Below are 72089 nucleotides of genomic sequence, written 5' to 3' on the forward strand. Positions count from 1 at the left end.
CTGCGGTGGGGCGGACTGAACGCAAGTGTGCGCACAAGATTAGGCTTGATCGGGCGAACACTGCGTTTTTTGTAGAGCCTATAGAACATGTCCTATTCTTGTCCACTATTGCGGACAAGAAAAGGCATTTTTTATATAGTTCTGGCAATGTGCGGAAAGTACATTGCCGGTGTCCGTGTTTTGCGGATCCGCGGTGTTCATGTTTTGCAGATCCGCAAAACACATACGGACGTCTGAATGCAGCCTTACAGGGGGGTGATCAATGACAGGGGGGTGATCAGGGAGTCTATATGGAGTGATCAGGGGTTAATAAGGGGTTAATAAGTGACAGGGGGGGTGTAGTGTAGTGTGGTGATTGGCTGCAACTTACAGAGCTGCCTGTGTCCTCTGGTGGTCGATCCAAGCAAAAGGGACTACCAGAGGACCAGGTAGCAGGTATATCAGACGCTGTTAACAAAACAGCGTCTAATATACCTTTTAGTGGTTAAGAAAATCGCATCTACAGCCTGCCAGCGAATGATCGCCGCTGGAAGGCTGTAGATCAACTCGTTTACCTTGAGATCCTGTTAGCGCGTTCACAGGAAATCTCGCGTCTCGCGAGATGACGCGCCGATGTGTCTATGAGGAATAAACCGACCACCCGCAGGACGCATCCCTGCGTTAGGCGGTTGGGAGGCGGTTAAAGGCTATATTTGTTTCTCTTTCCAACCTGCTTCTTGTTTTTTTCAGTTAAAAGGTTTACCTGGGAATTTGATATGGATGGTCTATCCTCAGGATAGGTCATCAGTATCAGATCAGTGGGGATCCGACTCCTGACACCCCTGCTGATCAGCTGTTTGAAGAGGCCACGGCTCTCACTAGAGCTCCGGTGAGCACTGCGGTCTCTTCATAGTTTACCAAGCACAGCGCCAGACATTAGACAGCAGCGATGCTTGGTATTGCAGCTCATCTCCTTTCACTTGAATGGGACTGAACTGCAACTACTAGGCCATGTGACTGATAGACAGTGACATCACTGGCCTCCCAACAGTTGATCGGCAGGTGTCCCGGGAGAAGGACGTCAGCTGATCTGATAGTGATCACCTATCCTAAAGATAATCTTATACAGGGCTTTTTTTCTCAGAGAAAAGGTGGTAGAACTCACCCCCCCTCCCCTGGCCACGCCCCTACCCACCCCAAGGACCGCCCCCTAAAACCGCCCCTTTAGAGAACAGGTATGCAAGTAAAATTTGAGGGGGCGGCCGCCACCGCCCTAGTCCACGCATGGGCAGCGCAGCCTGGCCTGGCCCCTTCCTTCCCTGTTCCTGTTCCCCTAATTGGCCAATTCAACCTTTCTTTTTTTAAATAAAAAATAAAAAATTACCTTTTTTTTCCTTTTGTACCCTTTTCCTGCCTGGTGCCGCTCTGCCTCCTGACTCCAGCTCGTGCCTCCAGCAGCCGCCCTGCCTGCTGGGCGGGCCTGTCAGTGGAGCCGGAGGCGGGGGGTCCCGGGTCTGGGGCCGCAAACAGCTCTCTCACTCTCTCCGCCGCTGTCAGTGGTGGGCGGGAGCTGGGCTGGAGCTGGGCGTGCCTGAGCCAGTGGAGAGCCGGAGGCTGCAAGTAAGCAGCCTAAGCAGCGGGCCAAGGGGGGCGGGGCGAGTCGGCAGAAAATAGGTTGCGGAACGCCGTTCCAGGGCGTTCCGCCCAAAAAAAAGGCCTGATCTTATACACCTTGCTGTTACTTTAATACACTGCAGTTTCTCTGCAAGAGAATCTGGGTGGAAAAAACATGTGTAATCCGCAATCAGTGCAGGCAGGCTATGTGTGAATGTTTTGTTTGCCCAATATTTCTTTTGGGGCCCCACTTACAATTTTGCCCCACACTTTGTCTAAAACCGTCCCTGCTTAAAGGGTAGATAATTTCATCATGCTTAGTGATTTTACTGATTTAAAATAATGATGGCAGTTACCGCGGGTCACATCTGATATTTCAGGTCCAGCTACTGTATCTCAGTATACAAATCACACCAAAGCAGCTTTTCTGCTGCACCATAGAACCTCTTAACTGATAGAGGGCTATGATTATTTCAGTAAACAGGTCATTTATTACATAATTGCAAGTTATACAACTATTCTTCCATCAAAAGACCAGGACCGATTTTTATCTACTGGAAGTAAACTAATGTTCCTATTACAATAACAGCAAGCAGTGATCTTGAAAACAGGAATCAGGAATTCATACAGAACATATACTGGAAACTCCACTGTAATTATGGAACCTTATTTGCTCAAACCGGAGCACTCAAATACAAATACATCTGTCGCTCCTCCTGTTTTAACATTTGTATTCCTCGTAAAATAACAATTCTGGAGCCTCTTTTCATAGACCTTTGTGTTGTGCCAGTCCTTCATTTTTCTTCTGAAATATTTATGAATAAATGGACAACTGGGTGTTACCATTCACCTTGTCAAAAGGGTGTGTCCCTACAAGCTCTGATACCAATCGTAAATTTTTGAACAAATTTCCAGGAGAAATGACACAATGCAAAGTATTTTTTTATAAAGAGTACAGGTAGATAATAAAATAGGTCAGGGGTAATGACGGGACCTCTCTTGCATTCACAGGACTGTTGTTTGATCAGAGAAAGTTTTTAAGGGTACGTCCACAGATCACTGAAAATACTGTAGAAAAGTTTGCTGCAGATTTTGCTATGGATCTACAACAAAAAACCTGCTTGAATTACATGCGTTTTTTGCTTCAGAAATATCTGTGGAATTCACCCTTTCCATTACAGAGGGTCAAATCCATGGTGGAGATCCACAGCATATACAGTGCCTTGCAAAAGTATTCACCCCCCTTGACTTTTTTCATATTTTGTTACATTACAGCCTTAAGTTTAATGTTTTGTTAATCTGAATTTTATGTGATGGATCAGAACACAATAGTCTAAGTTGGTGAAGTGAAAAGAGAAAAATATATTAATAAAACTATTGTTTAGAAATAGAAAACAGAAAATTGGCATGTGCGCATGTATTCACCTCCTTTGTTAGGAAGCCCACTGGTGCAACCAATTACCTTCAGAAGTCACATAATTAGTGAACTGATGTCCACCTGTGTGCAATCTAAGTGTCACATGATCTGTCATTACATATACATACCTTTTGTTGAAAGGCCGCAGAGGCTGACACCTAAACAAGAGGCATCACTAACCAAACACTGCCATGAAGACCAAGGAACTCTCCAAACAAGTAAGGGACAATGTTGTTGGGTACAAGTACAAGTCAGGGTTAGGTTATAAAAAAATATCCAAATCTTTGATGATCCCCAAAGATGTTGTTTGTCCTTCCTGCAAATTATAGAACATGTCATATTCCTGTCCGTTTTGGGGACTGCTGGTAGAAAAATGTGGCATGTAAGCGGCAAAATACATATGGTTGTGTGTATGTAGCCAGAGGTTTCACATAATTGTATACTTTTAGGTTTCAGTAGAAGACAATACTTGGATTCAGGTGTATGGAGTACATTTGCACATTATACACTTGGATTCTACTAAATAAAAAACACAAAGGGGCACATTTATTAAGACAGAAGTTTTAGACGCCAGTCTTAATAAAGGCCCTGTGCTGGCAGTGGATCTGCTGAAGTTATGAAAAGGCGCCGGCCTCTTCATAAATTCGGGGCATCAAGCACCCATTCTAAGGCTCCTTGCAGGCGAGCGTTCCTCCCGCAGCGAGTCTGCAACGCAGCTCCCGGCCTGACCTCCAAGCGATGTCGGGCGTCACATAGCATTATATTGATTTATGATGCTATGTAACCCTTACAGTTCTTAAATGTATTGGATAACACTGGCATAATGCTGTCAGTGTTATCCAATACATTCCAGAACTGTAAGGCCTCTTTCACACGGGCGTCACGGATTTGGGCCGGATAAGATGCGGGTGCGTCGCAGGAAAATGCGCGATTTTTCAGCGCAAGTGCAAAACATTTTAATGCGTTTTGCATGCGCGTGAGTAAAATCGGCATGTTTGGTACCATGGTGATGGATCATGTGACGGACCATGTGATGAGCGCAGTGACGTCACCACAGGTCCTTTTCCTCAAAGATGAAGACAGAAGAGAAGTCAGGCTGCACGAACAAGTGGATTAAGGTGAGTTAAATTTTTTATTTTTTTTTTTAACCCCTCCATCCCTATTTTACCAAGCTTTCTGTATTAAAAATGCTATTATTTTCCCTTATAATCATGTTATAAGGGAAAATAATAATGATCGGGTCTCCATCCTGATCATCTCCTAGCAAACATGCGTGAAAATCCCACTGCATCCGAAATTTCTTGCGGATGCTTGCGATTTTCACGCAGCCCTATTCACTTCTATGGGGCCTGCGTTGCATGAAAAACACACAAAATAGAGCATGCTGCGATTTTAATGCAACACACAAGTGATGCGTGAAAAATCACCGCTCATGTGCACAGCCCCATAGAAATTAATGGGTCCGGATTCAGTTTGGGTGCAATGCGTTCACCTCCTGCATTGCACCCGCGCGGAAATCTCCCCTGTGTGAAAGACGCCTAAGGGTTACATAGCATCATAAATCAATATAATGCTATGTGAATCCAGTCAGTGCTGGGAGGTCAGGCCGGGTGCTGCGATGCGGACTCGCTGTGGAAGGAACGCTCGTCTGCAAGGGGCCTAAGTGTAAGATTGCTTCCCAGCTTTCTTACATTTAGACCGTTTTCTATGCCTAAAACAGGTGTAGAAAATGGTGAATGAGACGGGCCTGCTGCGCCGTCCCCTTTCCTGCCCACAATTTTAGACCTGGCGTCAGAGGGCTGTTGCGCCGCCATCTGCATCTGAAATATGCCTAATTAGTTAAATTCTTTGGTAGTCATGTACTAACTCTTAAAAAAACACAAAAACAAAAAGATGTATCCTTCAGCTATATGATACAAAGATAACGTGAACGTTGGCACAATATACCAGTATAACCAGCAATTCTCTTTTTATTTGCAAAACTTAAAAATTACAGTGACATGAATCACTCACAAGCTCCATTAAATATACACTTACGCGTTTCAAACGCAACATGTGTTCTAAGTCACATCATGGTATGCCTAAGAACACATGTAACATTTCAAACGCGTAAGAGATTTATTTTATTGGGGCTCAATATGATTTTAAATGTTTCCAAATAAAGAGAATTGTTGGTTCCACCTGAGTGCTGGATCATCGCATTCTTGAAGTTATAATAAATGACCTGGCCGGGCCAGATCTGTGCATCTGGAACACACAGAAGGAGACAAGAGACTTGCCCATGCCTGACTCATGTAAATCCTTAGCCATAAAAGGAACTTTTAACAGACATTTTGGCTTCTATACAATACCATTATTTTCAGAAGATGCTCCTTCGAGGCATTTATAGGACAATAGAGTTTTTCACTTATGGTTCCTACCCCAAAGCAAATTGTGTCCTGAACCACAAGGCTGGTTTGTTAAGCACAAATATGGTCAAAGATCTGGACTTAAAGGATATTTTGTATACGTTCCAACAAAATTAAAAATTATGTTACCTCTCGTATTAATCAAATAATATAGGTGAATTCACATAGTGTTAAGTACCATTACACACAAATCCACTGCAAAATCCGAATATAAGGCTGCTCCGTGGCACAATATTAAGCCATGTGTGAATCCGCCTTCAAAGTTTTCCTGGGCTCTCATTGAGGAATATGTTGACCAAACTGAAAAAATATCATGCATAAAAACTAGTGGACCATCTGCCTATAGGAACCAGTCTGATAACTTCTTACATATTCTAGCGTCCACTAAACTACAGCTTGAGTCTCCCATGGTCCACTGAGGCACCAATATGTTTTATTCTGTCTATTAAACGAAAAAAACTATCCAGAAAGATCCTTCTTTATTACTAACACAATGGCTTCATTTTTATGTTTATTACAAAGAAAACGGAGCGGCTGTCACATGATTGCTGGCCCAGTTTCTCTCTACTGGTCCCTGGGAGTTGCATCTCTAGGACATATGCAGAGCCACTGAATAAGTAGTGCTGGCTGGACTGTTCACTAGATATTTCCCAGTTTACTCATGTTGGGCTACGGTCCTGTCCTACTTAAAGGGGTTGTCTGGGATTTTAAGAAAGTTGCCTAAGAACTGGTCCTACACCAATGACATCATCCACATCATTCACATGTCCACTTCAGCCAATCACCTGAGCACTGATGCTTGTACAGTCTGTACGGACTGAGGCCAGTGATTGGCAGCAGCTGTCACTTGACAGCTTTGTTTAACTCTGGAACACTGCAGCTTTTCACAGAAAATATAGAGGAAAAATGGTTTACATGTAAGACAGCAAGGAAGCGGTCTTACATTTAGAATCGGCGATGGATACGCCAAAGTTATGTAGAGGACATAAGTTCAACGATCCACCGCCAGCTAAACTTCTTATTAAGACCGGCGTCTAAGACGCTGGTCTTAATAAATGTGCCCTATAGTTTAAAACAGGCATCTCAAACTGCTGCCCTCCAGCTGTTGTAAAACTACAACTCCCACAATGCCCTGCTGTAGGCTGATACCTGTAGGCTGTCCGGGCATGCTGGGAGTTGTAGTTTTGCAACAGCTGGAGGGCCGCAGTTTGAGATGCCTGGTTTAAAAGCAAGGCAGAAGAAGGAGAATAGTCAACTAGACATCTCTTTTCTGGCTTCTCCCCATCCGATACGGTCTAATTCACATGTCTATTCCTACTGGTCATTAAAGTGGTTATCCCATGAATAATGTAAAAAATGGATCATATAGTACATGATAATCTCTTTCTAACAAAGCTAGAACCAGCCCTGTACCTCACATGGTCCCAGAGATCTCCACATGCATTGCACTGCTGGATTTATATCTAGCTGACAGATCTCCCTATAACAGCTCAGGAGGCAGTTGAAGGAGGCCCTTCATTTTTCCATAACCCTCCCTTCCTGGTGCCCCAGCAGTAATATCCTGTTTTTATTCCCAATTGTACTCACCAGTATCCCCCAAAAATATACTGCAAATATAATAGTGCCATACAGATAGTCCCCTCATAGTAATAGTGCTCCCCAAAGTCCCACCAATAGTAATTATTCTCTCCCAGACTGTTCTCATTAGTAATAGTGCCCCCTACAGTACCACCAATAGTAATTATGCTCCCCAAGAGTGCCACCATTAGTAGCAAAGTCCTCCATATTGTGCACAATAGATTGGGTTTATACTAACTATTAGGCAGGGTTAATATGCAGCCCCAATGTTTACTACAATGTAGTGTGCAATATAGTTCCAGAATATAGCACATGGTCATGTGGTTGAGGCCAATGACTGGCATAATAATGACAGATGAAATTATTAATCCTGTATAACACATGTCCACATTTGCTGAGATTTGCTTTATGACATTTAAAGGTGTGATTATTAACAACTTTAGAGCATGCTTAGCCTTGCTTAGAAGTATAGAGGTTTGGTTCAGCCAAGCAGGAGGTCCATGATCCACCTGGTCCAGTAAGAGTAAAGAAGCAGAACTGTAGAGGCAGGTAACAGGCAAGCAGATGTGACATCATCACGTGGCAGAGTTATCACACTGCTGGACGGGGTAATGTGGGACTCTGTATCTAGCTGCCTTCTTCTTATTGGACCTCTTCTACTGTAAATGTGATTCCTGTGCGGGACAGCTGCTGTAGAAACTGAGTGTTATTTTCTCAACTGACATTGGTGCGCTGCCTGATTATTGTGTGCTTCTCTAATTGACAGTAGTGGAACACCTGTCCTCAATCCCAACTGCAACCAACCATGTCTGGGTAAATCCTTGACCTACATTACTGTATCTGAAAGACTGAAAAAGCCCCCTATTTTCCTTTTCGTGACCATGCAATACTATGCGGCTTATGTTCTAGCCAGAACTGCAGGAACTGTGTTAAATACTTACTCATGGACGCATGGACACTAATTATATCACCTGCTCAATACTAAGGAAATCCCGAAAACATGAGCGTCAGGTGGGCCCTGAGGGCTAGAGTTGAGGAACACTGATCTAGTGCAGGGATGCCCAACCTGCGGCCCTTCAGCTGTTCTAAAACTACAACTCCCACCATGCCCTGCTGTAGGCTAAAAGCTGTAGGATGTTCAGGCATGCTGGGAGTTGTAGTTTTGCAACAGCCGGAGGGCCGCAGGTTGAGCATGCCTGCTCTAGAGCACAAACTGCTCTTATGAGACACTATGAGGCTGTATGAGTTTTATTGTAAGCAACTTAAGAGTAATCTGTGCAAAACTGTTATATGTCTCTTGTCTTTGGTGCTCTGTATCATATGCCATTCACGGACACCTCGGGCCCTGCACTAGGTATAACACAGTGTATCAGTAGGTCCTTTATGGTATACGCACACAGTGCAGATTTTCGGTGTGGTTTTTCATGGAGAAAATCCACACTTTAATATAGTACTAGCTGAGATTTTTTAAATCTCACGTACACAGTGCATACATTTTACCCTGCGGTGGGGATTTTGAAATCCATAGCATGTCCATTTTTTGTGTGGATTTTCAGTGCAGATTTCACAAGTCCGTGTGAAAATCTGCAACACATGCAAGTATCACATGCGGACTCTGCTGCGTATTTGGTGCGGAGACGCAGCAAAAAAAAAAAAAACCCACGCAGAAAACCTGTGAGTTACAGCATATTCACAGGGTACACCATAAGAGTAGCTATACATGGTGCGGATTACACGTGAATACTATCCACAGCGTAATACAGTACTAGCAAAGTAAATTAGGTTTTCCAAATGTCATGTAGACGGTGCATATTTGGCATGGACATTGACCTGCAGCGCAGCTTCTAAAGTCCACAGTATGTCAATTATTTGTGCAGCTCTGCGGCTGATGTATTGTGGTGTTACCCACAGACTCTAATGGGGTTGTTAGAGTCTCCGTCAGCATGATCAACACAATTAAGCCAGGCATACTGCCTGGTAGGGTTCATCATGCTGATTAAAATGATACCTTTCTTTTGTCTATGTATGTTAACCCCTCAGTGACCAGCCTGTTTTGGGCCTTACTGATCAAGCGTTTTTCTTCCTTTTTTCATTGTCGCGTTCCAAGAGCTATAACTTTTATTTTTCCGTCTATATAGCTTTATTAAGGGCTTGTTTTTTTGCGGGAAAAGTTGTAGTTTTTAATGGCGCTATTTTGAGGTACACATAACTTTATGATTAACTTGTTTTTAACTCTTTCTGAGAGGGAGATGGGAAAAACAGCAATACTGCCACTGCATTTTTACGTTATAAATTTTACAGCGTTCATTAACATAATATCTTTATTCTCTGGGTCAGTACGATTACAGTGATACCAAACACATATTCTTTTTAAGTTTTACTACTTTTTTGCAATAAAACCCCTTTTTTTTAAAGAAAAAAAATGTTTTTACATTGCCACTTCCCAAGATCCATAACTTTTTTTTTTTCTTTCTATGGAGTTGCGCGAGAGCTTGATTTTTGCGAAACGATTTGTATTTTTATTTGGTATCATGTTGGAGTAAATGGCGCTTTTTGATCACTTGTTATAAAGTTTTTTTCGGTGGCAACTAATAATAAATTAGTAATTCTAATAATTTATTTGATATTTATGTAGTCCTGGTCGTTACGGACGTGGCAATACCAAATATATGGGGGAGAAATTTTTTTTTGCAATTTTTTTCATTGAAAACCGTATTTTCAATGGAAAAAAAATCTTTTTCTATGGAACTTTTTTATTTAATGAATGTGTTTTTTTTTGTTTTTTTTACCACTTAATAGTCCCACAAGGGGATTATAACAGACAGTATTTTGATTGCTTTTAATTATCCCTATATTGCATTGCATTTTAATAGCAGTGCTATTTTAACATTGACCAGCAGGCTGCGCCAGAGAGGCGCAGCCTGCTGAAAATTACTACAGACGGGACTAGGGCCTACATTGGAAGCCAGGTAGCCTTCAAACGCATTGGCACCCCGTGATCGCATTTGCGGGGTGCCGATGGGAGACAGAGGGAGTCTGCAAAATTTAGAGCATGTGGTGAATATGACACAGGAAACATATTAACCATACATTATATAGGTCAGTTTAAAGAAAAATATATTTGTTAGGTTTATCAAGGTTAAGACATTTTCACAATGCAATAAGCAATGAACACATTTTAGACTACATACAAAAAAGGGCTGCACAGTTCTAATGTGCTGAGCCGCAATTCATACCTCAACACAAAAAAGTTATAGCGTCTGTCTGTATAAGGCCAGGTTCACAAAGGGAGTTTTGCCTGCTTTATTCTTTCATATTTTATAAGAAAGCAGAAAGTTGCATACCATCACCTGTGTGAACACAGCCTAAAGCAGAATATACATAATTACTGTATGCCAATAATACCACAAAAGGACTGTGCTGAACTCTAGCAAGAACTATGATGGACCAATATGGATGACAACAGACAGAATAGCGTAAAGGCGCTGAGCGAGCAGGCAATTATCAGGAAGGGACCATTCCTTCCCAATAATCGCCTGCTTGTCAGAGGAGGAGAAAGCTACAGTTACATGCAGCAATCACCTCCGCTGTATGGGGATGAGCGATGGCTACTGGGGCTCTTCCTCATACAGATTCATTGATTTAAAGGGGTTATCATTATCAACCCATATAATGACCCCCCCCCCCACCCCACAACGCCCATGCCCCTCATACAGATTATACTTACTCTGCTCCCAGGCACCTGCGTCACTCCTAAACCTGCATGGCCGCCGCTGCATCTCCATGTTGCGCTGATCAAAAGATCCAGCGATGAGGGAGAGCAGCAAATAGCAGGCTGCAAATCGGACGAGCCTCAGTAGCATCGTGGCGGCGGCTGTGCGGGGATCAGGAGCGATGCGGATGTCAGGGAGCAGGGAAAGTATAATCTATATGAGGGCCCCGGGTATTGGGGGAGAGGTCATTATAGCGGTTGGATAACCCCTTTACAGTGCTGCATAAATGATGAATTCACGGCGCCAGCACATTTCCACAAGCAGATTATCAGAAATTAGCTGATTGACAATGGTGCAGTGTAAATCCGCCATAAAAGAAACATAAGGAGTAGTGTCTCTATTCAGGACTGTGCTGAAGTAATACAACTAAATTCCTATATCACAGAAGTTTCAGATTAGAAAAGCATTTATTTAGTAATGATACATTGTATACAGTTGGACTATTACTGCACAGAGGTCCGTATTACTTTTAGCTATGCTGTGGAATTTGGCACCTTCGAACCTCCAGTGCCCTTTCAAATATTTCGGACGTTCCAGCATTTCCTTTCAAACTGGAATTCAAACTACTAAGCAGGTGCAGAATGCTATACATGTGTGCTAAATACTCTTCACATACAGCAAACAGTATTCTATTTATACTGGCACTAAAGAGGTTCAACTTAGTTAAAATGATGATTTACTTAGTAGTTACTAATTGCTGAACTAGCAGTTCCCTGATATAATGTTAAAGGACGTTGAAGGGATTATTGAGACCAGTGGAGTAGATAGAGAAGTAAGGGCCCCATAGCGAGGATCAAACCAGGCCCCCCACACAGGACAGAAGGGTTTCTGCCATAACCTTTGGGCCATTTTCCCACTGCTTTCCAGTAGAAGAGAAGATAATCCCAACTATAACTGGGCCCCCTCTTGCCCTAGGCCCCTTAGCAGTCACATGGTCTGCCGCTATGGTAGTTACGCCTCTGATTAAGACACCTCCTTTTAATATAAGCTGGTCCAGTGATTAGATGATTGCCACGGGTCCGACTTCAGAAACTCTATTACCGACGAGGAAGTCCTACTTGGCCACATATTTCCCCTGCAAGTAGTGTTACATGAGGGACATTCAAATGAATGACTGACCTCGAAATACATAGAAGGGTCTGATGGAGCAAGAGTCCTGCTTTGTAAGTGGGGTTTCACAAGGAGAGAATCCTCCCCGTACTTTTGACATCCATATTTATGGAAAGGGATCTTAAGTGATTCAACAACCCCTTTAACAATGTAATATAAAATTATAATATTCTTATAATATCATTGTATGGAACAGGCCTGAAGACCATGGACATCCTTTACTGAAGCCTGCATTCTATGAACACACTATCCAGTCAGGACATCGTACAGAATAAATGGAGACTGTGTTCTGCCGACAGAAGTGACCGATGCAAACCTCTTGCCACCCTATTATGGCATTAGTCTTGCTTGTGACGGGGAAATTTTGTTAAAGAGTTCCTGTCTTTACTCCTGACATGCGACATGTTCTGGAGCATCTTTTGTTAGGTCTCTACATTGTGTGGTCCTCTGTTATTCCTTCTAAAATAGATGAATGAATTGAAAACTGGGTGTTGTGATTCCCTCTAGTGAAAGTGATGTGTCTCTGGACAATGTGCAGGGGCACACCCTAAACGGGAAACACCCAGTAGGGTAGTAGTACAATGCAGAGTGATAAGAAAATGTGCTCCAGAATAATTATATTACTAGTAAAACAGACATGTCAGACGAGGTGACGGGTCCTTTTCAATCACATTATATTATGGAATTGCTAGTGGTGTAATTATCTAATATAATAATTACAGTGGATCTATACCAGAGCTATAATCTGAATGCAAACAACACCTTTATATCCTCAGTCTTGAATGTAAAAATATATATTTATATATCTAATGTTATAGTATATACAACAGTAGGAAGAACAGAGGCTATTTTCAAGGTCATCTTGGAAGCAGCTTCTGCCTGCCGTCTTACCTTCATGTGCTTTATGATAGACCTTCTGCAGCATATATAATGTATTTCTTTTAGAACCACATTTTCAATCGTAAATGCTAACATTATGACAAGAAAAAGAAGAGGACATCTTACAAAGCATTATTCTCCAGAACATCACATTTGTTTTCAAGCTGATGGGTACAAATATGTGGCCTCTTCACAAATCCTATTTAGTAATACCTGACAATTATTTCTGGGAATGTGCCAATCCATGAAGTGGGAGTAATAAAGAATATTATTAGTACGTGTCAAATCCAATGGGCCACACGTTCACATGACAAACCCAGCAGGGGGTCTTCTCATAGTCTGTTTAGAGCTCTTCATTTGCGGTAAAGAAAATGTCTCTTTCTCTTACTCCCGTTTTCTTAGGTGGATGTACATGATACCACTCAACATGCTGAGCGGAAAGGCCACCCAAGCCAATACATAGCAGTGGCCAAAGGATCCTCCTTCACCCTTATCTTTATGAAATTCTGTCACATGGGTTGTATAGATGACTGCTCCAGAAAACACAGCCAGACCTGCACAAATGATACAAGCAGTCCATTATTCAGTATGTTATAGTTCAGTATGTTTTCTGATGACCTCCTGGATCACAATGGAAATATTAATATCAAGCAAACTCAGAAGCTGCTGGAGAAACACACAATCCACACATAGAGGTCATCACAATCCCTTGGACCATTAGGTCTCTTTCACATGAGGGGTACAGAATGAGCCAGGGTCTGTTCAGTAAAAAACTGATGGTTTTTTATGCAAGTTTAATTAGTTCTGTTTGCGATTGTGTTCAATGTTCCAGTTTTTTCCATCTGGATTGCATCAGTTTTTCACGCACATGAGAAAATACTAAAGAATAACACTGAACATCTTCTAGAAACCATCAGCGAAAAACGCATCTGAGTGCCTTCTGTTTTTCACCCAGCCCCATTAATTTCTAAGGGACAAGGGTTGCAACGTAGAACATGCTGCGATTTATTTTTAAGGCCTCATGCACATGAACGTATTTTCTTTCCGTGTCCGTTCTGTTTTTTTTGCGGACCGTATATGGAATCATTCATTTCAATGGGTCCGCAAAAAAGCGAAAGTTACTCTGTGTGCATTCTGTTTCTGTATGTCCTTATTTATGTTCCGCAAAAAAAAATGGAACATGTCCTATTATTGTCCGTATTACGGACAAGGATAGTACTGTTCTATTAAGGGCCAGCTGTTCCGTTCTGCAAAATATGAAATGCACATGGATGGCATCCGTATTTTTTGCAGATCCGTTTTTTGCAGACCGCAAAATACATACGGTCGTGTGCATGAGGCCTAACTTGAAGATAATCAGTAAAAAGGTAAAAAGTATGCTAATGTGCATATACCCATTGAAATTAAGGCGTCAAAAATGAGTCTAGAAAGCTGCCTGCAAACTGGATCGCATCTGGACCACTTGTGTGGAATTAGCCTTATTGGTAGGTACTCCACTCCACATGCTTCAGACCTAGTCATCTTGGTCATCTCAGTTTGTCCCTTGTCAAAGTCACTGAGATCATTACACTTGCCTATTTTTCCTGCTTCCAACTCATCAGCTTTAAGCACTGACTGTTCACTTGCTGCCGAATATGAGCCACCTCATGAAATGTGCCATTTTCACCATATAGACAGTTATTCACTTCACTCTTCAGTGCCTACTATAGTATGGCTTATCGATGTATAGTCCAGTTCATGGCTCAATCCTCCAGCTGTGTATGGTCAGCTTTAGGGTGCTGCTACAGTCAGGTTTTTTTTAACGCTGTTTTTTAAGCCACAACCAGGAGTGGTTTAAAAAAAGAGAAGCTGTAGCTGTCTTATAATTTCTCTCCATTTATGATCCACTCCTGATTCTGGCTTCAAAAACTGCATAAAAACCCAAAGGTGTGGCAGCATCTTCATACTTTTTAGCAGCAGTTTCTATTGGTTGGCATTTACTATTACAAGAAATCACATGTACTAAAGCATTTTGGTAAGGAATGGGGAATAGGCCTTTTAAGTTTGAAAAATAATGTATATCAATATAGGTAACACATAAATTGAAGAGGACCTATCACTAGTTCAACAAATGTAAACTGTGTGCATTGCCCAATCCTGAGCATTATTTGTTTTTCGTAGATCCAACCCCCTATTCCCAATATATGACCCTCTTTGCATCTCTCTGACATACTACATTATCATACGAGACCACACTGTGTGATTAGATAATCCTGCACCATTTTAATGAGATCAGAGGAGACCAGGACTGGGTTGAGAAGATAATAGACCCTAGTCAGCGGGGAAGCAGAGCATTCAGGGTAGTTAAACATTCCCTTGGGCTTTGCTGGGCCAGACCACTCTGATGCCGTCTGTGATGACTGGACAGGGTCAGAGCAATGTAGAAGACTCATCCTCAGGAGACAAGATGTGGTTGCTGCCTCATGACAGACCACCATCCTTTTACATTATAGGTTTTGCTAAATAAAGGGGGCCATATTTCAAGAACAGTGGGTGAGATCCTTCGAAGAAAGGAATGCTCATGGGCCAATGGGAGATGGGCACTGTACACACTTTACATTTGTTGAACCAGTGACAGGTCTTCTTTACATTCCGTTTGGATCTACTAATACTGTGTGAAATGATCGTCGTCTTCTCATGTAATGTCTTAGACTTTTTTATTTAAAGGGGTTGTCCGATGTTAGCATGGGAGCATGTCATGCTCAGATGCGCTCTCTTTCCCTGTACTGGATCGAGCTTCAGCCCAGCAGTGTGTTCAGTGACACCACCGGCTCTGATGGGTCGGCTTTAGAGCTGCGCTAAAGCCCGCCCATCAGAGCCAGTGACATCACCGGGCTTACTGCTGGGCGGAAGCCTCCGCCTGGCAGCCCCATGGAGAGCCCAGTTTGTCACCGGAACTCCTGAAAATGCCTTTCCTCTGTGCGATTCAGCACAGGGCAAAGGAGAGCATCAGAGCATGAAATGCTCAGATGCTCTTATTAGGGGGGCTGCCTGGGAGAAATTCTGGGTATGTTTGGGTCCAGCTCTGAACCCGGACAACCCCTGCAAAAGCTCTTAAAAAATCATATAACTATGAGGATGTAATCCAAACGTTGTTCAAACAGTCCTAAGTAAAATCACCATAATGAACATTACAGCAGGTTGTGAGAAATGACAAAACATGCAAGGTGTGGTAATAAGTAAAAATCTAAGATGTCATACTTACTGGCAAGAATTTGAAAGGCACCCGTTGCATAAAAGAGCCCCCCTTTCTCCATGGTGTAGAGCTGGCACATGAACAGCATGAAGGAAAAGCTGGAAAACAGGACAGAGAGCACCACTAGAGCCTGCACCGCTTGGAACCACTCTGAAGAAGACAAGACACAAGTTACAAACTCTCAATGAGCCTCCGTTCTTCTATGCATAGTGTAATCACTCAACATTTGGTTTCCATGTGGGACTACTCTGACAGGAACTATTCAGAATGGGAATGTGCTCAGTATTTGACTTTAGGTCTTGAGTTTCCCTGAAGTTGATGGTAAATATTGCTCAATTCCATTATTGAAGTGTCATGAATTTTCAGTACGTCTTAATGCCAATTCATACATATGTATCACAAAGATTGCTTTAGCATTGACATCTATAGCACAGGTACAGTATATCTAAATGCTCGACAAGCCGGGATATAGTCTCTTATTCAATGGTAAATGGGGCCAGAACGCAGCTTGATGTGAGGAAAATCGTATTCCAGTGCGATTGCACTTTTCACCAGTCCATAGTCCTTGATGGGTCCTGTTGTTTGCTCTGTAAAGAACTTCTCAAACAGCTGATCGGAAGGGGTCCCAGGTGTCCGACCCCCACCGATCAGATAATGATCAGATGCCGATGACCTGATTCTCAACTGAACAAACATTTATAGAAAAATGAGTTCCTGATTATAGATCCCATATAAAAGACCCTAGGATCAGTTGACAAATAAGCTTGCTCTTGTTTGCTGGCGGATCGCATCTTTTTCAGTAAAAATAACTGTCAAGAGCACATTTCCCCATGTAATTAGAGCATGTGCTGAGTGCCATCATGTCACCACCAGACATCTGAGAAGCTCTGACAGATGTTCTTCAGAACCTCCTGCTTGAGGTTCCTTTTGTTTTGCTTTCGTTTTCTCATCTCGTTAGCCTCTCTCAGCTGTCATGTAGTTGCACTGATCGCATCCCTTTAAATCCCTTCCCATACTGCATCACTTTGCGGTTTATACAACTTCCTGGAGTGTGCTGATGCTAGAAGCTGTTACTACTGCATCCACAAGATAAGTCTGTTTTCTTTATTTCTGTTTGCCTGTGGGCTTGATCCTAGGTGACCCTGACTCCCTCCATATTAAGTGTAGGGAGCCGGTGGTCGTGTCCCCTCATTATTATAGGGTGTTCAGGTGCATACAGTCGAGGAACGAGGATATGCAATTTTCTACCATTGAGATTTTTGCATAAGCTGAGCAGTAAGGGAGAGAGCTAGGGCTCTTACAGGGCTTACCCTCCTGTTCCTTAGTTTTGGATCAAGTCAGTCGGATCTTCATTTGTGTCTTCTAGTTTTCTGTACACCTTCCGTGACACGTCAACAATAAGGAAAAAAATCCTTTGTGAGGCCATTTTTACATGATCTGTGCTCATTTTGGTCCTAGTGTCTGCAGTCCTTTTCTCTCCTGGAGAACATGTTCCTCATATAAATTGTATCCTCCATAATACACTACTTATATGGTGGGGGCCGTGGGGTCGTGACGCTCTTCACTGTTTACATTACACGTTATCTACTTGGCGATGCAGGGTATTACAACTTTGTTCAACGTTTTCAACTTCTTTATTCTGTGAATTATTTTGTTTGCTTTTTAATTTTATTTCTATGTTTGTAAGTGTGGGGGTATAAATTATGTGTACTACTATTGAACTATCTGAGATACTTTATTATCAAGCATATTAACAGTACATGGTTAGATACAAAATTCTAATCTTGGTCGTCTAGAAAGCTTGATCTTTTACCAGGTTCTTCAGGGGGTGAAGACCCACCAGACATTGAGGGGTTTTACAGTGAGAACGCTCACTTGAGTACACCCTTTCACAGCAGGTCTGGCGGTGGAAAATCCCTCAAAGATAAAATAATAATGTAAATTTGATTTGTGAGTTGCATGAGTGTGTGAACCTGATCTGTGATTTTGTAATACACAGAGGTTTACAGTTCTATTTCCTTATGGCTAAATGGTCTTCGAGGATGACAGGAAAGACATAAATGTGAGTGGGCAGGACCATGGTGGCTCAGTGGTTAGCACTGGTACATTGCAGCGCTGGGGTCTAAGTTCAAATCTGACCTAGGAAAACATCTAGATGGAGTTTGTATGTTCTCCTCATGTTTGCGTGGGTTTCCTCCCACGTTCCAAAGACATACCGATAGGGAATTAAGATTGTGAATATCTCTGGGGACAGCAAGTAATAATAATGACTGTAAATTGCTGCAGAATATGTTGGCGCTATATAAGCAAGAGAAATAATATAAATAAATGTTCAAGTCCTCTAAGGGGACTAAAAAGTACAGTAACAAAAAAGTGAAATATCAGTTATTGCCAATGTACTTGATGACAGCAGACAAATGTTATATCATGACATCTAATGTGACCAAAACGTACCATTTGTAGACACCGAGGAGCACATCCAGCTTTCCGAATTGTTGTTGAAAATGCAGTCATGCCACAGGTTCAGGGTCTCATCTTGTGAGAGCACCCACCAAGACTGGATATACAATAAAGATGGGAAAGTTAGATTACATGTTCATTTTTACATGTCATGCAGACAACAAGCGGTAAGTGAAGGTTCGGGCAGACAGGACATAATCCAGTGTTACTGTGCATACGCCAAGCTGCATCATCTTAACCCAGCCTGTTTTATAACATTATGCTGATGTGATTACAGGAGAATTTCTATGGTCAATGCAAGGATCAATTAGTCTGAGGCAAATATGTTCCATAGAAAACACTGAGCACTCATTGCTTTACATGTCATTTTTTTTTTAAATTGTCTAAGAGTCAACTGCTGTGAGCCGTGAAGATGCTAAATGATGCATAATTGCAGCCAAGCAGGCATAAATTCTAATTTAGGTTTACTTCTTTGTTAAAAGCGTTGTCTCATATTAGACATTGATATCATATCACTAAGATATTATTAGCTGGGCTCCGACCTCTGCGACTCCTATTTGATCGCTAGAAGAAAGTGTCAGTGGCTCTGGAAAGCCCTGCGCTACTTCATCAGGTAACCAGTGCAGGACAGCAGAGACAATGTATGGATGCCTGTGTGCCATATTCCAGATGGTCCTCACTCCCAGTGTATCAGTTCAGGAAAAACAGATGAAGCATTAGTGTCCATGAACACTGACTTACAGAGAAATGGTGACGTTTCGTCCCATAGTTACAGCTGGGTGTTTTTTAAACCTGAAAGGGTTGAAACGTTCCCATATCTCCATATGTCATCTTTTAGTATTGTACATGGATGCTGTGGCTTCATCTGTTTTCCCTGCCCTGTGCTACGCTACTTTATCTACTGTTGGCTCTACTTGGCTTTTTCCCATGGTAGCTGCGTAAATGACTATTAAGAGTGGGGTAAGTATAACCTATCTGAGGGGCCCAGGAATTAGGGGGGTCATTATGGGGGCTGGATAACCTCTTTAATGCTAAAATTAATTATGTCACTAAGGGGTTGAAAAAGCAATTGAGTCTCCTTGAGTTGTGCACTAACAAGATTTACTGCAGAAACACATTAAAAATATAAAATATAAAAAGTGAAATGTTTGGAATTTTCCCAATTTTAATGTGACTGTTAGGAGGTTAAACACAAACTGAACGGATCTTGGACTTGAAAGTGTAGGAGCACACAGGCTAGATGAAAAGAAAACTTGGAGGATGAGAGGAACACCTTCAGCCATTGGCTGGGAAAGGATTCGGGAGCTCAGACACTGGCCATTTAAGAGGGCAAAGGAGCATCATGAGGGAGCATGGAGAGGGTGCAGGATACCAGGAGACCGGGGGTATGGTGAGTGGTGCAGCATCCACACCTGAAGGTGGCAACAGGAGGGTGGAGGGCATGGGCAGCAGACCTTACAACCTCCATATTCCTTCATAGAAGCAGGACCTTATGTTAACTGATCTTTAATACTACAGTATCTTGTACGATCACTATATAATATTAGTCAACGGGAAATGTAATAATGACTGAAGAAAAATGTTGAAATGTAACTATTTAAATGTAGTTGAGGAATACTTTATCTGGCTAATTATGAATAGATGGCTACTAGTCCTGCCCATTAAATTACATGCATTTCTGACTGCCAGCTACTGTCTTTTCTCAGCGTACATTCCATTCTTTGGATGCTTTACATAAATGTTACTCACAGTGGTATGAAATGGTTGTAAATTCTGTACTAAATACAGACTATAAGTGTACCAAATACGGAATGCAAGACAGCCCCTAACGACTAAGAATCCGCTGGTCACATGGATCTCTTCATTAAGTTCTGAACAGAACCAAGACATGTGAGGTGTCAGATGACACAAAAATGGGGCATAAACATACAACTAAACAAAAAAGCTCCGGCATTCAATAGATGAAATTTGCTGTGCTTTTTATTTGCAATGGAATATTATACAAGTGATGTTTCGGTCATACATCGACCTATATCGGACTTGGATTTATGTGCAAACAGTGTGCATGCAGGACTAGGAAAGCCAGGAAACGCCACAGGAGAAAGGCCCACCCTGCTGCAATGGTAAAGGTAATGCAAAGGTAATGCCAATTTCAGGGATTTACACCTTAGATGTCACAGTCAATAAAGAGTTAAAGGAAATGTCACCCTCTCCAGCGTGATCATGGGGTGCTGATGGTTATCTGCTGCTGGAGGCCACCAGGTTTGCCTTTTGTGTACACCTTTTAGGCCCTACTGAGGAAGAACCTAATAGTATGCCTGTCAGCATTACATTGACAAGCATAATAAACTGCAATACATAAGTATTTGTGACTAATCGAGTGCGTGGTCAAGTCCCCTATGGAACTTAAAAAATATGTACAATAATAAAAACGCTAAATGAAATGGTAGAAGTATTTAAAAAATGATCAGAAAACTAACAACAAAAACGTAAAAAAACAAACAAAAAAAAAAAAACAATGCACAAAATAATTGGTATCACCGCAACCGTAATGACCGATACTATAAAACTAGTATGTCATTTATAACACACAGAAAACTCTGTAAAAAGAAAAAAAAATCATTACAGAAGGGAGGGATTGGGAAGTCTTCAGTGCACAGATCCTCAGACACTGCACCTCAAGAGGCAATTGCAATCACATCTACAGTGGCATTAAAACTTCTATGGGCCTAACCCCTCACCGAACTACCTCCACATGGCACAGATTAGACCTATCCTATGATATAAAAACATACAAGCATGTAAATGATTCGGTTGATACATGAATCCTACTATAGAGCAGACTGTACTGTAGTAAATGTTGAATGCAACTGAACCTAATGAATGTGAATATTTCCTTCATCAGAGCCTATTTACAGGACATACTGGGGTCATGCAACAAAATTGATACAATTGATGAAAAATAACACAAAAAAGAAAACTATTTGTCTTTCCATACTTAAAAAGATGAATAAATATTAAAACGGATCCCTTCATTTCATCAGGATTTTTTAGATTGACAGGAAAATGCTCCATACAACGTATCCAGCAAATTTACATAAATGATCTGATCAGTGATCCCTTCTGGTTACTGCTGTGGTGACGCTCTGTGCCTGCCATTGTCTGAGTATCTGGAGCAGGCATGGACATCACATCCCTCACCCTGTGCCTGTCGCAGTTCCAGTGCTCCAGTAGCGGGACAAGGCACTGCTGTTATGTTTGTCAATTGGGAATATTCTTCATTGACCCTTACCTCATTTTGCAGTATTGTAAGCGTTAAACCTTTCTTTGGTTCTGTATGCAGTTGCTAGGCTGTTTCTAATGTGTTAATCAGTTTCTCCTATATATGCCTGCGCAATATGTTTACAAGCTTGCTAAATCCTGCAAAGGTGCTACAATCTGCTTTTCTGCTCTTGTACTGACTTCTGCCTGATTCCTGGATTCTGATGCTCCACCTCCTGACCTCACTCATGCCTGATCACCATAGTGACCCTGTGCTGCCTGCCCTGACCTATTGGGGTGTCACATTCGCACAAACCCTACCTTCCTCAAACTTTTTCTGACTACGAGTTTTGCTTTATCCTTTGATGCTTCGCACCGGTGTCTCTGACCTCTGTGGGTCAGCTGTCAACCACATGGAGACTACTCTAAGAGGCCTGGTGACTCCTCTGCAGCTAAGTCCAGATCCCTGTATAGGTGTTAAAGGGTAAATACTAGGGGACTGCCAGGATAACGCCCTTAGGATTATCCCAAAGTCAAACCGGTTGTTGACACAGTGGTTCCATACTCATTGTCCATAACAGTTACTAGAATTGAAATCCATAGCATGGCAAATTTAGGGGATCAAAACAATGGATATCACAGATGACATTGATTTATGTAACAAATAAAATGGAATGACTGATGTTTCCATCCATTTAAGTGAATGGGACAAAAGATGGCAAAACTTCTGTGTCTAAAGATGAAGTTTATCATCAGGTGCATTCGTTTTTTTTTGTCATTTGTCATCTGTTTCAACAGCACAGGTGACAAACAGACATACCTTACATAGACTTACAGTATGTGAATATGAAGGTATATTATTAATGAGGCTGGTACTTGTAGTACTTTGTGTAGTAGATTTTTTTTCACTGATTTATTTGCTTACACTGTCAAGGGTGGCAATGAAGAGGATGATCAAGATAATGATATGCAGGGCAGTAACACCAAATAGGAGAAGACTCATCTTCTGATCTTCTGCGGGCAACCTGCAAATAAAAGCCAATGACCTATTATTATTAATATTATAAGGTAAAGATCATCACACTTTGCAGCCTTTATTTCAACTAGTCATCTAATAAAAATAAAAAAATACATGTTAACAGAATTCAAAGAGAAGATTCAATTTTAGTCCTACGAATTTCCAGCTATTCTTCTTACATGACTTTACCCTTTGCAAGATAACAGGACAGAGAGGCAACTGAGTAAATCCAATTTTGTGTGTTTGATCTCACCAGGCTAAATTACAAGCACATATAGGGTCCATTCACACATCTGTGTGTGTTTTGCGGATTCGCAAAACACGGACAGCGGCAATGTGTGTTCCGCATTTTGCGGACCGCACATTGCCGGCACTAAGAGAATATGCCTATTCTTGTCTGCTATTGTGGACAAGAATAGGACATGTTCTATTTTTTTCAGGATCGGAATTGCGGACCGGAAGTGCGGGTCCGCAATTCCGCATAGAAATGTATGGGTCCGCAATTCCGTTCCGCAAAATGTGGAATGGAATTGCAGATGTGTGAATGGAGCCATAGAGGTAAGACGCTGAGGTTTGGACTGGCCAAACACAATACCAGAGGGTCTGGTAAACCCAGAAATGATTTATATAATGGTCCATGAGAAGACAACCCCATTTGTCTCTAGGGTTTTTCAGTCTATTCTCAAATAATCTATTAAAATTTTAAAATTTTTAATAAATATGTCAATCAATGGCAACCCTTGTCTAGTTACACTATAAGGATATGCAAAGATCAAGGAGCGCTACCCGCACTGAGGACTCCCAGAACACTTTGGCAGGCCCATCTAGTTCATGGTCAACCATTGATATTAATAATCGTTGCATATAATTCCCTTGTAGAAATATATGCTTGGATATGGCTTCCCCCAGCACTAACATTAGGTTAGGTTAGAGATACCTTCACGAGACAACCCCATTAAGGTTATATTTACACAAGGCGAATATACAGCTGATCTTTTGTTCAATGCTAACAGCAAAATGGATGAGATTTAGCAAATCTAATCACATTCTGCAGGAAAATTCCATGAAGCACCTGTCCCACACAGAATCTGGCCTGTGGTGCGTATTTAAAATCTGTTGCATGTCTACAATTTGCTCTGTGGATTTCCCCCTTTGCAATGCTAGGGTGATATCTGCAGCAGATCCATGACAAATCCATATGGATCTGTGGCGGATATTTCTCTGTTCAGATTACGTCCCATGTAGACATGTGGAGTAGAGAACGTGCGCATGTTTTGTCAGGAAGGAGAATGGATCATTCAGAATCATTTCCTCTGCAGGGACCAAGGAAGCCCAGTCTAACACTGAAGACTCTATTTGTTCTACTCATATCAAGCTTTCAAATATTATAGATCCCAAGAAAACACTGAAGAGAACATTTTATCTCAGATTTAATCTCCAATCTATGCAGACTTAACACGGTCACACTCACAAGTGCCACTTTCTATTAGATGGCATAAATTTGCGGTAGGTTTTATAGAGCAGCTGGCTAAAAGCATAAGATCTAATTAATCTTGTACCATTTCTGAACAGAATATATGAACATGGACATGACTCTCCTTCCTACAAGAAATTAATTTTATTACATTCAATGTAGTGGTCACAGCTTGTACTAAGGAATTTGTAGTAAAATATTACCGCTGGCCAGAATTATGTAATATAAACTATAAACTATAAATTATTCTCTTTTCACCTTGGCCAGCAGGGCACTATACCAAGCTGGCATTACTCAATTTCGTGACTATTATCTCAAACTACAAAATGTAATAGACCTTAAAGAGCATATTTTTCAGCAGGATCAACACTACTAAACCAGACATACTGCATGGTAGAAGTGATCCTGCTGAATAAAACAATACCTGTCTCAGGAAAATCCGTTATGGCGGTCAAGAGAAAGGAGACTTTCATTCTTAATACAAGTGAGGGCTTCAGCGCACTGTGGGGTGTGGCCAGCCCTGGAAAGCTGAGAAGCGGAGTTGGGGTTAGGCCCCGCCCCTCAGTGCACTGAAGGCCTAACACACATAAAGAATAAAAGTCTTTTTTCTCAATAATTATGCAACCAATTTTCACAAGACACATATCATTTTAATCAGCAGAGTCAACTCTACATGGTAGTATGCCTGGCTTAATAGTGACCACTCCTCTCAAGCCTGGCATAGTACATCAGATCTGCTATGCCAGGCTTTAGCAGCGATGTTTGCTCCTGCCAGTACATCGCTCACAGCGGCCACTATTCCTGCAGTACAGTGAAATCTGTACACCGCACACATGTCAGAGGTGTACTGGTGTACGGATTCCAAAGCGCTACAGACACCTGAACTTTCGGGTGGCTATTTTCTAAGTAAAACTGTGAAAAAAAGTATAAAAAAAGTATATTACAAAAATGTATTATATGGCATTTAGAATTGTTTTTTTTATTAAATGTAATATAAGGTATACTGTAAAGTTAGACAGCTGCAGTGACTGATCCCACATTTTCTTCTTAAATAGGTTGTTCAACCAGGAAAAATTATTTAGAAAGCAGCTTCTAAACTAATAAAAAAGTCATACTCTTCTTACCTGATCCCCCGCCGATCCAGTTTTCATGCTTCCTGAGGTAATTGCCATTCTCTACTTCATGCTCCCTCTGGACTTATGATTGCTGCAGTCATTCACTGTAGGCTAGTGGATTACCGCTGAAGGAGTAGGAAGTAGAGACCACCAGGGAACCCATGAAGTGCTGAAACCAAAGCGTCTGGGATAGGTGAGTATTGCTTCTTTTGTTATGGTAGAAGAGTTAAAGTCTACCTAAACTTTGAAATAGATTTTATTTAAACCTATTCTAAATATCCTTAATCATTGTTTTATGTTTTCAATGCAAAATATCCACCTGAAGTTCAGCTTTGCAAGCCGTACACTCGTAGGAGGTGTACTGGTGTATGGATTCCACTGTGGCACCCATTATACAGGCTGGAGCACACATCGCATGTCCATTCTGCTAAAGCCAGGCAAAGATGTGTTACGCAAGGCTTTAGCAGAGGGCACAGGCAAAGCAGCGATGTGCTATGTGAGCTCCTGCCTGGGTGCACTAAGTTCTGCTAAAAGCCTCCCATACCACATCTATACCATCTTTTAGCGGAGCAAGAGCAGGCAGGAGCTCTGCATAGCACATTGTTGCTGTATGGACCACAGGAGCATGTTAAAAAAAAATAATGTACCCAATAAAATACATTCATATACATAATATAAAGTACATTAAAGGGGTTGTCTGGATTCAGAGCTGAACTGGGACATAACCCCATTTTCACCCAGGCAGCCTCTTTGACATGAGCATCAGAGCATTTCATGCGCCAATGTTCTCCTTTGCATTGCGCTAAATCGCGCAGGGCAAAGGCTATTTTTGAAGATCAAGTGACGTACCAAGCTTTTGGAGATCCAGTGACACTAATGGGTGGGCTTTAGCGCTTCCCTAGCCTGTAAAATGGACAGGGCAGTGCTAGAGACCGCCCATCAGTGCCAGTGACGTCACTGGCAACACTGATAATGCAGAAGCCTCTGCCTAGCAGTGTAAAAATATACACAAACAGCTCTTGCCCTACCCAACACAGCGCAGGGCAAGGGAGAGCATCGGAGCATGAAATGCTCCAATGCTCATATTAGGGGGCCTGCCTTGGTATTAAAGGGGTTGTCCGGGTTCAGAGCTGAACCCCTTTAATATACTTTAAGAAGCCAACCAACAATCTCATATGTTTATATGACCATGTAACCACTAGAAGCATTGTCAATTTATATTTGAGGGTACGTTATTCCCAGCTATAGGGAAAGCAGGAGAAGCGGCTGCTACGAGGCCCACACTCAGAAGGGGCCAGCCCGGGAGGAGGACTGAAAAATGTTATTGTCAGGGCCCCCTCAACAGTATTATACAATGACATTATATACATTGGCATGACATATAGTATACTGTATATGTGAAGGAAATGGACGGAGCGCCTGCCTGGCCTGGTCTGAGAGAGCTATCTTGACTACTGACTAGCCTCAGGAGTGAGGTTTGCATGGGAGGACGGGGTTGCTGGGGGTCCCAGTCAGTTCTAGTTATGCCACTGATTATTCCGTATTTAATAACCAAACATGTAGCTGTGGCCCATTCATGCTCAGGGAATGTGTTCCAGACACAGTATTACCTATCAGATCATTGATTGCCGTTTCAGTGAAGGAACTATTTTATGTACGCACTTTCGCAGCCCAAAATATAAATGACATATGTGAAGATTTCAGTGAATGCTCACTGTGTGGAGGAACAGGGGAGTATCTAAACGTAACAGTTTTCATGCTAGGAAAGTATGACTATTATTCAATCGCTCCACTGTTCCCAGGAATGCCTCCTGATACCGAGCCAGATGAGACCGAGTGTGCCCTAAGCAGAGACATTTACTGGAATCTTCAGGGTTCACAGTCACAGTCATCCATGAGGAACTGAACAGAAACTTCTTAAAATATGTAATGAGTCAAAGTAAATAATTCATGTTTGATGGTGTTCTTGACAGTCCAATGCCCTTGGTCACAGCAAAGTGGTATGTTGGTGCCTCCCTGCCACTCAGCACCCAAGGTGCATGCCCCATGCCTTCTCTTTACACAGTTTTCTTCTACAATGTTACCCTGTTGCAGTCAATGGGATCTGTTCGGATTCGTTCTCCCAGTTATCTGTTGGATCCAGCACTTCCAATATTTTCATTGTCAAAAAAAATAATGTAGCAGTGGTGTGAACTGACCCTTAATAAGGCTCAAGGAAAAACTAAACCTTCACTAATGTTGGTTTTCCCTTTTCAGAAAGCCACAAGGCAGTCCTCATTTTTAAAAAGATGTAGAGGAGACGTACAAGGGAGGGTATTTGGGCATACACAGACAATGAACGCAACTTTTTGTGTTTTCAAATGAAAAAAAAATACAAATTAATCGCATGAAATAGTCTTTTCATATGAAAAAAAAAATACAAATTAATTGCATGAAATAGTCGTCCAATTTCCCATCAAAATTGGAAACCTCTGTGCAGCTGCATGCAATGTAATACACATGTGTAGTCACAGCTCCGCCCCAGTCTTATCAGACATGTTATGGGCTATTATGTATGCGCCGGTTGGTTCTGTACACACTTTATTATGACTTCTGTTGATTTACCTAAGTGAATCTGGTTCTGTTACTACTGGATATCTACGACACAGCTTAGTTCTGTTACCTTATCTATACTGGGTTCTTTTACTGTATCTATACACGCAGCTTGGTTCTTTTACTGTATCTATACATGCAGCTTGGTTCTGTTACTGTATCTATATACACAGCTTGGTTCTGTTACTGTATCAATACACGCAGCTTGGTTCTGTTACTGTATCTATGCACATAGCTTGGTTCTCTTACTGTATCTATACACACAGCTTGGTTCTGTTACTGTATCAATACACGCAGCTTGGTTCTGTTACTGTATCTATACACACAGCTTGGGTCTGTTACTGTATCTATACACACAGCTTGGTTCTGTTACTGTATCTATACACACAGCTCGGTCCTGTTACTGTATCTATACACACAGCTTGGTTCTGTTACCGTATCTATACACACAGCTTGGTTCTGTTACTGTATCTATACACGCAGCTTGGTTCTGTTACTGTATCTATACACGCAGCTTGGTTCTGTTACCTTATCTATACACACAGCTTGGTTCTGTTACCATATCTATACACACAGCTTGGTTCTGTTACCGTATCTATGCACACAGATTGGTTCTGTTACTGTATCTATATACACAGCTTGGTTCTGTTACTGTATCAATACACGCAGCTTGGTTCTGTTACCTTATCTATACACACAGCTTGGTTCTGTTACCGTATCTATGCACACAGCTTGGTTCTGGTACTGTATCTATACACACAGCTTGGTTCTGTTACTGTATCTATACACGCAGCTTGGTTCTGTTACTGTATCTATACACACAGCTTGGTTCTGTTACTGTATCTATACACGCAGCGTGGTTCTGTTACCATATCTATACACACAGCTTGGTTCTCTTACTGTATCTATACACACAGCTTTGTTCTGTTACTGTATCTATACACACAGCTTGGTTCTCTTACTGTATCAATACACGCAGCTTGGTTCTGTTACTGTATCTATAAACACAGCTTGGTTCTGTTACTGTATCTATACACACAGCTTGGTTCTCTTACTGTATCAATACACGCAGCTTGGTTCTGTTACTGTATCTATACACACAGCTTGGTTCTGTTACTGTATCTATACACACAGATTGGTTCTGTTACTGTATCTATACACACAGCTTGGTTCTCTTACCGTATCTATACACACAGCTTGGTTCTGTTACTGTATCTATACACGCAGCGTGGTTCTGTTACTGTATCTATACATGCAGCTTGGTTCTGTTACTGTATCTATACACACAGCTTGGTTCTGTTACTGTATCAATACACGCAGCTTGGTTCTGTTACTGTATCTATACACACAGCTTGGTTCTGTTACTGTATCTATACACGCAGCTTGGTTCTGTTACTGTATCTATATATGCAGCTTGGTTCTGTTACCTTATCTATACACACAGCTTGGTTCTGTTACCGTATCTATACACACAGCTTGGTTCTCTTACTGTATCTATACACACAGCTTAGTTCTGTTACCTTATCTATACACACAGCTTGGTTCTGTTACCGTATCTATACACACAGATTGGTTCTGTTACCGTATCTATACACAAAGCTTGGTTCTGTTACCGTATCTATACACGCAGCTTGGTTCTGTTACTGTATCTATACACGCAGCTTGGTTCTCTTACTGTATCTATGCACGCAGCTTGGTTCTGTTACTGTATCTATGCACATAGCTTGGTTCTGTTACTGTATCTATGCACGCAGCTTGGTTCTGTTACTGTATCTATACACGCAGCTTGGTTCTGTTACTGTATCTATACACGCAGCTTGGTTCTCTTACCGTATCTATACACACAGCTTGGTTCTGTTACCGTATCTATACACGCAGCTTGGTTCTGTTACTGTATCTATACACACAGCTTGGTTCTCTTACTGTATCTATACACACAGCTTGGTTCTCTTACTGTATCTATACACACAGCTTAGTTCTGTTACCTTATCTATACACACAGCTTGGTTCTGTTACCGTATCTATACACGCAGCTTGGTTCTGTTACCGTATCTATACACACAGCTTGGTTCTCTTACTGTATCTATACACGCAGCTTGGTTCTCTTACCGTATCTATACACACAGCTTGGTTCTGTTACCATATCTATACACGCAGCTTGGTTCTGTTACTGTATCTATACATGCAGCTTAGTTCTGTTACCGTATCTATACACGCAGCTTGGTTCTTATACTGTATCTATGCACACAGCTTGGTTCTGTTACTGTATCTATACACACAGCTTGGTTCTCTTACTGTATCTATACACACAGCTCGGTTCTGGTACTGTATCTATACACCCAGCTTAGTTCTGTTACCGTATCTATACACGCAGCTTGGTTCTGTTACTGTATCTATACACACAGCTTGGTTCTGTTACTGTATCTATACACACAGCTTGGTTCTATTACTGTATCTATACACACAGCTCGGTTCTCTTACTGTATCTATACACACAGCTTGGTTCTTATACTGTATCTATGCACACAGCTTGGTTCTGTTACTGTATCTATGCATGCAGTTCGGTTCTGGTACCGTATCAATACACAATGCTTGGTTCTGTTACTGTATCTATACACACAGCTTGGTTCTGTTACTGTATCTATAAACACAGCTTGGTTCTGTTACTGTATCTATGCACGCAGCTTGGTTCTGTTACTGTATCTATACATGCAGCTTGGTTCTGTTACTGTATCTATACACACAGCTTGGTTCTGTTACTGTATCTATACACACAGCTTGGTTCTCTTACCGTATCTATACACACAGCTTGGTTCTGTTACTGTATCTATACACGCAGCTTGGTTCTGTTACTGTATCTATGCACACAGCTTGGTTCTGTTACTGTAACTATACACGCAGCGTGGTTCTGTTACTGTATCTATACATGCAGCTTGGTTCTGTTACTGTATCTATACACACAGCTTGGTTCTGTTACTGTATCAATACACGCAGCTTGGTTCTGTTACTGTATCTATACACACAGCTTGGTTCTGTTACTGTATCTATACACACAGCTTGGTTCTGTTACTGTATCTATACACGCAGCTTGGTTCTGTTACTGTATCTATATATGCAGCTTGGTTCTGTTACCTTATCTATACACACAGCTTGGTTCTGTTACCGTATCTATACACACAGCTTGGTTCTCTTACTGTATCTATACACACAGCTTAGTTCTGTTACCTTATCTATACACACAGCTTGGTTCTGTTACCGTATCTATACACACAGCTTGGTTCTGTTACCGTATCTATACACAAAGCTTGGTTCTGTTACCGTATCTATACACGCAGCTTGGTTCTGTTAATGTATCTATACACGCAGCTTGGTTCTCTTACTGTATCTATGCACGCAGCTTGGTTCTGTTACTGTATCTATGCACATAGCTTGGTTCTGTTACTGTATCTATGCACGCAGCTTGGTTCTGTTACTGTATCTATACATGCAGCTTGGTTCTGTTACTGTATCTATACACGCAGCTTGGTTCTCTTACCGTATCTATGCACGCAGCTTGGTTCTGTTACTGTATCTATACACACAGCTTGGTTCTGTTACCGTATCTATACACGCAGCTTGGTTCTGTTACTGTATCTATACACACAGCTTGGTTCTCTTACTGTATCTATACACACAGCTTGGTTCTCTTACTGTATCTATACACACAGCTTAGTTCTGTTACCTTATCTATACACACAGCTTGGTTCTGTTACCGTATCTATACACACAGCTTGGTTCTGTTACCGTATCTATACACACAGCTTGGTTCTGTTACCGTATCTATACACGCAGCTTGGTTCTGTTACCGTATCTATACACACAGCTTGGTTCTCTTACTGTATCTATACACGCAGCTTGGTTCTCTTACCGTATCTATACACACAGCTTGGTTCTGTTACCATATCTATACACGCAGCTTGGTTCTGTTACTGTATCTATACATGCAGCTTAGTTCTGTTACCGTATCTATACACGCAGCTTGGTTCTCTTACTGTATCTATACACACAGCTCGGTTCTGGTACCGTATCTATACACACAGCTTGGTTCTTATACTGTATCTATGCACACAGCTTGGTTCTGTTACTGTATCTATACACACAGCTTGGTTCTCTTACTGTATCTATACACACAGCTCGGTTCTGGTACTGTATCTATACACCCAGCTTAGTTCTGTTACCGTATCTATACACGCAGCTTGGTTCTGTTACTGTATCTATACACACAGCTTGGTTCTGTTACTGTATCTATACACACAGCTTGGTCCTGTTACTGTATCTATACACACAGCTCGGTCCTGTTACTGTATCTATACACACAGCTTGGTTCTATTACTGTATCTATACACACAGCTCGGTTCTCTTACTGTATCTATACACACAGCTTGGTTCTGTTACTGTATCTATACACACAGCTTGGTCCTGTTACTGTATCTATACACACAGCTCGGTCCTGTTACTGTATCTATACACACAGCTTGGTTCTATTACTGTATCTATACACACAGCTCGGTTCTCTTACTGTATCTATACACACAGCTTGGTTCTGGTACTGTATCTATACACACAGCTTGGTTCTGTTACTGTATCTATACACACAGCTCGGTTCTCTTACTGTATCTATACACACAGCTTGGTTCTGTTACCGTATCTATACACGCAGCTTGGTTCTCTTACTGTATCTATACACACAGCTCGGTTCTGGTACCGTATCTATACACACAGCTTGGTTCTTATACTGTATCTATGCACACAGCTTGGTTCTGTTACTGTATCTATGCATGCAGTTCGGTTCTGGTACCGTATCAATACACAATGCTTGGTTCTGTTACTGTATCTATACACACAGCTTGGTTCTGTTACTGTATCTATAAACACAGCTTGGTTCTGTTACTGTATCTATGCACGCAGCTTGGTTCTGTTACTGTATCTATACATGCAGCTTGGTTCTGTTACTGTATCTATATACACAGCTTGGTTCTGTTACTGTATCTATACACACAGATTGGTTCTATTACTGTATCTATACACACAGCTTGGTTCTGTTACTGTATCTATACACACAGCTTGGTTCTGGTACCGTAGCTATACACACAGCTTGGTTCTGTTACTGTATCTATACACACAGCTTGGTTCTGTTACTGTATCTATGCACACAGCTTGGTCCTGTTACTGTATCTATACACACAGCTTGGTTCTGTTCCTGTATCTATACACGCAGCTTGGTTCTCTTACCGTATCTATACACACAGCTTGGTTCTGTTACTGTGTCTATACACGCAGCTTGGTTCTCTTACTGTATCTATACACACAGCTTGGTTCTGTTACCGTATCTATACACGCAGCTTGGTTCTCTTACTGTATCTATACACACAGCTCGGTTCTGGTACCGTATCTATACACACAGCTTGGTTCTGTTACTGTATCTATACACACAGCTCGGTCCTGTTACTGTATCTATGCACACAGCTCAGTTCTGTTACTGTATCTATGCATGCAGCTCGGTTCTGGTACCTTATCTATACACACAGCTTGGTTCTGTTACCGTATCTATACACACAGCTTGGTTCTTATACTGTATCTATACACACAGCTTGGTTCTGTTACTGTATCTATGCATGCAGCTCGGTTCTGGTACCGTATCAATACACACAGCTTGGTTCTGTTACCGTATCTATACACACAGCTTGGTTCTGTTACTGTATCTATGCATGCAGCTCGGTTCTGGTACCGTTTCAATACACACAGCTTGGTTCTTATACTGTATCTATACACACAGCTTGGTTCTGTTACTGTATCTATACACACAGCTTGGTTCTCTTACTGTATCTATACACACAGCTCGGCTCTGTTACCGTATCTATACACACAGCTCGGTTCTGTTACTGTATCTATACACACAGCTCGGTCCTGTTACTGTATCTATACACACAGCTCGGTTCTGTTACTGTATCTATGCATGCAGCTTGGTTCTGGTACCATATCAATACACAAAGCTTGGTTCTGTTACCGTATCTATACACACAGCTTAGTTCTTATACTGTATCTATACACGCAGCTTGGTTCTCTTACCAAATCCATACACACAGCTTGGTTCTGTTACCGTATCTATACACGCAGCTTGGTTCTGTTACTGTATCTATACACACAGCTTGGTTCTGTTACTGTATCTATACACACAGCTTGGTTCTGGTACCGTATCTATACACGCAGCTTGGTTCTGTTACTGTATCTATACACACAGCTTGGTTCTGTTACCGAATCTATACACACAGCTTGGTTCTGTTACTGTATCTATGCACACAGCTTGGTTCTGTTCCTGTATCTATACACGCAGCTTGGTTCTCTTACTGTATCTATACACACAGCTTGGCTCTGTTACTGTATCTATACACACAGCTTGGTTCTGTTACTGTATCTATACACACAGCTTGGTTCTGGTACCGTATCTATACACACAGCTTGGTTCTGGTACCGTAGCTATACACACAGCTTGGTTCTGTTACTGTATCTATACACACAGCTTGGTTCTGGTACCGTATCTATACACGCAGCTTGGTTCTCTTACTGTATCTATACACACAGCTTGGCTCTGTTACTGTATCTATACACGCAGCTTGGTTCTGTTACTGTATCTATACACACAGCTTGGTTCTGGTACCGTATCTATACACACAGCTTGGTTCTGGTACCGTAGCTATACACACAGCTTGGTTCTGTTACTGTATCTATACACGCAGCTTGGTTTCATTACTTAGTCAAAGAATTTGGTTCATATAGCTATGCCAATGGGAAAATGTAAATGTTATGGCTCTTGCAATGCTCCCTTCTAAAGGCCTAGAACCTAAATGGCAATATTTGCATGAAACTATGAATTGGGACTCCAGAGTCATTTCTACTGGTGGTCCCCTGGCAACCCAGTCTGACACTGTGCTGGTCACTTTCTTCAGGTCTCTGCACAGTGATCATCTATTCCTTGCATAGCAGGTAAAAGAAATAGCTTTCTGCAGAGGAGACATTTAGCGCCTTTACAGTGAACACTGGGAAGGAACTGTACTGAACACAGGATCACTGTGCAGAAACGTATGTGTGGGGAGAGCGATTGAGCATGCACGACCAGCTGCACACAGCTCAGTAAACAGACATACACATTGCTATACGCGTTATACACCAGGTGGCGCTGTACTGTGTAAGTAATGTCAGAATGCCTCAACGGATCTTTCTTTAACAAATGTGCTTCATTTCTTATAATCCCATTTCAATGACTAGCATCCCTCTCTGTGGCTAGGTTACTAACAGCGAATATGCAACGCCCAGATTTTCCGGTTCATTGATGAGTATATGTATACAGCTCACATAATACTCATTTTAGCCCGGCTGCTGTGTAGCTCAGTCTCTCTCGCCCTAAACCTTTATTTTTACTAAGAATTGTTGAACTGGAAGATTCGTGTTGCAGCTCCCAAATAAAATGAATGGAGATGAATGGTAATAAATATGTTCTAGTGTCACATTTCTACTTTCCACCCCACCCCTCCCCCCCCAAATCTCTGGGGGCTCTCGCTGTGCAGTTGCTGTTGTTATATCCAGTGCCCCCTCTCCTGAACCAGGCAGGAATGTCTACAAGTCATTAGGGTTTCCTAAGGAGCTCTGAAGAATTCTGCTCTGCAGTCAAAGGCCACTCGGCTGCAAATAGGCCACAGGATTATTTTAGTAATTTGAAAGCGCAGATGAATGAACGTCCATGAAACTACACAAATGTAGAAAAGGAGACTGGCAAAATATTTTATTAATCTAACTTCCTGTGACTTTCACACAAAAAAAAAAATCCTTGTGTTCAGCTTAAATGAAAAGCAGATGTGAGTCATCTGACCGCAGCGAGGGACCTTCCCTGCCATGTGCTCCATGCGCTGAAGATTCAATTTGTAGCTTATTTTATTCTCGTGTCTTGAATTTTCCAGTCCAAGCTACTGTGATTATTATTGTCTTTTTTCATGTATTTATATCCATAAAGCCAAGGAGGTATAAGGAGAAGGGTCCAGTAGAAGCTCAGGGGGTGCTACATTACGCTCTGCATAAGGGCTTGTTCACACCACCGTACGGCTTTTTCAGGGTTTTGCGGTCCGTTTGTAACGGATCAGTTTTTCAGTTTTTTGTTTCAGTAGTGTTTCCGGTTCCATTCCGTTTTTCCATTCCGTTTTTCTGTATGGCATATGAAGTATACAGTAATTACATAGAAAAACATTGGGCTGGGCATAACATTTTCAATAAATGGTTCTGCAAAAACGGAACGGATACGGAAGACATACGGAGTACATTCCATATATGTTCCGTTGTTTTTTTTGCGGACCCATTGACTTGACTAGAGCCACGGAACGTGGTTTGCGGGCAATAATAGGACATGTTGTATCTTTGAACGAAACGGAAATACGGAAACGGAATGCATAAGGAGTACCTTCCTTTTTTTGCAGAACCATTGAAATGAAGGTTGTGTAGAGCAGTATTTGTGTGCATGAGGTCTTTCCAGACTCGCATCCAAGTTTTGGGATTGTTCATTCAAGCTCTAAGGCCTAAAACACATTCACAGCTCCATTTTATTTTCCTTCTGAATATCTATTACTAACTATCATGCCTGGTCAGGTAAAACAATACAGAAAGCAAAGCCCCCTTTAGTTCCCATAAATGAAAGCCATTCACGTAAATCTTAGCTCCTAGTAAATTCCAATGCTGTGCCAGCTGGCACAGGCACCCTGGCCTTGTCCCAATGACTGTGTTTGTGCCATGTACTATTCATGGCATCTACAGCTGAATGTAAAGAACATATGACACATTATCGCATAGAGATGGGACATTCTGACCCTATAATCACTCATTATCTAATATATATATCCCAACTGGAGTAAGAACTAAAGTATGTACATTCTCCGTAAGGGCTCGTGAACACAAACGTATTTTCTTTCTGTGTCTGTTCCGTTTTTTTTTTTTGCGGACCATTCAATTCAATGGGTCTGCAAGAAAAACAGAAGTTGCTCCGTCTGCATTCCGTTTCCGTATGTCTGTTCCGCAAAAGAATAGAACATGCCCTATTATGGTCCGCATTAGGGCTCATGCACACGACTGTATGTAAAATATGGAGGACTTCCATGTGCATTCCGTATTTTGCGGAACGGAACAGCTGTCCCCTAATAGAACAGTCCTATCCTTGTCTGTAATGTAGACAATAATAGGACATGTTCAATTTATTTTTTTTAAAGAAATACGGACATACGGAAACGGAATGCACGTGGAGTGACTTCCGTTTTTCTTTTGAGGACCCATTGAAATTAATGGATTTGCATACGATCCGCAAAAAAAACGGAACGGACACGGAAAGATAATACGCTCTATTAGAGGCCAGCTGTTCCGTAAAATACAGAATGCACACGGATGTCATCCGTATTTTACAGACCGCAAAATACATTTGGTGGTGTGCATGAGCCCTAAGATGCGCTATATGGTGGTATATGTGGGGTAATAGTATATCTGTGAAGAAATACATTCATTTAGGCTTAGTTTTTACAAGCGACACAGAATGAGTCAGAGTCTGTTCAGTGAAAAACGGATGGTTCTGCATTCAGGTTGAATCCGTTTTGTCTGTGATTGCGTTCAGCTTTTTCCATCTGGATTGCATCTGTTTTACATCCGTATTTCATGCACGTGAAGAAAAACCGAGGAGTAAGGCCTCATGCACACAACCATGTGCATATTGTGGTCTGCACACCATGCACCTTCCATGTATACGCTGCATGTCTCTCACTCCCATTACTAGAAGTTACTATGTTTGTCCACAATACAGGAAAGAATAAGAAATGTTCTAAAATGTGGGGAACACACACACAAATGTGGACGAGTGCAGTTTTTTTTTTTTACAGACCCACAGAAATGAATGGGTCAGAGTGCAAGCTGCAAAATTGGAGATTGGACACAGATCCAAAACGCTGTCATGTGCATGAGGGCTTGTTCACACGACCGTATGGCTTTTTCAGCGTTTTGCAGTCTGTTTTTAACGGATCAGTTTTTCCGTTTTTTGTTTCAGTAGTGTTTCCGGTTCCATTCCGTTTTTCCGTTCGGCATATACAGTAATTACATAGAAAAAATTGGGCTGGGCATAAAATTTTCAATAGATGGTTCCGCAAAAACGGAACAGATACAGAACTAAAAAAACAGCCCGTATATGGAACGCAAAAAATGTTCGTGTGAACGAGCCCTGAGCCTAACACACAGCATCTCCTAGCGACCATCAGTGTAAAATTGACTGTATCTGGATGTCATGCATGTGCTGTCATTTTTTTTTTACTGACCCATTGACTAGAATGGACCAATCCTGTTTGAAAAACGGATGAAGATCGAGCATGCTGTGCTTTTTCCTGAATGGACATATAGTCAGGGAAAAACAACGCTCATGTGCATATACCCTCTGAAATGAATGGGTTCAGTCCGGATGCGGTCCATTCGTGTGAAATTAGCCTAAGGCGAGTTTTCCGTCCGGATGTGAACGGACAGCATCCACACTGCATCCTGACCCATTAATTTCAGAGGGTATATGCATATGAACATTGTTTTTCACCGTCCATCTGTCCGTTCTATGTTGTCCATTTTTCACGACACAGCCCTGACCCATAGAAATGAATGGGGGTGCATGTTTTAGCATGTGTAGATCCATGCACTGGGGGTCCAGAGAAGTGATGTGAATTAATAACCAGCTTTCATTAGAGAACTGGAACTCCAAATTTTAGCAAGAAGTGTAAAAATAAAATATGGGTTTTGCAACAGGAGAAGGGGTGGAGATGCACTTTCAGGGTACTCCCTGGTTAGGCAAGAAGACAAACAGCCTGTATTCACATGCAAACCACTTTAAAGGGGTTGGAACACTTGTGAAGCAAAAGAATGAAGGGTCCTCAGTGCTTGCCCGTTCATTGTTTTTCCAGATGTGAGTGTGTCCGTGCCTGGAATTACAGTTCACGTGCTTTGTACTGTATACTGTATACAGATAACAGGTTGGCCATCGTATGTCTGCATATAGCAGCTTGCAGGAAAGAACCATTTGTGTCTTCCTTTCCTACCTAGGATAAGTTCCCTGTCACATACAGTAACTGAAGGCTCAGTGTTGTGATGCCCTATTCCAAGAAATGCAAACGGGTCAGTCTGGGAATCCAAAGAGGTCCTAAAGGGGTATTCCAGCTATAACAAGTTATCCCGTATCTACTATCAGATCGGTGGGGTTCCCACCGCTGGGAACCTCTGGAACCCCCTGAAATGGACGGAGCGGCTACAGAAATACACACCGCCTCTCCATATGGGAGATAGCCGGGCAACGTACTAATAGAAAGGAAACCATAGTGGAGTGCTCTTCTGCCTAGCTGCACTGCTCCGGAGTGCTCTCTTTCAAATAATCTTGGTAGATTACACCCTTTTTTTTTTTCTTAAACACTACATGTACTCATTGGAATTTTGATGAATTCTCACAAGTAAGGCGGGGGGCTTCCATCTGCTTAGATCAACCTCCAGTCATCTGGACTTATGATGGATACTTCCACAATGTGAGTAATCGGTTTCATTTACTCGCCTTGTGTTTTACCCTGATACCACTTCTTAGCATCCAGACTTCTCTCTGTGGTTTCCAGCACCATCAGACAGTGTTGTATTTGTTTGTTGCCCATAGAGAGAACACAAGCTATAAAGAGCGGTGCAGACCAGGAGGCCGGCAAGTCTTGATTTTCTCCATAGACTAAGTAAGCAACTGGGTAAGTCTGAGAAGCACAAAAAGAACTGGGAGACATAAAATCGCACTACACACTTCTCTCATGGACAAACATGTACAAAAGATGGGCTCTTGTGACGCCACCAGCATTGCTACAAGTCAATTTGTGAAATTTCTTCCCTCCCTGTCTGATATGCCATGGTCAACTGTGAGTGGTATTATTATAAAGTGGAGCATTTAGTAATCAAATAACTCAGCCACAAGATGGAGACCACGTCAAGTTACAGAGAGAGGTCACTGACTGCTGAGGCGCGTAGTGTGTAAAAGTCAACGCTGACTCAATAACTGCAGAGTTCCAAACCTGTTGTGACATTAATAATAGCATAAAAACTGTGAGCCACGAGCTTCATGGCATGGGTTTCCATGGCTGAGCAGCTGCAGGTGAGCCTTCCATCACCAAGGACAAGCGTTGGATGAAGTGGTGTAAAGCATACTGCCACTGGACTCTGGAGCAGGGGAAACAGGTTCTGTGGAGGGATGAATCCCACTTCTCTATCTTGCAGTTGTACGCCAGCCTGCAAGGGAGGTGTGGTGGAAGTTGTTGAAAAACATTGGAGTGGTAGTGGTGAAAATGAGTGTGGTTGTAGTCCTCATGGTGGCTTATCCATCTTAGAGCTTCCTTGGCCCCACAAGTGCAGTGATTGGCGGGGACACCCTTTCTTCTCTTGAGGCACACCCTGGAATTTCTGGAGGTCCTGCTGGTGGTGGCTGGGGTGCCCTTGATGTTAAGTAGATGGGTGCAAGGGAGGAGAGTAGGGGTTCGTAGGGGCCAGTGAATGATGGTGGAGGCAATGACCAGGCTGTTTGATTGCAATAAACAGTCTATCTTTACAGAATGGATGATGGGAGTTGCAGCACATATATCAGCAATAGGCACAGTTCTAAAATATATCACATGAGTACTTTAACAATTAGCATATTGCTGGGGACCCTTCCAAAAAAGTGAAATGTCCACATTGGACAACCACTTAATATGGCTGCTAACAGTCCCAGATTTTCAGGAATTTTCAGAAAAAACAGGGCTTAAATGACCCAAATTTAGCAATAGAAATGTTGGTATGCACCGTATACCTAGTATATGTTGCCTTAATACATAGCATATAGTTATCATTCATAGACAGGTATGAGCACACATGTACTTTCATACAAGAATCACAAACAAGTATGTTCAGTATAGTGTTAATGGTGAGACGGAAGTACCATTGAATACCAGCTTCTTCAGCGTCACTTACTTCTGTATTTAGCCATCAAGTACAATGCATTTCATTTTCTATTACATAATGTATTATAATACTCAATAAATAATTAAACTCAATAAACATTATAATACCACTTCTGTCATGCATCTGAGTTCCTTTTGATGTTTGCTTTGTGACCGCAATGACTATAGACCACTCCTCCAATTCATCTAGGTCACCTTTTATGTCAGCCATGTGACGGCCATGACCATGCCCTATTTCACACATTGCCCACATGCCAACCCTGTGCCCACATAGCAATCCATTTCACAGACAATTGAGAATAGAGAGCACATGACAGCTCTTGGTTTTATTCACATCTTGTCAACAAACTGCAGTTATTTCACAATTCTTTATTTATTCTTTTTCTTTTCTGTCAATAGTCACAGTTTCCTTATTAAAGTAAATTCCTTTAATCTGCATTTAACAATAAATAAAGCTGAAAAATAACCTGGAATTTCATGAGAAGACAAGTAGCTCAGGTGGTACTGGTTCTCACTGAAGATGACAGTGGAGATAACACTGGGTGAATGGAGAATTATATTTATGGTGTTATGCTGGCAGCCTGTGACCACCACCATCCCGCTCCCCCAGGCAGGCACCTGCACAGCTCCACTTACCCTAACACTGCTGCTGGTCCTGCAGTCCAGACCTGCTGCCCTCCCAGAGCGGGCCCTGTCACCTGAGTCCTCTGTGTCTGTTACTAGCAGGCTTCGACCTGCTTCCTCCTGGCATCCTCTTGCTGCCTTTAGGGAGCATACATGCTCTTCCTCTGGCTCTTAAAAGACCAGCACATGCCATAATTCTTTCCAGCCTATGGCTGGTCACTTCTAGGTATTTAAGGGCCCTTACCCAAGAGAGTGGTGCTTGAGAAATATGTGTTCTAGCTTGCTGGTCCCTGCAAAGATGTTCTGTTCCTTTTTGTCTTCCCGTTTACAAACCTCTGCCCAATTTCTGACTCTGACCCTCCCCTTCCTGACCTGTGCCTGATTACTTTATCGACCCTTTGCTGCCTGCCCTGACCTACACAGATTGTTCTCTCCTCTGCCCTAACCTCAGCCTATTACTGACTGACTACAAGTTTTGGCTGATCCCCCAGTGCTCTGCAGGGGTCAGATGTTAACTACACTGGGATCAGTGTGGTCGTGGGTCAGCTGTTAACCACCCTGGGACCACTCCAGGAGATAACGGCCTGGTAACTCCCCTGCAGTAAAGTCCAGATCCTTGTATAGGGGTTAAAGGGTGACTACCGGATGACCGCCACGATAATGCCCTTAGCTTTAGCCCAAAGTCAAACTGAGTGGTTGACACAGTGGTTCCACACCTACTGATCGTTACACTAGAGAATGCTCCATGGGAAAAATATTGCAAATTAACTGTCAGCCAAACACTCCTGCAAAAGGAGGAATGGCCCATCTGTACAAAGCACTGTTGGAGGTTTTGCAGTCATTCGTTACAGCATGGTACTGGTTTGCTGGATGAGACATACCTGGATGGGCAAGTTACTGGTTCTCAGCAGGTGTATGTTATGAATGCTTATTTTCAAGACAATGCTCCATGGAAAAAACTGCGTATCATAGATCTGCAGCTAGTACTGTGTGAATAAATCGGCCCCATTTTACTAGCACACCCAAAATGATGAGGAGATGCTCAGTACAATCTCACTGCTGCTTTCATCGTTCTACCATGCACTGGAAAAATGAAAGTTGTAACCACAATATGGGAAGTATGGATTCCTATGTACTCCATGTGCTTACACAGGATCCCTCTAGGTTCCCTGGCTTCTTACCACAGTCCAAAACCATACTGATAGGTTATCTGCTATCAGCCCCTGTGTGTATGTATGTGTGTTTGAGATAGGGGAATCAGATTGGGGGACTATTTGGGGTCGGATGTACAGTAAATAGTGACAATCTCTGCAGAATATTTTGGCGATATATAAGCAATGGAAAATACAATAATTAGCTGTTATGTGCAACTCCTCCCTTTTTGTCTTCTCTCATTTTTATAAATAAAGCCCACAAACTATGCTTCAGTGATGGCACAAGTTCCAGATAGCTAGGCATCTCCATGGCTCAGGTGATTAGCAGCGCTGGGGTCCTAGGTTTGAATCTGACCAAGAACAACCATCTGAATGGAGTTTGTTTGCTTTCCCTATGTTTGATGGATTTTCTACCATATCCCAAGGACTTACTGATAGGGAACTTCATTGGGGACAGTTAGTGGTGATAGTCTCTGCAAAGTCCTGCAGAATATGTCAGTGCTATATATAATGGGTAGACATATACATATATAGATATTAGATAGATACTAAGAAAGAGAAGCACATACATTATTTACATTTTGGTACACACCCACAGGATATGACAAAAATCGCCCCTACTGAAGATCCAGAAAAATTGGCAGCACTCCAAACTTTTAGCTACCCAAATGTTCATTGGCATCATTTCAGCCCACCATCTCGGGCTTAAGAAAGTCTAAGATGGGGGGCTGAAACGTCACATGTGAAGATACAGGTAAATAAACCACTACTGCTTTAACCAAGTTTGAAGTGTGCAGATATCAATACCTCTATAGTCTGCCCCAAATTTTAGTCTCAGTTAATACATCTTTTATATTGCCATCAGACATGTAGCAGATAGATCAGAGCATTTGCCCAAATTTACAGATTACAAGGTCAAAGAGTTTTTATTTTTTAGGCTACAGGTCAAAAGTAGAGATACGAGGAATGCTGAGAAGTAACTCACCTCTCTTCTTGATATTTAATAGAAATTAAGCTCAATTGTATAAAAAGAGACATATGCCCTGCACAGGATGCTTTTGAATATGCTTAAAGGAACAGCTCAGCCAACAAAGCAGACCTATGCCAATGCCCCAAACTACGGGCATACCATAGAAGTCAACAATTAAATTGCCTTCATCTTAATCAGCCAATCTTGAAAACATCAACTGGTGTATGCGCTGGTGCATTCAGTGCTGGCCCATGTGTAAGATAGCCAACAGCATTCACTTGACGGGTAAACTGCGTAGTAAAGGTTTTCTGGGATTTAATTTTTTTCAAAAAAGTTGCCTAAAAGCAGAAAATGGTAAAAAAATAACCATTACTCCTTTGCTGAATCCCTTGCCACTCCTGCCAGTCCTGCATCATTCATGTGACCACTGCAGCCAATCACTGGCTTTAGCAATAATGCTTGTATGTACAGCACATGATTGATGGAACTGGCTGGAGTGGAGGAGTAATGGTTATTTTTTACAACTTTCTTAAAATCCTGGACAATCATTAGTTTGCCCCAGTTAAAGGGGCCTTCCCACCCCAAGAATCGATGGCTTATCACTAGGAAGGGAATTCCACTAATCCTGTGACTGAAGGGGCGCCAGAGATGAAAGAATTTCTTAAAATTCTATTCAATTCTGGACCGATTCGGCCCAATCACCTGTCTGATTCGGGTCGGAATCAAATCAGTCTCTCTTTCTTTAACTCTACGGAATTTAATCACACACATTCATTAGAATCAGACATTTCTTTTGAAACGTTTGGGTTGAATTTCCAAATCTTAGAATTCGCTCATCGCTAAGGGACACACATTTCTTCATGTCTGCCCTCTGTGCAGGGAACATAGTTCCCAAAGGTCAGACCCCACTGATAATAATGTTATGGCATATCCTAGTGAAAATATTTTGAACATAACCATATGTGGTTATGCACCGCTCCCTCTACATAGTCATCCTATGAAAGCATGTCTTCATTCTGTAAAGCAGATATGTTGTGCTATTACATATACACAGAAATAGTTCTGCCATAGGAAAGACTGTCCACATGGACTGTGATGGTGGGCAGAGAAAATTAATGAGTGTATTTTACTTCTGGAAAAGATGGAAACCACATGTTCATTCTGTTACAAGCCTGGAGTTCATTTCACCTCCCTCCACATCTCAGGGCCCCACAGACTACCTCCAACATCTGTGCCTCTTCTACTTCTGCAGGAAAACAGAGGTTCGGCTATAGAAGGAAAAGTAGCAAGGGATGTTTTTGCTTTCACATTTCTCCTTCCAGTATGAGAAGAAGTTTTAATTCATTATTCTGTCTAAATAACCAATAAAATACATTTAGTCAGAATGAAATGAAAGCTATCGCATGCCAACTAATAGTATGACGTGTGAGACTAAGCAGGTTATAGAAAACATTTGACTGTACATAGTAAAGTATCTTACCAAGAAGATGTCTGGGCTCAAAAAAGTAACTTCTTTTAAGGAGATGGTCTTCTCCTGCCTTGTTCTCTCTGGTGCTGTAGCTGGTCACATAGAAGTGATGCCTTAAGAGGGAGTTTACATGAAGTGTTTGCTCTCCAGCACTCCTCCCTTCTGCTAAAAGTTGATGGAGACCTACACCCTCCCACCCCACACCCATCCAAACCACACAGTCAAAGAGAACTTTGCTAGTCATATTAATCACAGCCCCCACCACCACCCTTCCCTTTTTGTAAAACTAGGCTGCTCTCCAGCACTCACATTCTGCAACTGTCTCTACAGACAGATGTTTTAGCTTAAAGGGGCTGTCTCACTTCAGCAAATGGCATTTATTATGTAGAGAAAGTTGATAAAAGGCACTTACTAATGTACTGTGATTGTCCACAGGGGCGCACCTGGGAGAGAGGAGCCCTATGGAGAAATCTGGTGGCACTAAGGACATTTTTTACTGGCACATTATGAGGGGCACTGGGGAAGAGCAGCACTATAGATGCATCTACTGGGGGCACTAAAAAGGGGCATTTTTTCCTTGAACATTATGGGGGCACTATGGGGAAGGAGGAGAGGAGCACTATAGGGGATCTGCTGGGGGCACTAAGAAGGGGCATTTTCTACTGGCAAATTATGGGGGCTCTATGGGGGCATCTGCTGGGGGAAGTAAGAAGGGGCATTTTATACTGGCACATTATGGGGGGCACTAGAGGGAGGGAGGACAGAAGCACTATGGGGGCATCTACTGGGGGCACTAAGAAGGGGCATTTATACTAGCACATTATGGGAGGCACTATGTAGAAGGGGGAGAGGAGCACTATCTGGGCATTTACTGGGTTCTCCAAGGAGGGGTATTTTATACTGCCACATTATGGGGGACACTATGGGCATCTACTTGGCGCACTATATAGGGGCATTTTATACTGGGATACGTTATGGCGGGTACTATGCTGAAGGGGGAAATATGAGCACTATGGGGTCATCTACCGGGGGCACTATATAGGAGCATTTTATACTGGCACATTATGAGGCACTATGAGGAAATTTATTGGGGGCACTATTTAGGGTTATTTAATACTGGCATACATTATGGGGGCACTATGGGGACATTAGCTCAACTGTGGGCACTAAGAGGGAGTATTTTTTGTACTGGCACACAGAACGGAGGCATTGTTGTACTAGTTCACATAATTAGGGGGAATTTGCACTGGCACACATTTTAAGGCGGCATTTTAGTACATTCTACTGTTACATTATAAGGAGAATTATTACTACTAGGGGGCATAACAGTGAGCTTTACTACTACTACTGGGGGGCTATGGGGAACATGATTACTAGCATGGGGGCATTATTACTGGTAAGCGTGCTCTGGCAGAGAACTATTTCTATTTGTGGGATTTTGGGGAGCACTATTACTGTGGTGGACACCCTGGCACAGTATCAGCTTAGCACGATTATTTTTGGGGGACTATTTTTATACTATTAGTGTCCGGGAGAGTATTTGCTGGGCGCAGTAATTTTTTTAGAGCACTGTGTGTCAATAATTATTGAAGGGGGCACTATCTCTGTGGTGCTAGTATTTTCAGGAGGACTGTTTTTGCAGTACAGTATTGGGGAGCACAGTATTGGGAGTGGCAGGATGGGGTGTTCAGAAGATGTGAGGATGATGGAAAAGTGGGAAACTAATGTCTGTTTGTCAATCTTCATCGTGGCAGTCTGGTCTGAATGGAGAAGATGAAAAAAGAGAGAGTCTACATTTAAGGTGCATCACTGGATGTAAGAGGTATGTGGCGCTATGTAGCAGGGGAGATGCTCCGGCTGCTCCCCCTGCCATTTGCAGAAGGTGGGCAGCTATAAGCATGGTGGTGGCTGCAAATAGGGCAGAGGGCTTTGGCCTGGTGAGGATGGCCGAGGGGGGGGCAGCAGGCCACGGGTGGGTGGCGGATGGTGGGGAGAACCACAGGTCACAAGCAGGATCCAGGGAGGGAGGAAAGGGGAGGAGCTTCCTGGCTGTAGCCTGCTGTTGTCTATTGTATAAACGTAAGGCAGGCAGTGCAGCCAGGACACGCCCCCTCCCCTCCCAGACCTACAAACTGGATGGGCTCCTCCCACCCAGACCTACAAACCTTACATGCAGCCCCTCCTCCACTCCTCTTTTGGCACCTTCAGGACTAGGGGAGAAAGTGAAGCTGGAGTGAAGCTGGTTTGAGTCAAGTAGCTTTATGTTGGGGCCCTGAGTATTAAGTATAGTGTGTCTATGTAGGATGAAGGTGAGACTCTTACCTTCATCCTCAAAAATAAAATTTTAGCTGTATGGTGTTTGTTGGGAGTGGCCTATTTATTTAGGAGCTTATAACAATGGACTGGGCCTAAAATCTTGCACAGTGCGCTATGCCCGCCACATTTTTTTCAACTCTAACCCCCCCAGACAAAATTTCTGGGTGCTCCCCTGATTGTCCATATTGCTTCCTTTGCTGGCTTGATTCATTTTTCCATCACATTATACACTGCATGTTTCCAGGGGTTACGACCACCCTGCAGTCCCTCAGTGGTTGCCGTGCTTGCACACTACTAGGAAAAGCACCGTTCTCTGTGTGCATAGACGCAGCACCTCCCTGCAGTGGTGGTTAGTATTGAGCGAAGTTCTTGAAATTTCGATTAGACTGCTTTGCTGAACTTTACAAAAAAATTTGCTTTGTGGCGAATTACTCCATCACAAAGCCCATTTCTTTGTACCCCTCAGATGCCTTGTTCATCGCGGCATTTGAAAATATTATGGTCTATAGTAAAAAAAATAAAACATACTTACCTCATTCAGTTAATCGTGAAAAGTCCGCCACCGCTAACTTGATTGAGAATCCAGTGTGTCATGCTTCACCGCGCACAAGATTTCATACCTTTCTTTTGTCTGTATGATAAACAGCTGCAAAGAAATCTGTGTTTTTATTCATATGCAAATGAAGAAATTGAGCACCAAGACGCGGGGCTGAATAATCTGAGCATTGCCTTGTAACTCCCCCTGTACTATGAACGCTCCCACTCCTCTTCATTGACAGGGACAAGCTGAGGGCAGACCTAGTAGGCCTGAAGCCTATGTGGTAGTGAAATCCCGGGGCAGGCGCTCATGATGACATCATTGCGCTCGCCTGTGTCGGGGGACTCTGCAAGCAAGCGCAGGTAAGTATTTAGCTTTTAGTTTTTTTTTTTCTTTTATGTACCAACTTTGGGGGACATGAGGGGTGCACACGGGGGGACGTGTGGGGGGAAAATATAGTGGGATACTGTGTGAGGGCAAATTATTAAGGGGGGGATTACTATGTGGGGGGAAAATTACTATATGGGCAGTGTGGGGGACACCACTGTGTGGGGGGCAGTGTGGAGGACACTACTGTGTGGGGGCAGCGTTGGGGACACTACTGTGTGGGGGGCAGTGTGGGGAACACTACTGTGTGGGGGACACTACTGTGTGGGGGACACTACTGTATGAGGGCAGTGTGGGGGACACTACTGTATGGGGGCAGTGTGGGGGACACTACTGTGTGGGGGACACTACTGTATGGGGGCAGTGTGGGGGACACTACTGTATGGGGGCAGTGTGGGGGACACTACTGTATGGGGGCAGTGTGGGGGACACTACTGTATGGGGGCAGTGTGGGGGACACTACTGTATGGGGGCAGTGTGGGGGACACTACTGTATGGGGGCAGTGTGGGGGACACTACTGTATGGGGGCAGTGTGGGGGACACTACTGTGTGGGGGGCAGTGTGGGGGAAATTACTGTGTGGGGGCAGTATGGGGAAAATTACTGTGTGGGGGGCAGTATGGGGGAAATTACTGTGTGGGGGAAGCATGGGGGACGTTGCTATTGGGGAGGCACTATAGGGGCCATTCTATTATTCCTGGGGACACTATATATAGATTATTACCTGGAGCACAATATAGGGTGTTATTATTACTGGGGTCACTCTAGGGGACATTATAGCTGCTGTGGACACTATAGGGACATTTGGGGTAATTTATCAAACTGGTGTAAAGTAGAACTGGCTTAGTTGCCCATAGCAGCCAATCAGATTCCACCTTTCATTTTTGACAGCTCTTTTGGAAATCCAGTTCTACTTTACACCAGTTTGATAAATGACCCCAATTATGTCCATTAGGGTCACTATTTTTTCAGCAGTATAGTACCTGGGGCATTGGGGGGGGGGGGCACAACGGGCACAGTATTGGGAGTGGCAGCAGGATGACACTGTGGGGACAACAGAATAGGGAGGTTGATGGAAAATTTGAGAAATCTAACGTGTCTGTGTTACAAACTCTGTAGAGACGAGATGTGGCTGAAAGAATTTGTCAAGGCGGTCTAACGGAGGAGAGGAGGAAAGAGAAAGTCTACATGACAGGAGATGTCCCTGGATGTAAGAGGTATGTGGTCAAGTATTGAGGGGGGGGGGGGGGGGGTGTCAGAGAAATTGGAGGGGGGGGGGCCAGGCAGAATATATGATTATACATACACAGTAATATGTGAGAAAAACCATACTTCTCTATGTGGTAATGTTATAGCTTATAGGTTAAAGAGGTATATCTATCACATACAATGGGGGCATATCGCTAGGATATGCCCCCATTGTCTTATAGGTGTGGGTCCAAGAGGTGGAGAACAGATTGGTAAGAGCTGTGGCTGGAGGACCCCAGAGGTGGGACCCGCACCTATCAGACAATGGGGGCATATCCTAGTGATATGCCCCCATTGTCTGAGATGGTAAAACCCCTTTAAGCTATTGGTTTTGCATGTAGAGATCCTAGGTTTGAATCTTAAGAGAGACTCTGAAGTTTTTTTTCTTCATAATTTTTTTCTTCCACTTTTATCCCATAAGAAAAGTCTATGTCCTTATCATATTGAGAATAAGTTTTTTTTTTTTTTGAAAGCTAATAAATATTACTGGTTTCTTTATAATCATATATTGAGTCTGTAAATAAAGCATTAATAGGTTTTAGCAAAAAATAATAAAAAAAATCTCAATATAGTAAGGCCTAATTAATCTTATATGATTTGTGGGGATTCGCTCTGGTAGACAGGACAAGCGGACGCAGTATAGAGGCAAAGACCAGTTTGTAACTCAAAAACTTCAGTGTTTTATTCACACTAAGGCCTCATGCACACGACCGTTGTGTACATCTGCATCCGTTCACAGTTTCTATGGAGCTGTGAAAAAAAACTGATAGTCCTCAGTTTTTTCTCCGCATCCGTGATCCGTGATTCCAGTCCGTCAAAAAAATAAACCCTGTCCTATTCTTGTCAGTGGAAAACGGAGGACGGACCCATTCAAGTCAATGGGTCCGTCAAAAAAAAAAGGATGCACAACTGGTATGTCATCCGTGTCCACGTCCGTTTTTTCTACAAGACCTTGGTGCAATAAAATTACACTTTTCATTAACCTTCCTTTTTTCCCCCCTGTCAGACAAAAAAAAAAAGGAAGACACAAGGAAACACAACTGAAGCAAAATCGGACATGGACCACTGAAGCCAAATCACTACATGCACACGACCGTATTTGTTTTGCGGTCCGCAAATTGCGGAGCAACGGAACGGACATACTGATGCGAACAGCACACGGTGTGCTGTCCGTGTTTTTTGCGGACCTATTGAAATGAATGGGTCAGCATCCTATCCGCAAAAAAAAACAGAATGGACACGGAAACAAAATACGGTCGTGTGCATGAGGCCTTATGGCAACAAAACAGTACGACGGTCCATTTGCAGTTTTGGTGTTCATTCACACCTATACAGTTCATACAGCAAAACAGTCACCTGTTATCCTAGGTGTTAGTTCACACCTGATCGGCATTGCTCAGGACAGAGCAGACCTCCCAAACTCAGGCCTCCAGTGTAGCACATGGCTAAGATCCCAATCCAGCGATTGCCAGAGCTCCTCTGTCAGAGAGAGAGAGAGGTAATTACCACCAGCTGACACTGCTGGCTGGGTTTTCTATATACCGTATTTTGCGCCGCTATAAGATGCACCGGCCCATAAGACGCACCTAAGTTTTTAAGGAGGAAAATAAGAAAAAAAATATTTTTAACCAAAAGTCTGTGCATGACACTATTATGGGGGATCTGTGGATGATGCACTGTTATGGGGTGGGGGATTTGTGGATGGCACTGTTATGTGGGGGATCTGTGGATGGCACTGTTATGGAGGGGAGCTGTGGATGGCATTATGATGGTGGGGGGGGGGGGGTCTGTGGATGGCATTATGATGGTGGGGGGTCTGTGGATGGCATTATGATGGTGGGGGGGATCTGTGGATGGCATTATGATCGTGGGGGGATCTGTGGATGGCATTATGATGATGGGGGGGATCTGTGGATGGCATTATGATGGTGGGGGGATCTGTGGATGGCATTATGATGGTGGGGGGATCTGTGGATGGCATTATGATGGTGGGGGGATCTGTGGATGGCATTATGATGGTGGGGGGATCTGTGGATGGCATTATGATGGTGGGGGGGATCTGTGGATGGCATTATGATCGTGGGGGGATCTGTGGATGGCATTATGATGATGGGGGGATCTGTGGATGGCATTATGATGGTGGGGGGATCTGTGGATGGCATTATGATGGTGGGGGGATCTGTGGATGGCATTATGATGGTGGGGGGATCTGTGGATGGCATTATGATGATGGAGGGGATCTGTGGATGGCATTATGATGGTGGGGGGATCTGTGGATGGCATTATGATGGTGGGGGGATCTGTGGATGGCATTATGATGGTGGGGGGGATCTGTGGATGGCATTATGATGGTGGGGGGATCTGTGGATGGCATTATGATGGGGGGATCTGTGGATGGCACTGTTATGGCGTAGTGGATCTGTGGATGACACTGCTCTATATGTGTCATCCACAGATCCCCCATAACAGTCCCATCCACAGATCCCCCCATCATAATGCCATCCACAGACCCCCCCCCCCATCATTATCCCATCCCCAGATCCCTAAGGAGGGTCTGTAGTAGGAGGGGAGAGCGGTGGGGCCGTGCAGGCACTGTACTCTGGCCCTGCCGCTCAGTATGTACTATATACGTAGTTGTTAATCGTCATATTTAAACTGCGCTCCCCATGTGTACCGTACTTACCGGTACACACATGTCACACTCCTGTAGTAAGCACTAGTGCAGCACGCTAGACCTGCAGGGTATTGCGATAGTGAGGTCACGGTTATGGGCAATCGAGGGTTACTCACTTTTTAGAGGGGAACCCTGGGCAGGCATGCGGCAGTGAAGGAGAGGTAGACACAAGTTCCTCTGGGGCACACTCTGGATGTAGGAACCAGGCCTGATGGTGTGTGAGGTGCCCTGGATGTTGCAGGTATTTTGAGTGCCTGAGGCAAGGTCCCTTTAAGGATCGTGACGCCAGTGCCTGTAACGGTGGCACACCGATTTGCAGGAGTATTAATAGAGTACACAGATGGTAAACCAAACGTTGCTTTACTTTGGAAGAACAGTCCAACTTTGCACAGACAGTTACAGTAGATGATGATGCAGTCCCACAAAGCACAAATGCACAGCAGGTTCACTTCACAATACGGCAGGTTTAAGGTCCCTTTCACACGAGCGTGATTTCTGCGCGGGTGCAATGCGTGACGTGAACGCATTGCACCCTCACTGAATCCTGACCCATTCATTTCAACGGGTCTATGTACATGAGCATTGTTTTTCACGCATCAGTTTTGCGTTGCGTGAAAATCGCAGCATGTTCTATATTCTGCGTTTTTCACGCAGCCCTGGCTTCATAGAAGTGAATGGGGCTGCGTGAAAAACGCATTGCATCCGCAAGTAAGTGCGGGTGCGATGCGTTTTTCACTGATGGTTGCTAAGAGATGTTGTTTGTAAACCTTCCGTTTTTTATCACGCGCGTGAGAAACGCATCAAAACGCATTGCACCCGCGCTGAAAAAACTGAACAACTGAACACAATCGCAGACAAAACTGACTGAACTTGCTTGCAAAATAGTGCGAGTTTCACTGAACGCACCCTGAACGCATCCAGACCTAATCCGTCACGCTCGTGTGAAAGGGGCCTAAGGCTGGTTTCACACGGGCGTTGCGGATTGGGGCCGGATGCGTTCAGGTGCGTTCAGTGAAACTCTCACTATTTTGCAAGCAAGTTCAGTCAGTTCTGTCTGCGATTGCATTTAGTTGTTCAGTTTTTTCCGCGCGGGTGCGATGCGTTTTGATGCGTTTTTCACGCGCGTGATAAAAAACTGAATGTTTACAAACAACATCTCTTAGCAACCATCAGTGAAAAACGCATCGCACCCGCACTTGCTTGCGGATGCAATGCGTTTTTCACGCAGCCCCATTCACTTCTATGGGGCCAGGGCTGCGTGAAAAACGCAGAATATAGAACATGCTGCGATTTTCACGCAACGCAGAACTGATGCGTGAAAAACAACGCTCATGTGCACAGACCCATTAAAATGAATGGGTCAGGATTCAGTGCGGGTGCTATGCGTTCACGTCACGCATTGCACCCGTGCGGAAATCACGCTCGTGTGAAAGGGACCTTAATCTTGCAAGATACTTGGAGGGTAAACAGTTTAATGCTTTGCAGAACTATGCTGCTCTATCCCCTCAGCTATTCTAGCTGGCTGGATCCCAAGGCCCGGATGCCTAATTGCTGGCTTGAATCCTTGGTGTATAAATCTTCCTCCAGTATTGACCCTTGCTTTATACTAAAGTACCTCTACTGAGCTAGGCTTAGCCTCAGGAGCTTCAGGCTGACTAGGTGGCACTTCTAGTCCCCTGGCATACACTAACTCTCCCCTGTCTGGGCCTACTTATATATACCTAAGGCTCTCTAGCTCCCTCTAACGTCTGGGAGGCTAAACTACACCCTGACAGGCCTGACACCCAGATAATACAGGGAAATGCACGGTAAACATTACATTAATGCAATAGGCATATTAACCCTTGTGTAGTGCCCACCTTTACCTAGTGGGACACTACACTAGCAGCTAGCAGGCAGGCCGGGCTGCAGGCGGCCGTAACTCACGGAGGTCACGTGCCTGCTCCGCCTACTTTATGAATGAAGTAGGCGGAGCAGGCACGTGACCTCAGTGAGTTACGGCCGCCTGCAGCCTGGCCTGCCTGCTAGCTGCTAGTGCTTACTACAGAAGCTTGACATGTGTGTACCGGTAAGTATGGTACACATGGGGAGCAGGGGGAGCGCAGTTTAGATATGATGATTAACACTACGTATACAGTACATACTGAGTGGCGGGCCAGAGTACAGTGCCTGCACGGCCCCGCCGTATTGGTATTGTGTAAAACTTAAGTAAATAAAAAAAGTATACATAATAGGTATCGCTGGGTCCATAAGAACCTGCTCTATAAAAATATCACATGACCTAACCCCTCAGGTGAACACCGTAAAAATAAAGAATAAAAGTGTAAAAAATGCCATTTTTGTCACCTTACATCACAAAAAGTGTAATAGCAAGCGATCAAAAAGTCATACTCACCCCAAAATAGTGCCAATCAAACCATCATCTCATCCCACAAAAATCATACTCTACCCAAGATAATCACCCAAAAACTGAAAAAACTATGGTTCTCAGACTATGGAGACACTAAAACATGATTTTTTTTGTTTCAAAAATAAAATCATTGTGTAAAACTTACATAAATAAAAAAAGTTGACATATTAGCTATCGCCACGTCCGTAATAACCTGCTCTATAAAAATATCACATGACCTATCATTTTTATTTTTCATGCTTTGTTATGTAAAACTGAAACCAAAATATTTGGTATTGTCGCATCCGTGACAACCTGCTCTATAAAAATACCACATGATCTATCCTGTCAGATGAATGTTGTAAATAACAAAAAATAAAAACAGTGCCAAAACAGCTATTTCTTGTTACCTTGCCTCGCAAAAAGTGTAATATAGAGCAACCAGAAATCATATGTACCCTAAAATAGTAAAAACAAAACTGCCACCCTATCCGTAGTTTCCAAAATGGGGTAACTTTTTTGGAGTTTCTACTCTAGGGGTGCATCAGGGGAGCTTCAAATGGGACATGGTGTCAAAAAACCAGTCCAGCAAAATTTGCCTTCCAAAAACCGTATGGCATTCCTTTCCTTCTGTGCCCTGCCGTGTGCCCGTACAGCAGTTTACGACCACATATGGGGTGTTTCTGTAAACTACAGAATCAGGGCAATAAATATTGAGTTTTGTTTGGCTGGTAACCGTAGCTTTGTAACTGTAAAAAAATTCTTAAAATGCAAAAAAAGTGAAATTCTGAAATTTCATCTCTATTTTCCATTAATTCTTGTGGAACACCTAAAGGGTTAACAAAGTTTGTAAAATCAGTTTTGAATACCTTGAGGGGTGTAGTTTGTAAAATTGGGTAATTTTTGGGTGGTTTCTATTATGTAAGCCTCACAAAGTGACTTCAGACCTGAACTGGCCCTGAAAAAGTGGGTTTTAGAAATTTTCAGAAAAATGTCAAGATTTGCTTCTAAACTTTTTAACCTTGTAACGTCCCCAAAAAATAAAATGACATTCCCAAAATGATCCAAACATGAAGTAAACATATGGGGAATGTAAAATAATAACTATTTTTGGAGGTATTACTATCTATTATAAAAGTAGAGAAATATAAATTTGCAAATTAGCTATTTTTTCCTAACTTTTGGTAAATTTGCTATTTTTTATAAATAAAAATAAAAACATTTTTACTTCATTTTACCAGTGTCATGAAGTACAATGTGTGACGAAAAAACAGTCTCAGAATGGCCTGGATAAGTAAAAGCTTTTTAAAGTTATTCACATATAAAGTGACACGTGTCAGATTTGCAAAAAATGGCCTGGTCCTTGAAGGGAGTCTGTCAGCAGATTTACCCCTTTTTAACAGTTGCCATACCGCTGTAGCCGCAAAACAGATGATTAACACGGTACCTTTATATGCTTTGGAGGACTTTTAAATATGCCAAAAACGAACTTTGATGAGGGCTCGCAAGTGCCCAGGGCGGAGTCCACCGGGTTGGAGCCCAGGCAGCTCTGCCTCTTCGGCTCTTATCCCCGCCCAGCCTCCTCCTCTGCCCGCCTATCTGTTGTCTCTCCCCCTCAGCGAGATCCCGCGCCGACGCGATGACTTGCTTGGTCGGGGCATGCGCATAAGCTACTGCGATGCCGTGTCAGCAATGGGCATGGCAGTGCGCATGCCCCGGCCAAGGAAGTTATCGCATCGGCGCGGGATCTCGCTGAGGGGGAGAGACAACAGATAGGCGGGCAGAGGAGGAGGCTGGGCAGGGATAAGAGCCGAAGAGGCAGAGCTGCCTGGGCTCCAACACAGTGGACTCCGCCCTGGGCACTTGCGAGCCCTCATCAAAGTTCGTTTTTGGCATATTTAAAAGTCCACCAAAGCATATAAAGGTACCGTGTTAATCATCTGTTTTGCGGCTACAGCGGTATGGCAACTGTTAAAAAGGGGTAAATCTGCTGACAGACTCCCTTTAAGGTGAAATATGGCCGTGTCCTTAAGGGGTTAAGATACAGACAAAAGAAAGGTATAGATTTAATTAGCACAATGAGCCCTACCGGGCAGTATGTATGGTTTAATAGGGTTGATCCTGGTGACAGAGCCTCTATATCTTAGCTTACATGATAAATGTCATTTGCTGGAGTGAGACAACCCCTTTAAGGATCAGAAGCAGTTACGCTGGTATGAAGAACTGAGCATCTAATGCAGTGGGTTTGCAAAAATATATCTTCAATGAATAAACAAGAATTGCAAATATTGAAGGTTTGGAGCAAGAATGTTTCGATGTGCCATCATTGAGGCAGAAGTTGTTTTGTGCAAAAATTGGCAAAAACTCACGCGTTATATAATGTATGGAGCTAATTTCTTCCTTCTTAAAGGGCATCTGTCAGCAGGTTTGTAGCTATGACACTGGCTGACCTGTTACATGTGCCCTTGGCAGCTGAAGGCATCTGTGTTGGTCCCATGTTCATATGTGCCCGCTTTGCTGAGAGAAATATTTAATATATGCAAATGAGCCTCTAGGAGCAAAGGGGGCGTTGCCATTACTCCTAGAGACTCTACTCTCTCTACAATTGAACTTTGATTGACAGGGTCATGCGTGAACAGGTTTACACTGCCTGGCCCTTTCAATCAAAGTGCAGAGGGCACGACAGTTGCAGAGAGAGCAGAGCCTCTAGGTGTAACGTTAACGCCCCCATTACACCTAGGCTCATTTGTATATATTGAAACATAATTTTTCTCAACAATGCAGGCACATATGATCATGGGACCAACAAAGATGACTTCAGCTGCCAAGAGCACATGAGCGTTGTCAATGGGGAGTGCCACAAGAACCGTTGTACGCTGCCTTCGGCTACAGTCGACTCCTGCAGGACTAGGGAATGGAACAGAAGATGTAAGATAAGTGTATTGTGAAGTTTACCTGCCATGCAGAGGAGCAAAGACTCACCTAAGGAGGACCGTGTGCAAAATTACCCAGGATGGCGCTACCCCAGTGACCCCAGACGAAGGCACGCTGAAACGCGCGTTGGGGTAGCGCCATCCTGGGTAATTTTGCACACGGTCCTCCTTAGGTGAGTCTTTGCTCCTCTGCACAGCATTTTCTCCATGTTGTGTTTACACTACACCTGATCCTTACGGTGGTTTATTATTTACTTTCTCTATTGCATTTGCCCTAACAAACCTTGGTTTACTGCCGTGCAGTTCTGCTTGTTGGCCACTGACTCACCCATGTATTTTTGGTTTTCACCTTGCTACTAGGTCACAGGCTTGTCATTGTACCCAACATTTATTCCGTGACCTACATATTTATATTTACAACTGACCTGTGTGCTATCCCAGGGTGGCGCTCTTTCTCTGTTTCTTTCACTTTTTTGGTACTATGGGCTCCATTTTCTTGTTCTTTCTATATTTCACTCGGGAGCTTGTACCGAGTTACAAACTACGGGTGTCCTTCGTGGTTATATTGGGTGGGCACTGTCCTTTACCCTCCCCTGGGACGCCCTGGGTCTTTTTTGTTTCTTAGCTTAATACAGTACCAGCAAAGTGTCTGAGAATAGACAGTCCTCATGTACACTTTGTGGGTTTTATGCGCTGATATTGACCTATCATGCTTATTTCCAAATCTGCAGCATTTCAATTATGTTTGCAGTTTCATCCGTTTCAAATGAAGGGGTAAATCTGTGGCAAAACCACATCAAATCTGAACCAATATACACAATTCGAATTTCCAGTTTTTGGTGCTTTTTGGGTGCAGAAATGCAAAGAAAGCCACACGGAAATTTGTACAGATCTTCTGCATCTTTATCCCCACCCGTGTGCAAGTAACCTTAAAGGGCTTGTCTGACTTCAGCAAATGGCATTTATCATGTAGAGAAAGTTAATACAAGGCAATTGCTGATGTATTGTTATTATCCATATTGCTGGTTGGAATTATTTTTCCATCTCATTATACACTGCTCGTTTCCATGGTTATGACCATCCTGTAATCCAGCAGCGGTGGCTGCGCTTGTGCACTATAGGAAAAAGTGTGCAAGTACGGCCACCATTATGTAGCTGTAGCCCCTGGGTAAAAGCGGTGTATAATGTGATGGAAAAATGAATCCAGCCAGCAAAGGAAGCAATATGGACAATCACAATACATTAGTAAGTGCCTTGTATTAACTTTCTCTACGTGATAAATGCCATTTGCTTAAGTGACACAGCCCCTTTAACCGCCTCCGGACAGCCTAACGCAGGATCACGTTCCGGAGGCGGCAGCTCTGCGCACAGTCACGCATATACGCGTCATCTCGCGAGACGCAAGATTTCCTGTGAACGCGCGCACACAGGTGCGCGCGTTCACAGGTTCGGAAGGTAAGCGAGTGGATCTCCAGCCTGCCAGCTAACGATCGCCTCTGGCAGGCTGGAGATCCACTCGCTTACCTTCCGATCCTGTGAACGCGCGCGCCTGTGATGCTATTTTTTTAACCCCTAACAGGTATATTAGACGCTGTTTTGATAACAGCGTCTAATATACCTGCTACCTGGTCCTCTGGTGGATCCAAAGATACATGGATCGGATCCGCAAAACACATACGGACGTCTGAATGGAGCCTTACAGGGGGGTGATCAATGACAGGGGGGTGATCACCCATATAGACTCCCTGATCACCCCGCTGTCATTGATCACCCCCTGTCATTGATCACCCCCCTGTAAGGCTCCATTCAGACGTCCGTATGTTTTTTACGGGTCCACGGATACATGGATCCGCAAAACACATACAGACGTCTGAATGGAGCCTTACAGGGGGGTGATCAATGACAGGGGGGTGATCACCCCATATAGACTCCCTGATCACCCCCCTGTCATTGATCACCCCCCTGTAAGGCTCCATTCAGACGTCCGTATGATTTTTACGGATCCACGGATACATGGATCGGATCCGCAAAACACATACGGACGTCTGAATGGAGCCTTACAGGGGGGTGATCAATGACAGGGGGGTGATCACCCCATATAGACTCACTGATCACCCCCCTGTCATTGATCACCCCCCTGTCATTGATCACCCCCCCTGTAAGGCTCCATTCAGACATTTTTTGGGCCCAAGTTAGCGGAAATTGTTTTTTTTTTTTTTTTTTTTTCTTACAAAGTCTCATATTCCACTAACTTGTGTCAAAAAATAAAATCTCACATGAACTCACCATAGCCCTCACGGAATCCAAATGTGTAAATTTTTTTAGACATTTATATTCCAGACTTCTTCTCACGGTTTAGGGCCCCTAAAATGCCAGGGCAGTATAAATACCCCACATGTGACCCCATTTCGGAAAGAAGACACCCCAAGGTATTCCGTGAGGGGCATATTGAGTCCATGAAAGATTATAATTTTTGTCCCAAGTTAGCGGAAAGGGAGACTTTGTGAGAAAATACAAAATAAAATCTATTTCCGCTAATTTGTGCCCCCAAAAAATTTGCCCCTCATTAAATACCTTGGGGTGTCTTCTTTCCAAAATGGGGTCACATGTGGGGTATTTATACTGTCCTGGCATTTTAGGGGCCCGAAAGCGTGAGAAGAAGTCTGGGATCCAAATGTCTAAAAATGCCCTCATAAAAGGAATTTGGGCCCCTTTGCCCACCTAGGCTGCAAAAAAGTGTCACACATGTGGTATCGCCTTACTCAGGAGAAGTTAGGCAATGCGTTTTGGGGTGTCATTTTACATATACCCATGCTGGGTGATATAAATATCTTGGTCAAATGCCAACTTTGTATAAAAAAATGGGAGAAGTTGTCTTTTGCCGAGATATTTCTCTCACCCAGGGTATATGTAAAAAGACACCCCAAAACACATTGCCCAACTTCTCCTGAGTACGGCGATACCAAATGTGTGACACTTTTTTGCAGCCTAGGTGGGCAAAGGGGCCAACATTCCAAAGAGCACCTTTAGGATTTCACAGGTCATTTTTTACACATTTTGATTTCAAACTACTTCGCACACATTAGGGCCCCTAGAATGCCAGGGCAGTATAACTACCCCACAAGTGACCCCATTTTGGAAAGAAGACACCCCAAGGTATTCCATGAGGGGCATGGCGAGTTCCTCAAATGTTTTATTTTTTGTCACAAGTTAGCGGAAAATGATGATTTTTTTTTATTAATTTTTTTCTTAGAAAGTCTCATATTCCACTAACTTGTGACATAAAATAAAAAATTCTAGGAACTCGCCATGCCCCGCACGGAATACCTTGGGGTGTCTTCTTTCCAAATGGGGTCACTTGTGGGGTAGTTATACTGCCCTGGCAATTTAGGGGCCCTAATGTGTGCGAAGTAGTTTGAAATCAAAATCTGTACAAAATGGCCGGTGAAATCCTAAAGGTGCTCTTTGGAATGTGGGCCCCTTTGCCCACCTGGGCTGCAAAAAAGTGTTACACATCTGGTATCGCCGTACTCAGGAATAGTTGGGCAATGTGTTTTGGGGTGTCATTTTACATATACCCATGCTGGGTGAGATAAATATCTTGGTCAAATGCCAACTTTGTATAAAAAAAATGGGAAAAGTTGTCTTTTGCCAAGATATTTCTCTCACCCAGCATGGGTATATGTAAAATGGCACCTTTCGGATTTCACCGGTCATTTTTTACAGATTTTGATTTCAAACTACTTTGCACACATTTGGGCCCCTAAAATGCCAGGGCAGTATAATTACCCCACAAGTGACCCCATTTTGGAAAGAAGACACCCCAAGGTATTTCGTGATGGGCATAGTGAGTTCAAGGAAGTTTTTATTTTTTGTCACAAGTTAGTGGAATATGAGACTTTGTAAGAAAGAAAATAATAATAAATAAATCATCATTTTCCGCTAACTTGTGACAAAAAATAAAAAGTTCTATGAACTCACTATGCCCATTAGCGAATACCTTAGGGTGTCTACTTTCCGAAATGGGGTTATTTGTGGGGGTTTTCTACTGTCTGGGCATTGTAGAACCTCAGGAAACATGACAGGTGCTCATAAAGTCAGAGCTGCTTCAAAAAGCGGAAATTCAAATTTTTGTACCATAGTTTGTAAACGCTATGGGCCAGATTTATTATTAGCTCAAGTCAGAATAATGGAGTGAAAAAGTCGCAAATTTTTGCGCAATCACTAAAACTGCGCAAAAATTTTAGACTTTTTTCTGCTCTGCACTATGCTCGCCAGTTTTCTGAAAGTGGGCGTGTTTTCTTATGTAAATTAATCTCTAGACAGATTTACTATTGAGACTATTTAAAAAGTCGCAAAAAAGTCGCAAAAAATTGCGCAATTTCACTCCAGTGAGGACCATGCTTATCTTATGAGACTTTTTAATAGAACATGCGACTTTTTCGTAAAGACGTGCGACTTTTTCGTAAAGATGTGCGACTTTTGTAAAGCTGCTTACTGACGGATAAACTGCTACCGTCAAACCACATTTATTACAGTCTTAAAGGGCCGTTCATAAATCTGACTTGGCTAAAACTGACTTTAGCCATATGTTAAAGTGGAGTGAGCTGTCAGAGTAATGATAAATCTGGCCCTATAACTTTTACCCAAACCATTTTTTTTTATCAAAGACATGTAAAACAATAAATTTAGGGAAAAATTTATATATAGATGTCATTTAAAAAATAAAAAATTACAACTGAAAGTGAAAAATTTCATTTTTTTGCTAAAATTTCGTTAAATTTCGATTAATAACAAAAAAAGTAAAAATGTCAGCAGCAATGAAATACTACCAAATGAAAGCTCTATTACTGAGAAGAAAAGGAGGTAAAATTCATTTTGGTGGTAAGTTGCATGACCGAGCAATGAACGGTGAAAGTAGTGTAGTGCAGAAGTGTAAGAAGTAGCCTGGTCATTAAGGGTGTTTCAGCTAGGGGGGTTGAAGTGGTTAAGGACACTTCCACACAGGAAGTATTTTGCTGCAGAAAATCCTCTGGATTTTGCTGTGAATCTGAGGCACAATTCGTGACAAATCCACATGACTTTGAAGCAGATTTTGACATGGATTTGCTGCATCAAAAAAGATGGAATCTGTGGTGGAAATTGTCTATTTCTAATGGTTGATGTCTATATGGATTCTGCATGGATTTTGTATGCGATGTGGGTGGGGTGATTTGTTGAAGTCTCATCAGCTTTGCTCTTCTGTATGGAAACCTGTTTCAGAAAATCCACGTGTGGACGCATTCCTGAGTTCAGCACTACCCCTGCTATCCCTCATCTTCTTCCAAAAATATCTCCTCATGCCCACTCGGATCAGGTCAGCATGCATGTGTATTGCCCTAGAGAGAGAATGATCACCAAATGCACCTGGACCATTTTCACCATGAATCTATCATGCTTGATGAGTTCACATGTTTCCCCCAACAACAGATGGGACACTGGGACTGTCCCCTTGTCACCACCAGACATCTGAGAAGCTCTGACAGATGTTCTTCAGAACCTCCTGCTTGAGGTTCCTTTTGTTTTGCTTTTGTTTTCTCATCTCGTTAGCCTCTCTCAGCTGTCATGTAGTTGCACTGATTGCATCCCTTTAAATCCCTTCCCATTCTGCATCACTTTGCGGTTTATACAACTTCCTGGAGTGTGTGCATGCTGGATGCTACTACTGAGTCTTCTACAGATAAGTTTTGTTCATTCATTTGTGTTTTCCTGTTTGCTGGATCCCAGGTGACCCTGACTCCTTCCGTATCAAGTGTAGGGAGCCGGTGGTCGTGTCCCCTCACTATTATAGGGTGTTCAGGTGTTATACAGTCGAGGAACGAGGATATGTGATCATCTACCATTGAGATTTTTGCATAGGCTGAGCAGTTAGGGAGAGAGCCAGGTCTGTTGCAGGACTCTCCCTTTGGTTCCTTAGTTTTGTATCCAGTCAGTCGGATCTTCATTTTGTGTCTTCTAGTTTTCTGTACACCTTCCGTGACATTATAAACCGCCCAAACCGTCTTAAGCATGAATCCGGTTTCAACCTTGATTGACCGCATGCAGGGTCTTTCCCTGGAGGTAGCAGATTTCCGGAAAACTGTCTCTAAGTTTGAGGTGACCGTTTCTGCTTGCGTTCATGGAATTTGTTCTGAGCCTAAAATCTCGCTTCCGGATACGTTCTCCGGGGGTAGTGAGAATTTTGTTAGTTTTAGAGAGGCTTTCAAACTCCATTTTCGCCTACTTCCCCATTCCTCTGGTGATGAGGAGCGGAGGGTGGGGATCATCATCTCGCTGCTCAGGGATAACACTCAGTCCTGGGCCTGTTCGCTGCCGGTGGGGGCACGGCCCCTCTGTTCAGTGGATGATTTTTTTTTAGCCCTGGGTCAGATATATGATGATCCGGATCGTATTGCTCTGGCTGAGTCTAGACTACGTCTTTTATGCCAGGGTAAACAGTCCGCAGAGATATACTGTTCAGAATTTCAGAGATGGGCAGCTGATACTGGTTGGAATGATGCTGCACTCCAAAGTCAATTTTGCCATGGTCTTTCAGAGGGATTGAAAGATGCATTTTCCTTTCATGAGAGACCTACCTCCTTGGACACTGCCATGTCTCGGGCCGTTCGTATTGACAGGCGTCTTAGAGAGAGAGGAGAGATCACTCCTTCCTGTCATACTCAGTCCAAGGACAGTGCGGCGGTCTCATTCAGTGCACAGGGGTCTCAGTCGCTCTCAATCCCTTCTGAGCAGGAGCCCATGCAGCTGGGTTTGCTTGCCTCTGACAATAGAAGATTCAGCTCTCATAGGAAGGTTTGTTTCTGTTGTGGAGGTATAAATCATTTGGCAAATGTTTGTCCCTCTAGGAGATTCAGGCAGTTTTTTGAGAGTAATAAAGAAACAAAAAGAAAAAAATCCTCTAAAAACGTTCCATCTGTTACTATTGGCAAGGTTGATGCGGAAATTGAAGGTTTTCCGTTTGCTTGTAGTTCCCGTTTTGTCCTACCTGCCAGGGTGGTGCTAGAGAGCAAGAACATTTTTTGTGAGATTTTTGTAGATAGTAGAGCAGCTGTAAATCTCATTGATAATCAATTTGCTATAACTCTTGGTTTCCAGGTATGCATTTTGGGAAAGGATATACCTGTTTTTGCTATTGATTCCGTTCCACTTTCTCAGAAATCGTTAAAGGGCATAGTTCACAATATCCGTTTGATTGTGAGTGATGCTCATGTTGAGGATGTGTCATGTTTCGTCCTAAGCGGGTTGCCTACTCCTCTAGTGTTGGGGCTACCCTGGCTCACTAAACATAACCCCACCATTGATTGGCAAGCGAGGCAAATAAATGGTTGGAGTGACTTTTGCAGAGAGAATTGCCTCACGACATCTGTTTCTGAGGTTTCTACTAAGACTGTACCATCTTTTCTCTCTGAATTTTCTGATGTTTTTTCTGAGAGTGGTGTTCAGGAATTGCCCCCTCACAGGGAGTACGATTGCCCTATTAATCTCACCCCAGGCGCCAAGCTGCCTAAATCTCGTTTATGCAATCTCTCCCAACCTGAAAGGGTCGCTATGCGTGCTTATATCTCTGAGAGTCTGAGAAAGGGACACATATGACCCTCGAAGTCACCTGTTGCCGCTGTTTTTTTCTTTGTTAAGAAAAAAGATGGTTCTTTAAGACCATGTCTGGATTTCAGGGAGCTGAACAGTATCACAATTCGTGACCCTTATCTGCTTCCTCTGATCCGGGACCTGTTTAACCAGATTGTTGGGGCTAAAGTTTTTTCCAAGTTGGATCTAAGAGGGGCATACAACCTTGTCAGGGTCAGAGAAGGAGACGAATGGAAGACGGCCTTCAATACCCCTGAGGGCCATTTTGAGAATTTGGTTATGCCTTTTGGTTTGATGAATGCTCCAGCCGTCTTTCAGCATTTTGTGAACAGCATTTTTTATCATTTAATGGGGAAGTTTGTATTAGTGTATCTAGATGACATTTTGATTTTTTCTCCTGATTTCAAAACTCATAAGGACCACCTACGTCAGGTCTTGCTCATCCTGCGGGAGAATAAATTGTACGCTAAACTGGAAAAATGTGTGTTTGCGGTTCCAGAAATGCAATTTCTGGGGTTTCTTCTCTCCGCTTCTGGTTTTCGCATGGACCCCGAGAAGGTCCGCGCTGTGCTTGAGTGGGAGCTTCCTGAGAATCAGAAGGCGCTGATGCGTTTTTTGGGTTTTGCCAATTATTACAGGAAGTTTATTTTGAATTATTCCTCTGTTGTTAAACCACTCACTGATATGACTAGAAAGGGGGTAGATTTTTCCTCCTGGTCGGTAGAGGCGCGTAAGGCCTTTTCTAGTATCAAGGAGAGTTTTGCTTCCGCTCCCATCTTGGTTCAACCTGATATTTCTCTGTCCTTCATAGTTGAGGTGGACGCTTCTGAGGTGGGTGTGGGTGCGGTCTTGTCTCAGGGTCCCTCTCCTGCTAAATGGCGACCGCGTGCCTTTTTCTCGAAGAAACTCTCCTCCTCAGAGAGAATCTACGATGTGGGAGATAGGGAGTTGTTGGCCATCAAGTTAGCTTTTGAGGAATGGCGCCATTGGCTAGAGGGAGCCAGACACCCTATTACCGTGTTTACTGACCATAAGAATCTGGCCTACTTGGAGTTAGCCAAGCGTCTGAACCCGAGACAGGCCAGATGGTCTTTGTTCTTTTCAAGGTTTAATTTTGTTGTTACGTTCCACCCTGGGGTTAAGAATGTGAAGGCGGATGCCCTGTCACGTTGTTTTCCGGGAGGTGGGAATTTTGAAGACCCGGGTCCCATTTTGGCTGATGGTGTGGTGGTCTCTGCTCTTTTTCCTGAATTGGAGGCAGAGGTGCAGGCAGCCCAGTCAGAGGCTCCTGATCTTTGTCCTCCTGGGAGGTTGTTTGTACCTCTCGCTTTAAGACACAAGATTTTTAAGGAACACCACGATACTGTCCTTGCTGGGCACCCGGGGGCAAGAGCCACAGTGGATCTCATCGCTCGGAGATTCTGGTGGCCTGCGCTTCGTAAGTCGGTTGAGGGTTTTGTGGCAGCCTGTGAGACTTGCGCTCGTGCCAAAGTCCCTCATTCACGACCATCAGGTCCTCTCCTTCCCTTACCCATTCCTTCCCGTCCTTGGACACATCTGTCCATGGACTTCATTACGGACCTGCCTCGTTCCTTGGGGAAGACTGCGATTCTGGTGGTGGTGGACCGTTTTAGCAAAATGATGCATTTCATTCCTTTTCCTGGCTTGCCCAATGCTAAGACGCTGGCGCAGGCATTTATTGATCACATTGTCAAATTGCATGGTATCCCTTCAGATATAGTCTCTGATAGGGGCACGCAGTTTGTTTCCAGATTCTGGAAGGCTTTCTGTTCTCGCTTGGGGGTTCGGTTGTCATTCTCTTCTGATTTCCACCCGCAGTCGAATGGCCAGACAGAGCACGTCAATCAGAATCTGGAGACATATCTGCGCTGTTTTGTGGCGGAGAATCAGGAGGATTGGTGTTCTTTATTGTCCCTTGCTGAGTTTGCTTTAAATAACCGTCGTCAGGAGTCCTCTGATAAGTCACCATTTTTTGGTGCATATGGGTTTCATCCGCAGTTTGGGACATTCTCTGGAGAGGGGTCTTCTGGTTTACCTGATGAGGACAGATTATCCTCGTCTTTGTCATCTATTTGGCAAAAGATTCAGGATAATCTAAAGAGCATGAGTGAGAGATATAAGCGTGTGGCGGATAAGAGACGTGTGTCTGGTCCGGACCTGAATGTTGGTGATCTGGTGTGGTTGTCTACTAAGAATATCAAATTGAAGGTTCCCTCCTGGAAGTTAAGTCCTAAGTTTATTGGGCCTTACAAAATCTTGTCCGTCATCAATCCTGTTGCCTACCGTCTTGATCTTCCTCAGACTTGAAAGATCCATAATGTTTTTCATAAGTCCTTATTAAAACCTTATGTCCAACCCATTGTACCCTCGTCTTTGCCTCCTCCTCCGATTGTGGTTGATGGTAATCTTGAATTTCAGGTCTCTAGGATTGTGGATTCTCGTGTTGTCCGCGGTTCTCTCCAGTACCTCGTTCATTGGGAGGGTTATGGTCCTGAGGAGAGGATGTGGGTCCCAGTGACGGACATTAAGGCCACTCGTCTCATCAGGGCTTTCCATAGGTCCCATCCTGAGAAGGTGGGCTCTGAGTGTCCGGAGTCCACTCGTAGAAGGATGGGTACTGTCACCACCAGACATCTGAGAAGCTCTGCCAGACGTTCTTCAGAACCTCCTGCTTGAGGTTCCTTTTGTTTTGCTTTCGTTTTCTCATCTCGTTAGCCTCTCTCAGCTGTCATGTAGTTGCACTGATTGCATCCCTTTAAATCCCTTCCCATACTGCATCACTTTGCGGTTTATACAACTTCCTGGAGTGTGTGCATGCTGGATGCTACTACTGAGTCTTCTACAGATAAGTTTTGTTCATTCATTTGTGTTTTCCTGTTTGCTGGATCCCAGGTGACCCTGACTCCCTCTGTATCAAGTGTAGGGAGCCGGTGGTCGTGTCCCCTCACTATTATAGGGTGTTCAGGTGTTATACAGTCGAGGAACGAGGATATGCGATCATCTACCATTGAGATTTTTGCATAGGCTGAGCAGTTAGGGAGAGAGCCAGGTCTGTTGCAGGGCTCTTCCTTTGGTTCCTTAGTTTTGGATCCAGTCAGTCGGATCTTAATTTTGTGTCTTCTAGTTTTCTGTACACCTTCCGTGACACCCCTCTACATGTCACATTATTGGAGGAGGTAATCTATGTATAAAGTTACAGCTACTTAATTTTTAATGGTATTTCTATGCATTAGGTATCTAGGATATATGAGAATATATGAGAGGTGAGAGGTTTGGTCTAGGAAAACAGGTATTTTCCTCCCAGCATGTGCTGCTGGGCTGATTTACAGCCAGGTGAGGTCAAAACCATACCAGATTTTAAGTGCCGATCCAGGTTTTGGCAGCACCTGGCTGTCCTTAAATAGGCAGCTGGGCTGAGAAGCAATGTCTCTGTGTTGGGATCTGGGAGCCTTGTGTCTGGATGAAGGCTTTCTACCTGTTTGGCGTGAAAACAGGTTGGTGCTGCTATCAGCAAGGACTCTTTGAGGCAGAATTGCCGCATGGTGTGAATTACCACCAACACCGCAAGGTGACTTTTTGCTTGATTATGACTGCTTGTTTTGTCACTTGCCTAAAGTGTGAATAAAACACTGAACTGTTTGATCCAAAGAAATTGTTGTTGCCTCTGAACTGCGTCCACTAATCCTGTCTACCACAGAGAGAGCCCACAATATATATATATATAATGGGGCTGTGGTTATCACTGTTGCCTTGCAGTCAAGGGTCCCACAGCAGAATTCACAACACACCCAATGACAAATGCCTTTTAAAAGGGTGTACACTGGGGTGGCATTGTTTTCCGTCACTTATCTAAGGCTTCCTTCCTTTGTGTGGTTTTTTGGGGCCACAACTAGAGCATGCTGTGTTTTGAAAAGAAAAAAAAAGACACCAAAAATGCATCAAAAGTGCTAAAAAACTCAAAAAGAGCACTTGTTTGTAGTGTGTTTTATATTTTCCTATTTATTGTAAGCTGACATTTGGCTGTGGCTATAAAAAAAAAATAAAAGAAAGAAAATGCTGGAAAAAATTCTGCAAAAAGATGTTTTCTTTTTTTTTTAACAAAAATATTAGGTGTTAAAATATAGTAAGAAACTTGGACAACCCATTTAAGGTGTCACTGGTCTTTGAAAAACTTTTGCTATGTCATTGTGACATATTAAAAGTTTGATCGGTGGGGGTCTGAGAGCTGAGACCCCCCACTGATTGCTAGAAGGAGGAGAAAGAAGCGCTGCTTATGTGAGGGCTGTTCTCTTTTTGTTCTAACGATTGGTGTAGATCCCAGCACTCAGACCCCACCGATCAAACCTTGGATATGTTACTATAAAATATCAATAGTTTTTTTTCACAGTGCAGTGACACTTTAAAGATGACCTGTAACCTCTCCCGACATGTCCTTGTAGTCCCCTTATGTAATAACAGTTCTGGAACATCTGTTCTCACAACTCAATGATGTGTCATTCCTTTATTATTCCTGCTTAAAGTTATGAAACAATTGCTAGCACTCTGAAAGTATCCAATCAGTGCTACCACTGTCAGACTGGGCAGCCCCTCCCCCTCCAACTGGTAACACCCATCTGGACCTTTATTGCAAACAGTTAGTAATCCATTCATAACTTTTAGCAGGAATAATAAAGGAATGGTACAACATAGAGTCATAAAAATAGATGCTCTGGAATTATTATTACATGGGGGATGCAAGTAGGTACTAAAACACACATGTCTGGAGAGGGAACAGGTCCTCTTTAAGTCACAGGATACTTTTTTCCTGGTGTGCAAACATATCCTTCTGACGTAGCCAATAAATGTTCTGTGCAAAGTGGCAAGGGTGGAAATATGAAAAGATCTTGCACGGCAAGTAATAGCATTCATTTACATAATTATGTATATATCAAGTTTTCCTTAATAAATTACAATTTACATAAATGCATTAGTAGATGTAGTAGTGTAGACGAGTTACATTTCATAGGCACTTTGCTGATTTTGAGTTACAGAATAAAGCGATTACATTTACATACTGGCTCCTAAAATCTGATCACAGCGGGATGTTTATTAAGACTGGCGTTTCTCTAGTCTTAATCTATCCTATAATGGAGTAAAACATGCCTAATTTATTAAGAGGCACACGCCTCAATACATTTGGCTCATCTTTAGCTGGCCTTATTTCAGAAACTGAAATCTGCGGTATATCTGCTATGAGCAAATATAGACTTCTGCTATGATTTGTGCCAATTTCTGCGGTAAGTGGTAGTAAATATCCTTCTCCACTGGAGAACAAGCACCTTCCGACCCCTTTTGAAAAGCAGGAAGAGTTGAGAAAAGTCATGAATTATTGCGCAAATATGACGTGCACCAGAATTCAGACTTTTATTGACTTTTACAATAAATACCTTGGGGCATATTTATTAAGACCAGCTTTTTAGGTGTCGGTCTAACTAAGCCCCTGCGCAGTGGATTGCCGAAGTTATGTACAGTAGAGACACTGGTTTCTACATAAATTCGGCATATCCACCGATGATTCTAAATGTAAGATAGCTTCCTTGTTGTCTTACATTTAAACCATTTTCTACGCCTAAACCAGGCGTAGAAAATGATGAATGGCAGGAGCCTTCCGGCCTGTCCCCTTTCCCGCCCACAACACTCCCCCCTTTTTTAGACCTGGTGTGTGCGGGGAAGAAGTTGCAGATTCTGCCACAACATAGCGTGGGATAGAATCTGCCCCAGATATACGCCACAAAAGTGGCATATAACTGTTTGTAAATGACCCCCCTTATGCTTATTAAATATATCAGTAAAGCTGACCATATATGTGACACGGTTGCAGAATACTTATTTGCTTCCATAATGGGTTTTATGGCTCATTCACACAGGCATAATATGACTCCTCTTATATCAGAGGTCCCTGTCCATCGCTATTAAGAACATTATTCATTGAGGTACTACTACTCCCATTTCTGCTACCACTACTCCTCTCCGTGCTGTGTGCAGTTGCACGACTGCATCTAATTGTAATCAGCTTCTGCTATAAATTCTGCTTTGCCCTCTCAATCTTTACCACAACTTAGGTCCCTAGTTCTCTAGTTAACCAGTGGAGGTGTGCTATTCTGTCTGCCTACCAAATACCAAACTTATGCCTGCTCTGCTGCCTGCCATGACCTCTGATTTATTTCTCGGATACGCACAAACTCTGCCTGCCCTGATCTAGGCCTGTTTTCCTAACATCAAGTGTCGACAAATTCTTGGTGATTTAAACCGCTGTCTCTGACCCCTGTGGGTCAGCTGCTAACAACACCAGGACTACTCCTGGAGGTAGCGGCCTGGTTAGTTCCCTGCCTCGAAGTCCAGTCCCTGTACAGGGGTTAAATGGTTAATACCAGGGGACTGCCAGGTCAACCCACTTAGGTTTAGCTAAACTGGTTAGTTCTCACAGTGTGTACATGCTCACTGTCTGTAGCATTAAGCTCTGACCATGGATCTAACTGGCCCACCCCAAATGGGTTTGAAGTGATTCAAGAGCTGGCTCTACAGAGTGACCACCATAATCATCTACTGGACATTATGCATGACAGGTCCACCCTCTTGAACGCCCTGACAACTGCCACAGTGCTACAATAACCACCAGTAGCAACGATAGTGCCAGTACCACCTCTTCAAACTACTCCTAGAGGAGCCCTCATCTGTCACCTCCCCCACTCTTTCACGGTGATCCCAAGCTATGTTGTGGATTCATAAACCAT

At 43.0% G+C, this 72089-nt stretch overlaps 1 protein-coding gene across 2 annotated transcripts; it reads right to left on the reverse strand.

Moving 5' to 3' along the window:
* Positions 1–10096: 10096 nt before the first annotated feature.
* EMP3 (epithelial membrane protein 3) lies at positions 10097–45340 on the reverse strand. Of its 2 annotated transcripts, none has more exons than XM_044281542.1 (5): positions 45197–45340; positions 22640–22739; positions 18448–18550; positions 16003–16143; positions 10097–13312 (listed from the first exon to the last, which is right to left on the reverse strand). In XM_044281542.1, the coding sequence occupies exons 2-5, from the start codon at positions 22715–22717 to the stop codon at positions 13143–13145; spliced, it is 492 nt and encodes a 163-aa protein (XP_044137477.1). In that variant the 5' UTR covers positions 22718–22739; positions 45197–45340; the 3' UTR covers positions 10097–13142. The 2 variants fall into 2 exon arrangements, with proteins under 2 accessions (XP_044137477.1, XP_044137478.1); XM_044281543.1 differs by lacking the exon at positions 45197–45340 and adding an exon at positions 41605–41742.
* Between the last annotated feature and the right edge of the window lie 26749 nt (positions 45341–72089).

The sequence above is a fragment of the Bufo gargarizans genome, chromosome 2, assembly GCF_014858855.1.
Source record: "Bufo gargarizans isolate SCDJY-AF-19 chromosome 2, ASM1485885v1, whole genome shotgun sequence".
NCBI lineage: Eukaryota > Metazoa > Chordata > Amphibia > Anura > Bufonidae > Bufo > Bufo gargarizans.

What these genes read in the sequence shown, in the direction of transcription:
- EMP3 (XM_044281542.1), bottom strand. Translation starts at nt 22,717, where the DNA reads ATGAGTCTTCTCCTATTTGGTGTTACTGCCCTGCATATCATTATCTTG. An exon ending in TCATTGCCACCCTTGACAGT is followed by an intron (nt 18,551 to 22,639) that starts GTAAGCAAATAA and finishes TTGTATATCCAG; the next exon opens with TCTTGGTGGGTGCTCTCACA. An exon ending in TGCCTTTCAAATTCTTGCCA is followed by an intron (nt 13,313 to 16,002) that starts GTAAGTATGACA and finishes TCATTTGTGCAG; the next exon opens with GTCTGGCTGTGTTTTCTGGA.